The sequence below is a fragment of the Malania oleifera genome, chromosome 1 (genome assembly GCF_029873635.1).
Source record: "Malania oleifera isolate guangnan ecotype guangnan chromosome 1, ASM2987363v1, whole genome shotgun sequence".
In the NCBI taxonomy this organism is placed as follows: domain Eukaryota; kingdom Viridiplantae; phylum Streptophyta; class Magnoliopsida; order Santalales; family Ximeniaceae; genus Malania; species Malania oleifera.
In genome coordinates, this window is record NC_080417.1 from 90,154,604 (window position 1) to 90,226,692 (window position 72,089).

General features: G+C 35.7%; 1 protein-coding gene across 1 annotated transcript; it reads right to left on the minus strand.

Annotated features, from left to right (window-relative positions):
* Positions 1 to 8,014: 8,014 nt before the first annotated feature.
* Positions 8,015 to 38,996, minus strand: LOC131165630 (agamous-like MADS-box protein FUL-L). Its single transcript, XM_058123580.1, has 8 exons — positions 38,342 to 38,996; positions 14,026 to 14,104; positions 12,796 to 12,860; positions 11,952 to 12,051; positions 11,817 to 11,858; positions 9,549 to 9,590; positions 9,287 to 9,423; positions 8,015 to 8,287 (listed from the first exon to the last, which is right to left on the minus strand). Exons 1-8 carry the CDS (start codon positions 38,524 to 38,526, stop codon positions 8,185 to 8,187), a joined length of 753 nt encoding a protein of 250 aa, XP_057979563.1. The 5' UTR covers positions 38,527 to 38,996; the 3' UTR covers positions 8,015 to 8,184.
* Positions 38,997 to 72,089: the final 33,093 nt, after the last annotated feature.

The window sequence follows — 72,089 nt, forward strand, 5'->3', positions numbered from 1 at the left end:
TTTCAATTCGTAGTTTTCAACTTTTCCAATTAATGGTTCGATTTTAGTTTGGTTCATTCAATAATCACAGTTAACTGAAACAAATTGATATATTATAAATTTATAAAACTAAAAATATATATTATATAATATGTTAATATTTTAAATAAAATAAATTATTTATCAATAACAATCTTGAACTTGGCTTGGTTACTATTGGTGTTTAAAAAATTAAAACTTGGATTATGGATTTTTTTTCTTATTTTATGTGTTGACAATTTTAAGCTTATATAAGATGTTAATTTGAAGTTTATAAATCTATGAATTCATGCTTGAGTTTTAAAGTTTGAATTTAAAATTCATATAACTTATAGTGCTTTAAAATTTTAATGGGATCCATTGATTCAGTCTAGCAGCAGCAAAATAAATCAACTAAAAAATGACAAATATCCTTTCAACTACAAATATACATCAAATTAAAACTAAAAAAAAAAAAACCCAAATTCTTCAAATCTGAGTTTAAAGAAACATATATACCTACTTGAAGGCTAGAAGGCTTCCGGTGGTTGATCTCCGCGGTGAAGGCGATGGGAATAGACCTGACTCAGCAGTGGTGACAAAGAGAGGGCGAGACTGAGAGTGAGAGACCAGAGAGATTGAGAGATATATGTCCATTCAAAAGTGCGTATGTGTGTGTGTGTGTGAGAGAGAGAGAGAGAGAGAGAGACAGGGGAATACCAGCTTGAAGGGAGCGGTGGCGGTGGCTGAGAGAGAGACTCGAGGGCGAGTGGCGGGGTAGTGGCAGTTGTGGCTGCGAGGGCAACCAGAGGGAGAAGGAAGGAGGGGAAAGAAGGGAGGAGGGAAAGGAGGGGGCGGCTGCGAGGGTAGCCGGAGGAGGAAGGAAAGGAGGGGAAAGAAGGGAGGAGGGAAAGGAGGGGAAAGAAGGAAGAGGGAAAGGAGGGGGATCGGGAGAGCGCAAAGAGGCAGGGCAAGAAAAGAAAGGAAAATGAGGGAAGAGAAGGAAGATTAGGACAAACTTTACTAAAGGACTAGTAGTGACGAATCCATAACCGTCACTACTAGTAGGGCAATAGTGACAAATTTATTAAATCGTCACTAATGCTCTGTATTTTTTTTTTTTTTGAAAATACGTGAAGTATTAGTGACGGTCCTCAAATCCATCACTAATACAAGGGAAATATTGATGAATTTTGAAATTCGTTACTAACACTCTGAAATAAAAAAATTAAAATTATTTTAGAATACAGGAAGCATTAGTGATGGTTTTAAAATCCGTCACTAATACCAGGGCAATAGTGACGAATATATTAATTCGTGACTAATACTCTAAAACAAAAATATTGAGATCATTTTTAAATACCGGAAGTATTAGTGACGATTACCAAATCCGTCACTAATACTGGTGCAATAGTGACGAAACAAAAAATTCGTCACTAATACTTTGAAACAAAAAAATCTTATTTATTTTTTAATACATGAAGTATTAGTGACGGTTCCCATATCTGTCACTAATAATAGGCAAATAGTGGCAAATAAACAAATTTGTCACTAATACTTCGAAACAAAAAAAAATCATATTTATTTTTCAATGCGTGAAGTATTAGTGACAGGTCCCATATTTGTTACTAATAATAGGAAAATAGTGATGAATAAAGAAATTCGTCACTAATAATATGAAAAAAAATTCTAATTTATTTTTTAATACGACAATTATTAGTAACGGTCTCAAATGCGTCACTAATACTGGGGCAATGGTGATGAATATACCAATTCGTCACTATTACTTGAAACAAAAAAATGTAGTTATTTTAAAATTAATAGTAGTGACGGTTATTTATTCATCACTAATAATAATCTTTTAGTGATGGATATTAGTTGTCACTAATACTGTACAAATCATCGCAAATATTTTTTCGGGGAAATTTATGCGTGAAAAACTATTTCCCGTGATTTTTTCGATTTTTAGTGACGAACTTATTAGTGACGGATTAATATTCGTCACTAAAAGTTCGTATTAGTGACAGTTCTCAAATTTGTCACTAATGTCTCCCATTTAGTACGAAATTGAATCTGTCACTAATAAGTTTGTCACTAAAAGCCAGTTTTTTTGTTGTGTTCCTTAGTTTTTTCACGGTGTCTGATCATCTTCCCAAAGAGTTTCTCCATCTCACTCCAATGTTATCCTTCCATCTCACTCTTCCTTTGAGTTCCCCCATCTAATTCCTTTGCTTTACCTCCCATGGATTGGATCAAGGCTCATACTGAATAACTATTAGGGTCATTGTCGAAGAATTTATCATCAACCAATTTTGGAACTTGTAGCAATTCTTTATACTCTTCCATAAGTGGTGCCATGTCGGCTAGTCCAAAGGTGAACCATCGGTAGATTCGATCCCAATGTTGGACCATGAAATCTATGACCTTCTAATCAACCTCCACCCAAAACACATCCATGATACAACCGTAGGTTTCTGTGAACTTCCTTTGATCGTCCTATGATAGACAATTCCAACATCCTAAGATTTTGATTGTATCTAGCTTCATTATCCATAGACCCATCCTATTTGGCAATGTACTTTGACAATCTAATGGAATGAGATTCCTTTATATCATATATTGTTTCTTTGAAAGGTATGCCTCTTTTATTACATTTATTGGTCTCATTGGCATGATACATTCCTATGCAATTTAATTGTACTATAAGTAAGGCAAGATGCAATGATATGACCTGCTAGTATGCCCTTAAGGATCATGTCTATGGACTTTTATGTCTTAACAAGTTGTTTATCTCCAAACATTGTGTAAAATCTCTATTTTAGGGTATAAGATAAATACTTTTAGTGCATGAATTTGTTTTACATTTCATGAACCTTAAAGGCTCCTAAATTTGTCTTCAGAGAGAAAAAATAGAGTGAAGGAATTTTCTAAAGACCTATATGGAGGAAAAAGCCCCATGAAGGACCTTACTACTTTTTCTTTCCCCTACAAACTACTAGGAAAGGAGTCCGGGTATGTGACTAGCTAGTGAAGGTGTGTGAATAGTGCACTTATGAATATGCAAAGGATGCATGAATATGACAAGACATTTATAACATGGCATATCACTTCATGACATAAATAACATAACAGTAGGAAAACGCATGCAAGCACATGTACAACAAAAATAACACACACCAAACACTCATAAAAAGTGGCTTGACTCTCAAATGTCACCATTGGAGTTGCCAAATTTGTTGACATCAGATTTAGATGACCCATTTTGTTTGTCAACATGTGGTGACTTAAGAAAATCGAAGTAAAATGAACCAAACCATTGGTCCTTTGCTTACCTTTTTATTTATAAATGGAGTTGCCAATTTATTTTGGTTTTTAAAGAGGTAAAATAAAAGAAAACCTTTTCTACAAAAGATCTGGTTCTGGAGTACCGTTGTAGTACGGTGTAGTGAAGCTTTGTGAATAGGGAACTTATGAATATGCAGAGGATGCATTTATATGACAAGACATTCATAACATGGCATATCACTTCACAACATAAATAACATAACATACAGGAAAGCACAGGCAAGCGTGTGTAACAACAAAAATAACACGCACAAAACACACATATAAAGTGGCTTGACTCTAAAATGTTCCTATTGGAGTTGCAAAATTCATTGACACCAGATTTTGTTTGCCAACTATTGACTCTATGAGTCCAATCCTATTTTGATAATGAAAAATCACTTGATATTTGATATGTGCATTGAGTGTGTGAACATGAACATTATTTAGCATGCATAGAAGTTGAGGAAGTCATGGAAGCCATGAGGATTAAAGAATATACAACCATGCACAGTTAATGGAACTAAAAGAGTAGAAGAATGGAGATGCAAGCGTCAAGTTCAATATAGTCATAGGCATGGGTACTTAGATTTCAATGTAGTTACATAATTTATATAATATAGCTAGAAACTCAAAATTATACCCTAAACTGACTTTAGGAAACATGCATATCATGAAATATTTATTTACAATGTCCTAAGTTAAAAAGAATTTTAGAGGCAAGTTTTTAGAGGCCTCGTCAACAAACACTATGGCCTCGTCGACGAACTTATGAAGTCCACTCAGCGATGAACACTTCGTTCTCGTCGATGAGAAAATACTGAGAGCACAAAAATTTTAGATAGGTATCTCATTGACGAACTCACGTTCACGTCGACAAATGAGTGTTGAACACTCGTCGACGAAGGTGTCCTTCTCGTTGATGAATTTCGGGCGCTGAACTTGAGTGTTAGCAAGAATATGGACATATTAGATTTTTAATATTCATGATCTAACGGCCAGGATTGAATCTGAGACCGAGAACACTTATAAATTGGGTCTTAAACCCTAGTGCCTCCCCTTTGGCACAAGATTTAGTGTCTTGAATGTTTAGCACAACTTTGGAGAGCATTGAACACACTGTTGAACTCTTGCTTGGGATTTCAAAGCATATACTTCAAATCTGAGTTAAGGCTACATTGATTTTCAAAAGGCATTCTAGCGATTGTTGTGCATTCAACTTGGTATAGAGGTTTGGTAAATCGATCTATTTGTTACTACTTATTCTCAAAGAGTTTTTCATCTCCAAAATTTATCATTGAATATTATTTGAGAGATTGATCTTGATTGTTTTGAAAAGATCACTACTTGGGAAAAGTTTTGCCAATGGTTGAATATTTTTTATTCAAGTGTTTATTCATTTAAAGACTCGATATTTTCGATATTACAAAACCACTTGATTACATATTCTAAGAGCTCATAAATATATATATTATTGATGGATATTTTCTTCAAAATATTATATTAGGTTTTTGATCTTTGGAACACATATTATAGATATACATATTCATATACAAAGATCATATTGTGTTTTGGATATTTGGAACAAAACTGATTAATCTAGATTTCTAGAGCAAAATTAAATTGCATATTTGCATTGAGATCATTTGGTTGGATTCAATATTTGAAGCGGAATAGTCATATTCTTTTAAACCAAAGATTATTCAGAGATTTTATTGACCACATTACATACACTCATTGAGCTTCAAGTTTTTATCATATGAATATGTGTTAAAAGTTTCTATTGTACTCACTAGCTTATGTAGAAGCATTATGGAGTTTTTTGTAGAACATTTATATTGTAATCACGGTTCGAGTTATGAACCGGTTTTGAGGAGAGGGTTGTATCTCTTGTAAGCAGCAGATTAGGAGGAAGTTGTACCTCTCATAAGTAGCGGATGTAAGGGAAGCTCCATCTAGGTTAACGGAGCAGGGATTTAGTGGAATCCTTGAGTGGGTTGCTCAAGGCCCTATGTAGGCTAGGTTGGCTGAACTTCATAAAAATTGTGCTTGCCTTCTCTCTTCTTTTACTCCTTTTAATTTCCGCAACGCATTTCATTACCTATCTTGCATGTGCGTATGTTGAATAACCTTACAATCACTTGATAATTAATTGGGTATAATTGAATATAAAATTATTGGATTGAATTAATTTCAAGTCCTGGTGATTGTCTGTGTTAAATCTTAAAATAGGGACTAATTGTTGAAATCAAATTAAGTATTTTCAAAATACCCAATTTAGCCCCCGTCTTGGGATTACACCTGAATAAACATACATTTGGTGATGTAAGAAAATGAAAGTAAAATTAACCAAACCATTGGCCCTTTACTTACCTTTTTATTTAAGATGAAGTTGCCAATTTATTTTGGTTTTTGAAGTGGTAAAATAAAAGAAAACTTTTTCTACAAAAGTCTGGTTTTGGAGTACCATTATGAATAGGGAAGGTAGGCTTTTAAATCTTCTTAAGTGGAGATATAAAAGGTCTACCACTCTAAAGCACCTATTCCAAGAATAGTTACTGCAGTTGGCTTATGTGAGTGTGTGTGTCTAGCTCCCACTTACAAGTTCAAAATTTGGAAAAAGGGAAAAAATTAGAAATATATGAACTTGCAGGATTAGGTAGTCAACCACTTGTAGAGAGCGATTGATCGCTTTAACCCATTTTGAAAAGGCATTTATAGAGTTCATCCTGAGCCATATCCCCATGAGAGCTCCACTACATTTAATGCCTTTTCAAATTCCTCTAACAAAACACACATAATAATGAGAAAAGAACAAAGAAAACACTTAGTTTTCTTTTTTGAGTCATGGCTAGATCTAGAAAGGTAAATTGTCTTCAATCCTCCACTGGAGAAACGTAGTTAACTAAAATATTTTTAAAAACAAGTTTTTGAAAATAATTTGATGAATTTTAGAAAAAAAAAAACTTGAAAACACTTGAGTACTTTGAAATTATTTGAAGTCCATATTGAAAAACCATTTTTTTTATTTATTAGAAAACTAATTTTTCAACCAAAAAAACTTTGTAAAATAGATATTAAAGTCAAGTTAAACCTTAAGAAAAACTCCGTTTTTATAGTCTCAAGTCACTTCATGGGTAATTTGCTTTGAAAATGGTATTTTTCTTGTTTAAACTTAAAAAAAGAGTGTAGATTTTTGGTTTGAGAACAACTAACCTGCCTTGAAATATGTTTTTAAAAGGTTTTGGAGAACATGCAAGAGCCACATCATGAATGTATGACTCCAAAAATGTTTGAAAACTTTGTAAAGGGTTGTAAACTTTGTAAAAACTTTACATGAAGTCATTTTTAGATGAAAAATTGGTTCTTTTTTTTCATGGAAAAACCATGAAAAGTTCTAGCAAAACAATATTCAAACTTGACCTAATATACTCTACTAAGTGTAGACTCTCAAAAAAAAAAAAAAAAAAAGAAGACTTGAAATCTTGGGAAAAACCATGAAAATGTGCAAAAATATGCACTTTCAAGATTTCACGGTTGACCATTTGTAGAGGGTAGTCAACTCCTTGGTAGCCTAACAACTACTTTTCAAATCAAGTAGAGGACACTTGATCCCCTGAATGAATTGGTTAACTGTCTGCATATGAATTTTGATTAAACATGCATTTTTTGAGGCTTTTGAACATGCCTTTTCCCATACAGTTAACATCCACTATTGACGTGAATTAATAGAGAAATTATGATGCATTGAACATGTACATTTCAAAAAAAAAAAAAAACATCAACATGCTTCCTCATACAAAACTCATAAAAACATGTGAAAATTAATGAAATGAAAGGTTTAATAGTGACCTTATTAAAAGAAAATCCTTTGTACATTAAATAGAGGACTCTCTCACTATAATTCACTCCCCAAATACCCGGAAACAATGAATGAGAGGTGTGATTTTCTCTCTTTCTTCCTTTCAACAAGACTCCCTTTTTTAAAACTCATCAAAACTCTTAGAAAAATTCTCTCCTTGGCCCCACTTAGAGGTGTCCTCATCTCTCCTCAAGAGGTCCTTTTATAGACCTTTGATGAAATAGAGAGAAAAGTATTTTTGAATTTGAATCTCGAAAATTCAAATTCAAATTAACTACCATTAACTACCAAGCGCCAAATGCCAATATTGTTGCTTGACATGTGATAACATTAGGACGCATGGCAAATTCAAATCTCCCGACCAATCATAAGAGGACAATACAAAAATTCAAATTCTGCTATGACCAATAGACTGCCTAAATGAGTCGCTCAACTATCTATTAAGGTTGCCAAACTATAAAGGATGGGAAATGGGCCTATTGACTGCTTGAATTAATCGGTTAACTGTCTTATGCTGCTTTCATTTCCTTTTGTATTTTTTGACCCAACTTTCATATGTTCAACTTGACCTTTATTTTATCGGATAAAAAATGACTATTGACAAATATTTTTGTCTTTTTTTCCCAAATTTTTATGAGAAAGAGAGTTAATATGGTGTGCTTATATTGATAAGCATATGAGTTCTCTTTATTTTATTGGGTTAGTCTGTGAACTACTGATGTGGTAAACTTGGCCTATCGAATAAGTTCTCTACTATAAGAGTAACTTTTATAAAAGAAGAATATTGAAAAATAAGAGAGAGAGAGAGAGAGAGAGAGAGAGAGAGAGAGATTCAAACCAACTGATAACAATGGTATAGATATTTATTTTTTTTAAATTCTACACAATTGGACAAACTTAGGGACACGCTTGCAGAAGACCGTGAAATCTTTCACAGCTGCAGCCAGCCAGCCCATGAAATGATACATACATCTTATTGGGAAGAACCCATCTGCATTGCATTATTCATTGGCACGGGGACACATCCAAGATGGCATGATAGTATTGGTATTACGCCGAGTTTGGGCGCCAGCCTCCTCCTCAACTCTTGTTTGAAAAGCTCCGCTGCATGAATTGTTTTCATACAATATTGTTAATTAGCAGCTCAATTGGCCAACCGTTCAAGGTCGTCCTGTAAATGAAGAAATCAGCTCACGGAGATAGTCAATGTTGTTTTACTGTGACCACAAATGACACGCAATTACAACTCAGAAAATTAACAGCTTGTGGTTGTTTTCAATTTCAAAAGGGGGAAAAAAAGCCATTTCCAATTGAACCACTAGCTAATTACATTGCAAAAAAGTAAACTCTACACCATATGGAAATACAAGAAGCAAAACATCCTTGCACCGCACCTTGTTTTTTCAGTGGACTGAATTTACCTCCTTACAAGCAACTGCAGTTCGTCAATCCCCCTCCCACCTCCTTCCCACTGGACAAATATTCCTTAAGCAGCATGCATATTGAGATTCTTACGAATTGTTTCCACTTTGGATCTTTGTTGGGCGTAATAAGCATATTTGAACTATCTAATTTTATAATTTAGTGTAAATCTAGCTATTCATAATTTTAATACACATGCTTATAGTTTATTATAGATTGTATTATTTTCCTATCTTAATGTTTTTATTTCCTTTTATGAAAATATATAAATTAATGTTTGCTCCACCAAAGAATTCCAGAGTCTGCCACTAGGTGAAGAGTGTTCAGATGTGAGAACATAAAACCGGTGATAGAGGCACCTCGTAATTAGTGCCAAAGGATTTTAGATCGTGGATTGCAGATGTTTCATGCTTGATTGGCTTTAGGAAGCTCCCATACCAAACCAAACTAAGCAATGCTGTGAAATGAAATGGGATAGAAAAGGGATGGAATGGAAAATTAAATGAAAGGTACCGAAAAAACAAAGTAATAAATTTGTTTTCATTTCTTATGATACTATTTCATTTTTACCTACCAAATATTCTGCAGCATGGTTGCAGTAAGCAATCTGCTTTACCTACTATCACCTTTGCGCGCGCATTCGCTTCCCTGGGGAGGTAAGAAGAGGAAAAGGGTACTCACCCAATGGTTAAGGAAGGAAGTGGTAGTGATGGAGGGCGCTGCCGCGGGGATTGTTGAATGAAGGAGGATGAGTTGTGGCCTTGGTTTTGCTGCTCCCAGTGCATGCGCTCAGCCAATGTCTGCTCATTATCTTTGATCTATTTCAAATTAGAGGGCCAAAAAGAAGTAAGATATATATTATCACAATCTTTGTCAAAAGAGATGAAACTGACTACTAATTTGGTATTTCATTCATTAGCCGCAAAACAGAAATTGCAGTTACCTTATCCGCGAGCTTCTTGTTCTGCTCCTGCAATACTTTTTCCTATTACAAAAACATGGGAAACCGTATGTAATAGTCTTACATATATCTATATATATATAATTCTTTCTCCAGTACTAAAAACAAATTTTTTTTTTGGGTGGGGCTAAAGTTATACACACTCCTACAGCAAATCAAATAGGAAAATAAAAAAAAAGGACACAAAGATTTACGTGTTTCGACAGCGTAGCTATGTTTATGAAGCCCCTACACAATTTTTATTTTCTAGTCAATGAAAAAATTTTTTTGAAGCATGTGTTAAATAAGGGAGACCTTACTTCAGAGGTTTGGAGGAAGGTTTCGGTGGAAGTAGGTGTTCATTTCCTTAGGTAACAAAGTTGGAAAGAAAGAGTCCAAATGTGGTTTAATAGGGCTTCCAGGTTCTCTCAACTAGGTTTTTTAATGGGTTTGATTCCTTATTTAGTAGTTTGGAGGCTGTGGAGAAGGAGATGTGTGGTTAGAATGAGAGGAAAATTACAGAGTAGTAATGATGTGTGGCTCTCCATTAAGTATTGGGTGGAGGTTTTGAGTAGAAATATTACAGAAATGGTTCAATTAAAGGATGCGGATTTTCGGATATTGCAGAATCTGGAAGTGCAAATTGTGAATAAAAGAATTAAAACTATGCAAAGTATGAGATGGCTAAAACCGAGGCAAGGGAGGTTGAGACTAAATTTGCATGGGAACAGCCTGGGGAACCCAGGGCCGGTGGGTGGTGGTGGCATCCTTAGAGACCATTCAAGTTCTTTTGTGATTGATTTTTCAAAATATTTTGGTACTTATTCAAATAATGAAGTTGAATTGAGAGCTATGTTGGAGGGAATAAAGATTTGCAAAAAGTTGGGACATACCTGTATCGATATTGAATGTGATTCGAATATTGTAGTTAATTGGATAAGAGCCAGGAAGTGCTCCTTGTGGTATTTGTGAGATTTTTGGGAGTAGCTTATTGGTTTATTGGAGGGAATAGATTTTTCGATAAATCATTGGTATAGAGAAGGGAACAAAGTGGCAGGTGCCTTGACTCGACAAGGTGTTATGGGGAGGAATAGTTTGTTTACAAATAGTAGTCAACTCCCTAGAATTAACAATGGTTTGTATAAATTGGAGAAAATGGGTACGACTTATATGAAATATGTTTAGCTGCTTTCCTTTTGGTTTTAGCTTATGCTCTATGTTGTTTATCTTTTGTTTTGTTTTGTTGCGTGAGGTTTGTTTTGTAGGTCGTGTTTTGTTTTGTTTTGTTTTGTTTGGTCTTGTATCCCGATTTTTGGCTGGATGTTGATGTTGTTTTTTGGGAGATTTTTAACGTGTTGTCTTTTGTTATTTCCCATTGATTGTCTTATAACCACGGTATTCCTTCGCAAAAAAATGAGGGGTTATCAATAAATAAATGAAAGTGCCGCCCTTCTTTTAAAAAAAACAAAAAAAAAAACCCCTAAGCTACAATCACATAAATAGCTCCTATTAAAAAATACGAAAATACCCTCATATAAAAATACAGTTGCCATTAACCTTGGGGACCTTTCAGGCTTTTTTATTTCCACATGAAACCTCCAACTTGTTAGGTTTCAAGTGGACAAACCCTTTATGGAAGTAAAACATAAGTCAACATTTTAGTTATATGCACATATAGCCCACAAAATTTAACATGAAGATAGCAGAGCAGAACTGCATGCACATCAACCAAAAATCCAAAATACAACAGCTGCTGCAAAGTTTGAAGCCAAGAAAACTGGAAGCAACAAGAGGAAATCAGTCCACATATCCAAAATAACCTATTCTTTAGAGAGGCCTTAGATTCCAATTTTTATTGGATTTAGATCAAATATAATATAAAATTGTATTAAAATTTATCCAAGTCAACCTAAATTCAAATCTAAGATCCCAAATCTATACTCCTAAACACAATGTAATTCTTTCACCCCTATCAGAAACAAGGGGAATAGAGACTCACAAGTACTAACTATTGTAGGAACCACCTAACATCATTTTTGGTTTGTGCAAAGAAATGGAATAAAAAGGGGATAAAATATGGGGCACCATGAAATCAAGTGATAAGTTTGATTTCATCCAGCTTGATTCTATTCCATTCTTAGAAACATTTAGTTATATAATTGATGTAAATGCACAACTAGAATCCTAATCATCAGGAAATTTTGCACACCCAACAAAATTTATTTCTTAAAATCTCCATATACTGCATGGACCTTCTCACAGAAGTCTTACCTTCTTCTGAAGTTCGGAAATGGATTCATGCATGAGTTGATTCTGCATATGCAAAAGCACGTAATAGATGTAATGTACTGTTTATGATTAATGATAAGAAAAAAATATAAAACTTTATGTATAATATATTTATACCTTTCTTGTACGTATGCGCTTCAGAGCATTGTCAAGCTGTTGTTCTAAGTTTTGAAGCTCTCTCAAACTTAAGGGATCGAGATCATCTCCCGTCAAGTGCCTGAAAGAATAAATATGAAATCTGATGAAATCTGACACATTCCCAACCCATATTGTCGTGAAATGACATTCATCGAGACGTGTAGTGGTCCGGGCTGAACAAAATTTGCCACATTGTATAGGCTCAGTTTTGACAAATTAAGAATTTCATTAGGGAAAACAATCAAACACAAATAAAAGAAAAAATATTATTTAATGTTTTCTTCATTATATTTGTTTTATATGTATATATATATATATATATATATATATGTATTTTCTTAACTTTTCATAATAACTAAAAACAAAAAGTAGATTCTTTTCCATATTTCTATTTCTGTTTCTAACATTTTTCAAATTTGAAATAGGACCTTGGAGTCTAGACATGACCACGTTTGATGAACTCCACTTAACAGACCATGACAACAATCAGCATCATTCAACAAAGTTTAGGCTTCTAACAACCTGAAATGAATGCGTATTTCACTCCCCCTTCTGTTTCTTTATACCTTTGAAAATTTTTAATTTTTTTTTAATTGTATACAGATTAAAGGCCTTTATATATATATATATAATCCGTCTCTAAACTAAGCCATTCATGCTCAGTCTTTTTATATAATCGCTTATTTGAGACCTAACATATAAGGCATTGATTTCCCATACAAACATGTCGCATAGCATTAAAGTGAGCAACTAAACAAACCTTTCAAACCGAAGACTAACTGTTAATGACATTGTTATAACTGTGATGCAATGATGTCATTACCTTATGTTTCTTTGTAAGACATCAATCTTAGCCACGAGTTTCGGATGCTCTTGACACCAGCTCTCCTATCAAGCATTTAGAAAATGGTTACACAACTCAGTAAAGTAACATTTTCTCTATTTTTTCGCATAAAATCACTACTAATTTTAGTGGGACTCATGCAAATTTTATGTAGATGCTGCGCATTTAGGTCAGACTTAAGTAAATAAATAGATGATTTCAACAAAAGGATAACATAGACAAAAGGAGTAGCTCTTTGCTAGCTGCTCTTAATAAGTTTTTTGAGGAAAGATTGAACTTATATGTATTTTCAACACAGTTCATCCAGAAGATTCTGACAGCTTTTAGGAACATTTGAACCGTAGGAACTGTCAGTTTACATTTGTCTATTCCCAGGACTTGATTGAACAGTCAATACTATGGTTTTATAACTTACAAAAGAAGGTGCTTTCTCATCATTAAATAAATAAAAGTATAAATTTTTTTAGAATTTCCTAAAATGGAACATATAAGAAATGACTATTAACAAATTTTTGTTTAAATTATTATATTTGTATTATTACATTCCCATCTTATTACATTGTACAACAGACATTATGTGAACCAAATGTAACTTAACAGCTAGAACAATATCTTGTTAGGTTTGGGGGCAATGCAACTAGAAGAAAAATAAACAGAGAATGCTACACATTGTAAATCTCCATGGTGCCTACACCCATGGACAATTTCAGCTAAAGAACATCTTTAGTGTAAAAATGGATAGAGAGATAACTGTGCTCCAGGCTTCAACATTGGACTAGGGTCCTAAATCCAAAAGAAAAACTCAATATAAGACCCAACTTGGGCTTATTTAGACTAAAGAAGCAGCCATAGGATATTCTGAACTGGAAAGGAAACTGATAATATATGAACTAGTTGATCCCCTTAATTAGAGAATATAAAAAACACAAGAATCATGTGGTTGGATAGGCCAACAGTACATTTAAGCGTTGACTATCATTCACAATAATTAGAAAGTGCCTATTAGTCTAAAGTATTTTATATTTACATCCTTCTCATGTATTGGTTCGACGGCTGTGTGAATTACCTGTAGGCCATGAGTACATTTAGGCATTGCCAAGAGTACATTAAACATTGACAATCATTCACAACAGCTAGAAAGTACCTATTATTGTAAAGTATTTTATATATATTTCCTTATCATGTGTTGGTATGATGGCTGTGAATTACCTGTATTTCAGAATCAGTTGTGACAAGCTGTCTCTGTGCATATGAATATCTCTCGTATCGCTCTAGGATTCTTTCCATGCTGTTTAGTAAAGGCAAACTTTAGAATATAGACTCTGATAAGGAATTATATGCGTAAAGTATGCGTCTGGAAACTGATTAAATATAAAAAAGGAACCTCTTTTAACATAGAAAAACAGACCTTCAAGCATTATATTGTCTCAAAAGAGTAAAAATTCATGTAAAGTATAACTTGATGGCATAACAATCCTCAGGTGTTTGTCAAAATGAATCATGCTAGAAGTTTGATGAATGCTTATTTAAGATGGTTAGAATTAGAGATGTGATGTACCACTGGCATTGTGCTTCATGAGTCTATGCATGGACAATGATCCTAGCTTATTTAGTGGGAAATTTTTCAAGGTGCTGATAATTACTCACATTTTAGCCATTCCATTGTTAACGATTAATCTGACTCATCAAGAATTCCACTTTCAGGGCTATTAAGTCTTTCTTCCTATTTCAACCCACATTGTCTTCATTCTTGTAGGAACTTAAAGGTTGTATGTCTGTTACCTTATCACACATGTATCCAACAGTCTCACTGAAATGATATCACCGTTCTATTCTATTAAATTTATCTCATCACCAATTGAAGCTTGAAAAATAAAGGAGAAATCCAAAATTGTAATAACTATTGTGGAGTTAAACTAATGAGTCATACAATAGAGGGAAAATGTAAGTGAACAAAAATTAAGGTTAGAAGCAAGGGTCTCAAAAAATCAATATAGTTTTATGTCTAGGAGATCTACTTATGAAGATTTGTGTGACGAAACAGAATGTCGACAGCCACGAAAGATTTTATAGCTAACAGAATCAATCGCCCAATCCCAACCCAATAGAAACTGTTGAATAGTAGTTTAACACCCACCAGAAAGAATCGAAAAAAAACAAAAAATTAGAACCCTAATTGAGACAAAGCTCTGATACCATGTCAATTGGATTGAATACCACTCTGTGTGAGGGTTCTCATATCATATTACAAATAGAAATGTTAGTTACAAGGCTGAAAAATAGCAATTACAGTCATCTAAGAGACTAAATAAAGCAATTACAATCAACCTATTAATTACTTACAATCAGCCTATTAATTACATAATATCAACTACAATCAGCCTAATAATCATAGAATATTTATAGAAATAATATAAAATCATGCCATAATAATTAGATAGACTAATTATGGCATCGTATTTGACTGACACTATGTATATTGGTTTCATAAAGGATATGTATGTTGAAATAACGACTAGTTTTAGGAGTATAGGTGGAGAGACTAGGAATTTACAAACATAATAAGTGTACATCAAGAATTTGTTTTGAATCCTTATCTTCTTACTTTAGTGATAGACGAACTTATTAAGATTATCCAAAGAAAGGTTCCATGATGTATGTTGTTTGTAGATATATTGTTTTGGTTGATGAAACTAGGAGTGGAGTAGAATTTAAGTTAGAATTTGAAGAGAAGGTTTAGAATTTAGAGCTTTTAGGGTAAGTAGAAAAAAGGCGTCCCTGGCCATAAGGCTCCCCGTTTCATGAGGGTAAGGGGAGGGTTGTCACAGTGTATGCAACCTTAACCCTACTTTTATGTGGAGAGGTTGTTTCCTTGAACTCGAACCGATGACCAACCGGTCACAAAGGAGCAACCTTACCATTGATCCAAGGCCCAATAAGACAAAATATGTATAATGTAATTGTAGTCATAGTAGTATGGGATCTATTCTGCAAATTAAATGGAAAATTAAAAAGATATAATGTATAAAGTTAAAATAGATCAAATAAGATGGAAAAATGATTTTGTGTGATCATAAAATATTCTTAAAATTAAAAGATAAGTTTTATAAGAAGATTGTAAAGTCAGTTATGCTTTATGGATTATAATATTGGGCAACTAAAAAACAACACATCCAAAAAGTAAAAGTTATTGATATGAGAATGTTAAGGTAGATGAGTATTATAATGTTAAAAGATAAATTAATAAATGAACATATTTAAGCTAAGTTAGGGGCAATTCTTGTAGAAAAGAAGATAAGGGAAGGACAATTTAAATGGTTTGGACATACCTAACATAGGCCTATAGTGCACAAGTGAAGAGTGTGATAGTTACTATGAGTAGCACTAAAAGGGATAGGTTGACCTAAAATAACTTGGAAACGCATAGTGAGTAAAGATTTAATAGCCTTCAATTTGTTAGAGAAGATTGCCAATGATCATGCAAATGTATTGGTAGATCGAAAATGGTTTATCTATCCAACACTATCTAGTGCGATTTAAGACTTGATTTGTTGTTGTTGTTATACTAGCTTGTGTAATTCCTATAGATTTTCACATGGATAAATTCTATCATTCTTGCATGTTCTTTCATCTTAACATTGCCATTTCAAATACCACACTAAACATCTTATATGATGTATTTTTACCAAATTTCTCATATGTAGACCGTTAAAAAAAGAAAAAGAAAAACCACATTTTCCCTTCATGGAATGTGTACTATTTCCAAAAAAGAAAAAAGAAAAAAGCAAAAAAAATCCTATGCCAAAATATCCGAAGTCAGAAACTCCAATATCAAAAAACACTTGAGCGGCCTCAAGAAGACACTGAAAGCACTAAATCTTTGAGAAGAGCACTGGGAAGAAGCAGAAGCATCTGAAGCTTAAAAAGCCAAATGATAACATCGATTATAATTGTTGCTGTTTCTTCGTGTTTCTTGATGGGTTGCTGCTGTGCTGAAGAGTCATTCAAGGGTTTGGTTTTTTTGCTAGTGAATCTGGGCTGGGTTCTGATTGGGTTGAAGTTGTCTGCTTGCTGCTGTAATTGGAGGAGCTCTGTTTTCTTTTGCCTGATTTTTTTCATGTTGTATTGCCGCTGTGTAGAAGAGTTGGTTTTTTTATTGTCTCTCAAACCTCCCGCATGAGTCTGTCTTTTTTCAGGTTTTATTGAATATATATTTCAGAATTAACATTTAGATAAAAACACCGATTGTAATTTATAATAGCTAAAAGCCGCAGGGAAACACAATTACGAGAAGTGAAAAAATTATAGAAGTAGCGACACAGCCCCAGTAATCTTCATGATCTCCCGGATAGCAACTGACTGCCACCAAATTTTCATGAGCTCCAAAAAGAATCCAATGGGGTAGAGCAGTACGTAGCCTCTATGCATGCAGGAAATGATCAATAACAGAATCGCCACAAACTACAAAAAGAACCTCGTCCACTATCACAACCAGGTTACAAATAGTCATTTTCTGTTGTTCTGCTTCTCTCACGCAATTTGTGAGACCCTTGATAGGCCAAGTATGTTAGAATTTTTGTGCACTTACATAACCTATTTTATAAAACTCAAATTAAATGAGTATCTCATATTTTGGAAGCATGAAATTAATGAGTCTTATGATAAGTAATCATCATATTTTGGTATGGGTTTAAAGCACCAAGTCATGGAATTTTGGTATGTGTGGCTGTTGTTGGCACAAGTAGCGCATGATAAGTATGGTTTCCTTATGCTGATATTTAAGAAACAAGAAGAGTATCCTCACCCTAATGTAGTATGGTCTTCTGTCACGATACAGGTCCAGAGAAAGAAAAAAGGTAGTAAGCTCTTCTCCTACATCACAGAACTTTTCAAATCTCAATAATGGATTCTTTTGTATAAAGTACACATCTTTAAATTAATTTATGTTTCATGTTTATATTCATGTGATTGATTTGGGAAATTATTATTGTTGTTTCAGAAATTGGTGTACTATTCTGAGAAAATATATTTATAAAATTGGTATTAAAGTCATACCCAAATCATTAATGGCTATGAAGATTTCTTTTTTTATAAATTTTTTAAAATTTTTAAATTTTTTTTTTTTTTAAAGGAAGGGCGGCACCTGCATTTATTTATTGAAACCCCTCACTTTACGGAGGAATAACGTGGTTACAAGATAATCAATGGGAGATAATAAAAACAACACTTTAAAAACCTCATAAAGAACAACACCAACATCCAACCAAAAATCCAGTTACAAGTCCAAACAAAACAAAACAAAACATGACCTACAAAACAAACCTAACGCAACAAAACAAAACAAAAGATAAACAACATAAAACATAAAGTTTTTCAAAAGGAAATCAGTTAAACATACCTCATATAAGCCGTACCCATCTTCTCTAATTTATACAAATCATTGCCAACTCTAGAGAGTTGACTACTATTTGTAAACAAACTATTCCTCATCATAGCACCTTGTCGAGTCAGGGCATCTGTCACTTTGTTCCCTTCTCTATACCAATGATTTATCGAAAAATTTACTCCCTCCAATAAATTAATAAGCTGCTCCCAGAAATCCCACAAATATCACAAGGAGCACTTCCTAGCTCTTATCCAATTAACTATAATATTCGAATCACATTCAATATCGATATATGTATGACCCAAATGTTTGTAAATCTTTATTCCTTCTAACACAGCTCTCAATTCAATTTCATTATTTGAATAAGAACCAAAATATTTTGAAAAATCAATCACAAAAGAACCTGTATGGTCTCTAAGGATGCCACCACCACCAGCCGGCCCTGGGTTCCCCAGGCTGCTCCCATCCAAATTTAGTTTCAACCTCCCTTGCCTCGGTTTTAGCCATATCACACTTTGTATAATTTTAATTCTTTTATTCACAATTTGCACTTCCAGATTCTGCAATACCCGAAAATCAGCATCCTTTAACTGAACCATTTCTGTCATGTTCCTACTCAAAACCCCCACCCAATACTTAATGGAGAGCCACACATCAGTACTACTCTCTAATTTTCTTCCCATTTTAGCCACACATTTCCTTCTCCACAGCCTTCAAATTACTAAATAAGGAATCAAACCCATCAATAAACCTAGTTGAGAGAACTTGGAAGCCCTATTAAACCACCTTTGGATTCTTTCTTTCCAACTTTGTTGCCTAAAGAAAGGAACACCTACCTCCACCGAAACCTTCCTCCAAACCTCAGAAGCAAGGTCTCCCTTATTTAATACATGTTCTAAATCTTCTGATCGCCTCATCTCACAACAATTACATGCCGAAACAAGTGAAACGCCCCTTCTCACCTTTTCATCAACACTTAGGCACTCAAAAGCAGTCTTCCACATACAGATAGAAATTTTCTTCGATAACAATTTATTCCAAACCTACTTAGCCCAATCAAATTTTGGAGCTCTAACTCTGATAACATCTCATGCGGACTTTGTATTAAAGCAACCATCCTTTTTTGGGAGCCATAACAGAATGTCCGAAGAATTTCTAAGATTTTCCACCTTTTTCATCACTTCATCCGCTTTACTAAACTCCAAAATCCTTTGCAAATTTTCCACATCACACGCATTATTGATAACCAAATCTTTTAATTTGATTTGAGATTGTGCACCATTTGGACAATCTGCAAACAAAGGTCCCGAATCTAGAAACTTATCATACTACAATTTTACATCTCCTTCTCTAACCTTTCACTTAGATTTCAGACTTGTTCCAAATTTTTCGGACTTGTTCCAATTTCTCCTTGATTTGTTTTTTGATTCTTTATCCTCTTCTGTATGAACATATGCCTGTGGTTCTTGGAAATTTGGATGGTATAAAACACTTTTTTAATTTTTAAAATTGGTATAGGATTTTTAAATTTGAATGAGAAAGGAGCAAAAATCACTATATGTATTGAAGAATGGAGAAGAGAAGATACCACTAGTGAAATTATAGGGATTCGAGTCAGTATAACCCGAACATAGGAAAACGAGTGAAGAAGGCATGGGGCCCACTTATGGGCCCTACAACAATTTTTTTTATAATTATTTTTCATGATTTTACAGTTTTTATGATTTTTATTTGGATATATGTTTACCATAATTTTAAATTTTCTTTCAAATTATTTTCTCAAAATTTGAAGTTTCGGGCACCTGTTTGTATATTATACTCTATGAATCTGGGGGCAAAAGTTTTTTATGTTGGCATGTAAGTTATCCAGGAGATGTTCTTATTACATACTCTTGACATTTGAACATAGATTAATATGAACATCTCTTGTGAACATTTATATATATACACAAAATATGCATCTATGTTACTTTTGTTGGGCTTTTTCGTGGAGCCTAGTTGCGTTAAATTTGGATGATGATCCGAGCTTTTTTTAATAAGAGATTTCTATCATAAGGCTTAATCTATGGAGCGAAGGATTGGGCCGTAAGACTTAGTCCATTCGGAACCCTATGCGCAGCATATAAAATAATTGTTTTTGAGTGATTAGGATATGTGGTCATACTTTGCGAGAGAGCGAGAAGGAGAGCATTGTACCGCCGCACTCTCTGTATTTTCTTCCTGATAACAGTGAAATTCTTGCAACTCTGTGGACGTAGGCAAAAATTTCTGAATCACGTAAATACTGTCTTGTGCGTGTGATTGATTTTTCTTTGGCGTGTATTCTTTCTCTATTTTGTTTCTCACAGGTTTCGAGAATTTGTTCTTAATTCCCAACAACTTTGCATATCTATAAGATTGCCCTCACATGTGTGATTAATTTATGTCTTTGTTGTAGCCATGTTCATAAGATGATGATGATTATTACATTTATTTGAGTGTTTGATTATTGTAAACCTAGAATTTAGAAAGCAATCTTCCATGATTTTGATTATTTGAAGAATAATGGGCATAATTGATTGTGTCCTCACCCGATGATGAGGTTTAATCAATAATGTTCATTATGATGAAATGACTTAAACAATAATAAATAAATAAATTTTTTTTTATCACGTACAATTATTTTGAGTTGTAATTGGCGTTGAAAATTCCATGGTTGATGCACATATCCTCTTGAGGATGAAATTGATTTTCCCAAACCAAGTAACCTCTCTCTCTCGCTTGGTGTGGTTGTTGTTCATGGTGCTTGCAGTACAATACCACACTGCTCTTCGTGGCATTGATGGCGTGGTTGTTGTCCAAATTGCTTTACAACAAATTCTTTTGTCCTCCTTTTCTTCTTAACACTAATAAACCCATTTCAAAATCCATCCCAAGTCATGAGATATTGGAAGTTGTCTGTCTGAAGTGCTTCCTTATTTATTGATTGTCTACTTTGATTTCTTCAATTTTGGGGCTCAGAGGACCTATTCTTCAATGCTCAACTCAACTACATACGAGGTAAGGGTGTTATCAAATGTAGAGGTTTGTCACAAGTTGCTCTCTATTGCTTATTAGATAGTGGATAAACATCTACATAATGTCCTGAAGCTGCCTATCCATACCTCTTGTTTCAAAGTTTTAAATAACTTATGCCACATGCATTTTCTCTCAAACACCAAACTATAGGCTTAAACTCAAATTACTATATCCTATTCAAGCACTAGTGCATAAAACACCATCTCAATTTTTTTGATTCACTTAAATTGCAGTATCCTCCATCCAATATCCACATGCTAGCGTTCCTATTGCTTTTCCTGATTCAAATTCTAGAAATTTTCAATATTACAACTTAATTCAATTAGGATAAATAACATACAACACCTTTGAGGTTTTTGATATTTGCATATACCTTCTTTGAGAATTTTCAAGAAATGCACATTTTCTTATTTGCTGCTAGATTCTATAATTTCATTCATGATAATAATAAAAGTCTATAACAACAATACATGAAATGGTATTACTCCAATTGTAGAAAAAAATTATTTTCTAAATTCAAATGATTAGCTGAATTGAAATTGAGATATGATATGATCCCACATTAGAACCCAACTAATGACTAATGTTGGGTAAATAAGTATAAGAAATGCATGGTAAGGACGGAGCATACGTCTTACAGGAATAATAGCAAAGATTAAATCACGATATCATAGGTAGAGATTTTTAGTTAAATGAATGACCTAACACAACGATAGGTCTCTCCCTCTATTTAGAATACATATCAAATATATTTCAATGACCGCAATACCCTTATTAACCCTCACTTGTTAACATAACACTAACTTTAATAATAGTAACCCCCTAGCTATTTGGTTTGCAAAATAAGGCCTAAAATAGAATCAAGTTTTAGGAATGAAATCGCATTTTTGCATTTGGTTTGTAAAATCAAGGATAAAATCGTATTCTGATATGCAAATGGGGGAATTGTGATTCAAGTTCAAATGAAATGGAATCCATCTTCATTCCATTAAACTTAATTTATAATAAAAAATATTATATAAAAAATGATAGGGAGTAATAATACTAAATATTATTAGTATTACAATAAAAATAATAACTAAGAATAACTGCAATAACATTGTTTATTATTATAATAATAAATCAAGAACCATATTGATGATCAAAGTGACCAAACTAATAATAATAATTATTTTTATTATTTTAAGGATAGTAATTATTTTGAAAATAATAAAAATAATAATAAATAATGATAATGACAGTAATAATATTTGTTATTATAATACAACCATAACGAGAACAATAATAATAAAAAAAAGGCAATAATCATAATAAATATTTTAAACGTAATAATTATTCTAAAAATAATAAATAATAATAATAAAAAAGAAACAACAAATAATAATAATAATAATAATAATAATAATAATAATATTTTTTGTTTTTATTATTAAAATGATAACAACTAATAGTAATTATACAATAATAATATAAAAGACAACAACAACAACAACAACAACAACAACAACAACAATAATAATAATAATAATAATAATAATAATAATAATAATAATAATAATAATAATAATAATAATAATAATAATAATAATAAAAAATTAAAAGATAATAATTATTATAAAAATAATAATAGAAACTAATAATAATAACAATAACAATAGTATTTATTTATATAAACCTAATAACAAAAACAAGAACAACAATGATAAAAAAGGAAAAATAATATTATTATAAAAATTTAAAAAATAATAGTAAAAAGAATAAAAAATAATATTAACACTAAAAAAACGACTATTATAAACTAAAAATAATAATATAAAATTAAATAATTATGGATTTGGCCTTTTTAAAAAAAAAAAAAAATTAAATGACTCGTTCCATTATAGAAGCCATTGAGGAATGTCATATGTTGAAAAGACATCGAAACTAAATACTTACTATCATTCCATGTTACTAACTAAACATGGTAATTGCACTTCAAAAGTAATTTCATTTCTGCCTTGATTTCATTCGTCCATTGGTTCCTTTCCTACTTCAATTTCATTCCGCAAACCAAATAGGGGGTAAAATACTAAAATAACCATTAACACTCTCCTTCAAGTTGGAACATAGATATCATATGCTCCTAACTTGTTACAATTAAATTTAACACAAGCTCCCCCCAAAGGTTTGGTAAGCAAATCAACAATTTGTATATTGGACTTCTCATAAGTGGTGGTAATGAGCTTTTGCACAAGTATCTCTCGAAGAAAATGTTAGTCAACTTTAATGTGTTTAATTCACTCATGGAAGGCCAGGTTGGAGGCAATACGAGGAGTAACTTGATTATCACACATATCAACTTCATAAACTGAGAATATGGAAAACTCAGTTCTTCCAACATGTTTTTTTCTTTTAGTCACATGTAGTGTGAACCAAGACCTTACACTCTGACTCAACACTTGACCTATCCACTATAGTTTGTTTCTTACTCTTCCAGGGAACGAAATTACAACCAACAAAGATATGGTACAAAGTTGTGGTAAGGTAATCTGACATAATCTACATTATTATATCCCCGAATACAAGTGTGACAATGATCTTGATATAAGAGACTTATCCCAAGTGCACCTTAGAGATATCTCAAGATGTGAATTACTGTGTCTCAATGACTTGTCCTTTTAGAATCTAAAAATTGACTCACAACACTTGTTGCAAAAGATATATCTAATTGAATGATTGTGAGATAATTCAACTTTTCAACAAGTCTTCAGTATCATTTGGGATTAGGCAACAAATCACATATATCTGACACTAACTTGCTATTAGGATCCATGGGTGTATCAACTGGTTTGAATCCCAGTAGCATAGTCTTATCCAAATGATCAAGAGCTTCCTCTATGTCAAAACAGTCTCATATGAGATCTTAAATAGTTCTATACCCAAGAAATATTTCAGTAGTCCCAAATTTATGGTTTTAAACTTGTTTTGTAGAAATATTTTTAGGCTCTTAATATCTTGATCAGCATCACTTGTAATTACAATATCATCCACATACACAATAAGAAGGATACTACCTAATGAAGTATGATAATAAAACATAAATTGATCCAACATTACACACCATCAAAGGCCATACTTAAGTACTATAGCACTGAATCAACCAAACCATGCTCTGGGATACTATTTTAAACCTTATAATGCCTTCTTGAGCCGACACACTAAGCATGATTCTCCTTGAGGAAGAAAACCAAGTGGTTGCTCCATATGGACTTTATCCTCCTCAAAATAACAATGTAGGAAGGCATTCTTCACATTTAACTAATGCAAAGTCCAATGACAAGTGGTGGCCAAGGAGATGAACAAATGTATTGATGTACGTTTAGCAACTAGAAAAAAAGTGAATTTAGTGTAATCTAAACCATAGACCTGAGTATACTCTTTAGCAACAATGTGTGCATTCAGACAAGCTATAAAACCATCAGGGTTAACTTTCAAAGTATATACCTGGTAACATCCAACCAAAGATTTGTTAGGAGGAAGAGATGCATACCAACCACCAATTATCATTGTCCTATAAAGCATTCATCTCTTCAAATATTGCATTCCTCTACCAGAGTGGGCCAAGGCTTCAAAAACAGATTTAGGAAGGGCGACAAATGATAAAGTAGTAAACAAAATAATAATAGGGGGGGAGGGTGTGATATGGAGTCATAACAAACAAAGTTGGAGATAGGGATGTTGTGTACATGTGTGTTACCTTTCTAAACAAAAAAGGGTGGCGAGAGGATCAATATTGTGAGAAATATGATCATCAAATCAGGAAACCAAAGGCATGGTAGTAGAAGCTTGAGGGTACTCTCTTCCTTGGAGTCATCATCATGAATACACCCAAAAATTATGAAAATAAAGATGATGAGAAGGACTCAAACTACACGGAGACACAGTTTGATGATTGGGTACATAATGACAGCAAACTATAATCTAGAAGATTAGGTAGAGGAAGAGACTCATTGAGATCAAAAGCACTTAGGGACTAAGTTAGTATGGTTTATAATCAAAGAAGGTAATAATGACAAAAATGAAAAGGTGATGCAGCATAGGATTGTAACATTGATATCGCTTTTGAGTGCACAAGGAGCCCAAAAAGACACTTTTATAGCACGAGGATCCACTTTATTATCCACCTTAGGAGTTAGCTGATGAGCAAAGGGCATGCACGTAAATATATAAGGAGGTAAAAAGAATAAAAGGTGAATTAGGAAATAAACTGGAGTGGGGAATTTTACCACTAAGAACAAAGGATGACATCTTATTGATAAGATAGCAAATAGTAAGTACAACATCACTCCGAAACACTTTAAGTACATGCATTTGATAAAGTAAGGTGCAAGTGATTTCAAGGATACGTCTATGTTTTCTCTCTACAATCTCATTTTGTTAAGGATTTAGGGGAGGGAGAGTGTTCATCAGTCTTGTAAAACTCACTAACTATTATCAACGTGTTTAGTGTACTTGCCTCCCTCGCTAAACACACAATGACAATGGAAGTGTTGTTAATGAATTACGTTACTTCAATGTTTACCGCTTGCTTGCCACTGCTTTCATGATTGCTTACTGTTTCCGCTGTTGTTTGATTGAATGCTAATAAAAGTGTTTTGTGAATAAATGTTAGTAAATGATATGCTGGCTAGTTGAGGAAGAGTGCTTTAACTAGTGCCACGTGGTCCTTTTCACAAAGGTGTGAAAAAAGTCGGCCCGTGACGCCTGGTATCAGAGCTTCATATTGGGAATTCATTTACCTTCATTGTGGGATTGGGATAGCTTTGGTAAGTGACCATGACACCAACTAATGCTGGGAGAATCAGTGTGCTGGAAGCACAGGCTGAGACAATTGCCAATATTGTGGCCGCAAAGGTGGCCCAGATGAGGAAACTTGTTGATGAGTGATGGGATCATAAAAGCATCAAGCAAGTTTGTTAGGTGAGATGTTAGAGGATTTTCGCCATATAGTGGAAACTTTGCAAACGCGGATAGCTTATCTGGATACAAAGATAAATCTGATGGTTCTTACTATGGGGAACTCCAACACTTTGGGAGTTAGCAAGACCAAGGTACTAGAACCCAAAACGTATGGGGGTGCTCGTGATGCCAAGGAGTTGGAGAACTTCTTGTTTGATATGGAGCAGTATTTTCACATCGTGAGATGGCCTCAGAACATGTGAATGTGGATACTACGACCATATACTTGGTTGGTGACGCCAAATTATGGTAGTGTACCAAGTACAATGAAATTTGAAACGAATGTCGTGTAGTGGATAGTTGGGCAGACATGAAGAGAGAGCTCAAGGCCCAATTCTTTCTTGAGAACGTTGAGTTTAATGTTAGGAAAAAGTCGAGAGACCTCAAGCATACTGAAACAATTAAGAAATACGGGAAACAAATTTCTGATTTAATGTTGGATATCAAGGACATGTCAGAGAAGGACAAGTTGTTCTATTTTCTTAAGAGAATGAAATCGTGGGCAAGACATGAACTTCATAGACAAAGAGTTCAAGACTTGTCTGTTGCACAAGCTACTGCAGAACGTTTGACTGACTACGTTGGTGATAACCTTGCTTCGTCCAAAAAGTTTGTCAGAGAAGGAAATAGTGAAGTGTCTTTCAAGAAGGGCAAACCCAAGAGCGGGGGATCCGACTATAAAGCATCAACCTCAAAGGAAGTTTCATCGTCTCATGAGTTCAACACACCTAATGGAAAGGGTAAGAGTAAAATTTCGTGCTACTTATGAGAAAGTCCTCATAGAGTTATGGAGTGCCCACACAAGGGATCTCTCAATGCCTTACAAGCTTCCACTTCGGGACTAGTGGTGGAAATCGGAGGGGAAGAGGATGATACACTGAGGATGGGTGCAATGTAACAGATGATCGCATTAGAAAAGCAAGCGAAGGCATCGAAAGTTACATGAGCAAAAGGACTAATGTTTGTGGACTTGAGAATCAATGGGAAGACTACCTGTGCTATGGTAGATACTAGGGCTACTCATAATTTTTTTTAGCAACTGGAAGCAAGGAGACTCAACTTATCATTGGAGAAGGATACAAGATGCATAAAAGAGGCAAATTCCATAGCTCAGCCTACTCTGGGAGTAGTCAAGCAAGTGACTGTGAAGTTTGGACAGTAGGAAGGTTATGCGAATTTCACAGCAGTGCCATTGGATGACTTTCTAGTCATCTTGGGAATGAAATTCCTAAGGGGGACAAAGGCAGTGCTGATGCCTTCTGCTGGTTCCCCATGTCTGATGTGAGATCACTTGTGCATGTTGCACGCCATTGCAATGAAAGAAGATGATGGTAAGTCCCTTTCTGCCATGCAACTCAAGGAGGGATTGAGAAGGGGTGAGCAGAAACATATAGCCACGGTGGTGGTAGATGACAAAGTAGGCCAAGAGCGAGTGCGTACAACCATCCAAGCGGTGTTGGATGAGTACAAAGAGGTAATGGCGGATAAGATGCCTTATAACTTGCCTCCACGATGGACTATGGAGCATGGGATTGAGTTGTTTCTAATAGTGAAATCACCTGCTACAGGGCTATATCGGATGGCACCTCTAGAGTCAGCAGAGCGGAGGAAACGACTTGATGAGTTGGAAACAGGATGTTTTTGCCCTTCTAAAGCACCGTTGTGAGTATCAATATTGTTTCAAAGGAAACATAAGGGCATCTATGGAAGGTGTTCAACATGCTGAGGGGAAACAGTCTGTATGTGAAGAAAGTGAAGTACTCTTTCGCTCAGTAAAGCAACAAATTCCTTGGTCATAGGGTTGAGGAAGGTCATATCTTGAGGGATATAGAGAAGGTAAGGGCGATTCAAGAATGGAAGATCCCCACGACAGTGAAGGAGTTGCGTTCCTTTCTTGGCCTTGCTAGCTATTACAAGAAGTTCATTGAGGGTTATTCGTAGATAATAACTCCAATGATAGGACACTGGAGTAAAGGTGGCTGCACGTAGATGATGATGTGGTTGATTACGCAGACTTGTCTCACTTGCCAACAAGAAAAGTGGGAGCAGAGGAAGGTTGTAGGGCTTCTAGAGCCCTTACCAACACTATCCAAACTGTGGGAAAGTGCCTTACTGGACTTCATCACCAACCTACCCAGAGTGGGAGATGCAAAGTACTAGTTTATACTTGTGGGTGTAGATGGGTTTTTGAAGTATGGTACATTCATGGCCGCACCAAACTATTGTTCGGAAAAAGATACAACACAATTGTTCCTTGTGAATGTTGTGAAATATTGGGATGTTCCAAAAGGCATTGTTTGTGATTGAGATTTAATATTCACTAACAACTTCTTGACAAAATTTTTCATGTTCCTTGTTCACATCTTAACATCTCTTTGAGTTCTTACCGACAAACAGACGGACAAATGAAAAGATTCAATGGGCTACTAAAGGAGTACTTATGTCATTTCATTAAAGACAACTAGAAGAATTGGGTGCAACTACTTGATGTGGCTATATTCTATTTCAATGCCCAAAGGAGCTCAACAACCAACAAGAGCCCTTTTGAGCTTGTTATAGGCCAACAACCGTTGTTACCTCAAATAGTGGGCGAGTTGTGCAGAGGAAAGAGTCGCAGGACGTACATCTTCACCAGTGAATGGATAAGAAATGTAGAAATTGCCCGAGCCTATTTGGAGAAAGCTTCTAAGTAGATGAATAAGTGGTCATATCAGGGGAGAAAATTGCAACACTTCAACTGGATAAAAGTGCATCATTTGTTTCATGTCAACTGTTGTAAGCCATTCAACACTGACACCAATGATCTGAGCAAAAGTTAGTAAAATGGAGCAAGTTGAAGACAATGCAACCTGACAGGCATGCAGATGAAGATATCCTCATAGATAGAGAGTTCATATCCTTAAGGAAGAAGTGGTAGAAGTTCGTAGTAAAGTAGAAAGGCCTCGGTGATGAAGAAATCAGCTGAATTTCTATGGAAGATATGCAACTGTTCGTGGACAAAGTTGAAGTGTACCTAGCACCAACGTCTACAAGGATGTCGACCGCATAAGTGGGGGAGTGTCACAAGCTAAGCTTGTTCAGGGCATTATGTTTGCCTATGACCGCTTGTCTTGTGTGCTGGGGATTGGTTTCCATAATATAAATACTAGTGTAGGGTTATTTTCTACTAGTAGTTTCTTTATATGCCAAATAAGATAGTATGACTCTTCGGTGACTTTGATGTTTCCTTGTGTCAGGATGATATTTACATAAAAACCTATTTAGGGAAGAGTGAGTGTTCATCAGTCTTGTAAAACTCACTAGCTATTGTCAACATTTTTAGAGTACTTACCTTCCTCACTAAACCCACAATGTCAACAGAGATGTTATTAATGAATTGCATTGCTTCAATGTTTACTGCTTGTTTGTCACTACTTTCATGATTGCTTAGTGTTTTTGCTTCTATTTGATTGAATGCAAATAAAAGTATTTCGTGGATGAATGTTGCTAAACCATAGGCTGGCTAGTTAAGCAAGAGTGCATTAGCTAGTGCCACATGGTCCTTTTCACAAAAAAGTGAAAATAGTCAGCCCGTGACAGGGATGTAATAAGAAGAGAAACTTGATTGATGCTTGATACTGCTAGAACTTGGAAAATTCTTCTTCTTGCATAGATATAGTACATTGCTCAACATTTGACCTCAAAGATGTTGAGTCGCTGGTAGCTACTTTGGCAACATGTGAAGGTTTACCATGGAGATCCCAACATTGCTAAATGGTATGACCACCTTGTCCACAATGAGCACACTTGCAAGGAGTGCCTCTACCTTGTCCATCTTTTCCACTATGGCTGCTCAAGCCACCTAGATAAATTTTGTAGCTACATGGTTGAAAACTAGTATAACCATGCGTGGAAATGATTGTCCTCTTAGAGCCAAATGTAAGAGTAGGATTATGTGTGCCCAATGAAGCACAAAGCACTTGTGAATTAACATTGGCGAATGATAGCAATTTTGCCCTACTTAGTATTGGGGATTGAAGTGCCTTAAACTTGGGTTTCAAACCTGCTAGCTAGAACCCAAAGAGCTATCATATGCTCCCTCTACTTTTGCATTTCATGAAAATTGATGGGTATAGGTTGCATGATACTAAGCTCCTTCTGAATATGCTTTATATCTCCAAAATAATTTTTAATTCCCATATCTCCCTATTGAAATTGAAAGTACTTTAGGGATAAATCATATATACGTGTAATGTTACTAAAGTATAAAAGGTTGGCATAATCCCATATATCCTTGCATGCATCTAGATGCAAGAAACGCTAATAACTATAAAAATAAAAAAAAATAAAAAAAAGAAAGAAACTTGATATTATGGTCTATGGAAATATTCAAAACATACTGGAGTAAAAATCAGGATAGGTGCATGGTCGGAAACTCTCTCACATATCGAGGCATGGTGTTGGGAGTACAAATATATAGTTGGTCGGCATGTGGGGAGGTTTCTGATGATAGGATTTTGGAGGGTTATAATTCAAAGGGTTTTGTTTTTTCTATGTGTTTTTTTTTTTTTTGTGGAATTATTGAAGGGTACATTGTAGTGGTTTTGAGTAGAGCCACAGTGGGAGGATATTTTTTAATGATGACTGAGTTTGCTTTGGTGGTAGGGTTTAGGTTGGATCTTACTCTAAATACCATGTTAAGATTTTTGGTTAAATGAATAGCCTAACACAATGATAGGACTCTCCCAACATTTATACTACACATCAAATACATTCTAGTGACCATAATATCCTTAGTAACTCTCATTTATTAACACAATAATGACACACTAATAACTAAAAAAAATAAAATAACCATGAAAAATCACCAAGATTTCTTTTAAAAGTTGCACTTAGAGTGAAATATGATGAAAGATCAAGCAAGCAATTGTGCATCATGCAAGGGTCTAGGTGAGAATTACACTAGAAAAATTGCCAAGGGGGCAAGGGTATGAGTGGGGGGTGGGAGGGCCTTGGTCATGGTCAAGCAAAAACACAAGTAGAATTATTGAGTTTAGTTGAACCCTTAACTTGTACCAAAGAGAATGTATTAGCTTAAAATGTGGGCAAGAAGTACAATAGGTCCAAATAAAATGAGAAGAAGCTAATAAAAATAGCAAGCCTACTAAATCCAAATAGATAACACTTGATATAAAAAAAAATTCTCTAGAATATAGAATAAAGATGAAACAAATGTTCTAAAATATAATAGAGTTCATGGATTTTGAGATGTGGTATATGTAAGAAACCTAAGAGAGCTTACTAACCACAACATAGAAGCTACTTCCAAAGGCCAAAGAAAGCTTGCATTTCATCCTCCAAGTAAGCGATGGTTTTATGAGCTTTCAAGAGAGGAGTGATACTCTTATTTTATTTTCATTATGCCTTGACAACATTTAAACTCTTACTGGATTGCCAGTGGATGTAGGTCTAGTGTTGAACCACATAATTTTTTGTATTGTGGTTGTATACCTTTCTTTTATTTCTCATAATTTTGTTTTCTCTGTACCAATTTGTAGTGTGGATCATTGTGGTGCTAGAGCTACGATTTTCATTTGTGAAGGATTTGGCAAAATTGCTTGAAGGAAAAAGATAGCGAAGGTTGTAAGCAATCGATTTGGAAATGAAAAAAATTTATGGCAAAAGGAACTTTGAACTATGGAAGTTGAAGGTCCATTATGCATTGGTATAACTTAGGCAACACAACGCCTTGATCGGGAAGGAGAAAAAGTCAAAAAATATGCTTGATGATGAATGGAGAGAAATGGACATAACAAGGGTTTCTACCATCTTTTCATGTCCATCGAGTGATATTTTATTCAATCTCAAAAGTGAGAAAATGATTGTGAATTTGTGGGAAAAATAGATTAGCTTATATCTAGTTAAATCTCTCTTCAATCGAATTCTCTTGAAGAAGAGCCTTTATTCCTTGAAGAAGAATGCATTCTATGACTTACTAAGTCAAAAAGCATTCGTGTGATAATGCAAGATGAATACAAGGTGATGGCTTAGCTTTTTACGATGTTGGAAAGTTATGATGGTCTCGTACCAACTCAAATAGACAATCTGACGATTGTATTGTTGCTAGTGTGTTTTGGAGGAATGTGACCATAGAGAGCTCTACGTTTGGCGGAAATGAAGTTTTTTTGTTACTAAAAGGCGGTTGAGAGAGCATGGGATATCACTTAGGATGCATCCAGAATTCCAGAATGATAAACTTGTTTGTTGGCATTGCGGGAAGAAAAGACATGTCAAGAAGGAATATCATAACAGAAAGAATTAAGACAATAATATAGAGGTGAAGCAAATCAAGTAGAAGATTCCATTACCATTAGTGGTGGTGAAGCATACATTGTCAGTAAGGATTCAAATACTCTTAAAAATTAGCTTCTTGACAATGGTGCAACTCATCATATGTGATCACGTAGATTAAGGTTTTATTCTTGTGTTATATGAGAGGATAGTTATGTTACAATGGGAAACGACTCAATATTTAAGGTGGCTGGAATTGGTTGTATCTAGATAAAAATGTATGATAGCATTGTAAGAACTCTTGAAAATGTTATGCACTTGCCAATCTTGTAAAAAAACTTGGTTTCACTTTTGGAATTAAATTCTTGGGGGTGTAATTTAACCGGTCAATGTATATAATAATATCAAATGATGCATTTGTGGTGATGAAGGGATCCCAAGTATGAAATTTGTAGAAGTTATAATTGGTAAAATATGGATGATTCAAATACATAGAGAAAGAAATTTATTTCCAATGAAGTGAAAAAGCCATAGCGCCAACAAAACAAAAGTTCACTTTGGAGAAGGGTGATGGTATTTCTAATAGAGAGGATAGGTTACATGGGACTTCACTATATTTCACCAAGGTAAATTTAATGCTTTGGTGGCCAACAAATAAAGATTTTAACAAGGGGGAGGATATGAGCTCGGTGATAGCATCACATGTGAGTGTGGTGGAGATTTTTTGGTTTGTTCTCGACCATATATGTGGTAGGACCCAACTTATACAAAATACAAAAAAAAAAAAAATTAAAATAAAAGTGAATGAAGAAAGTTGTTTGGAAGTTTATCCTTGGATGGGGTATGAATGGTTGACACTAGCACATTTTCATGTCAAGTTTGTTTTCAAGGCTAATTAAATAGTATTAGATTTGTTTATGCATTAGTGGAGGCATGTCTTTTCAAGGTATTCATGGTTGGTTTTGTAACTTTGTGTTTTCTTTTTTGAGAAATCCTTGTGGATAATGTGTGGGTGATGCGGGGTAGTATCAAAGATCTATAGCCATGGAGAAGTTAGAAGCGATTGACTCAGTTCCAATTGAAATTTCCACAATAATTGCTTTCAACATGGCTTTCACACACTATATGAAATTACATATATAACTCTAATTATTACCAAATACATAATAAACTACTAAATGAACCCAACAATCGTCGCTCCAATTGTTCTTAGGTATGCTCCAATAAAAATCCTTTTTAGGACTTTTTCTTGTCCTACTTCAAGTTTTCCACACTTAGAAATATTCAGCCTCAAATTTTGAAATGTTGGAGAATCAAAAGTAAGAAGCAAACTTGGATTCTTTGAAAGGCATTGCTTGAGTGATACAAGAAACCACGTTCCATTGGCAATACCACAGACTTGACTTGAGAATTAGCATCAATGCACATAAAAAGGACAAAAAACTCCATGATAGGAATGCTTAAATGACTCTAGATGTCCTTAGACACTAGTGTTTCCTTTCTTGTAGTGTCTTTAAGTTAAGTATTTGTGACTGATTCTTTGGTTGTTTGATTGGCAGTGTGAGCTTCAATATGATTTTATTTTTTATTTTTTTTTCCATTATAATGGAAGACATATGTGTTCTCTCTAGTCTCTAAGTCACACCTAAATCATCCAACCAAGAAGGACCAAAGAGCACTGGCCAATCTTTATAGGTATGATATCACGCCAAACGTTAGCCAAAATATTAATCTATTGGGATAGGAATCAAACATCTTTCATAAACATGTATAGAAGAGTTATCAACTCAAGATACCGCATGCATAGGGCTCTGGGTGAGGTTTTGAAACAAGTTGTATTCAAATGACCCCATTTAAGAAAGCCACATTCATTGGAAGTATTCCATCAATGATTATTTTGCAAACTTGTTTCTCCACATTTGAGAAACATGTTGAAAAACTTGAATTGGTGCCCAAGGTTTGGCAGATGACATTCTTTTTTTTTTCTATAATTTGTCACCTTGTTGCTGAATTTATACACGCGTGCGCGCGCATGCACGCACAAAGATATGTGTGTGTGTGTGTTGCAACTTTATATCACCAACAACCCTTTAACACAATTTCCTCTATATTCTCAATTTGATATATATATTTTTTTTCATGTTGACACTATCGATTTCTTGCTTCTGGTAGCAAATTATCACATTTATTTTATTTATTTATTTTTGCGATGTATTATGTCCACAATCAAAATATCTTGCTGCAAATCAAGATATTGTGGAGAAAACCACCAAAATATCATAGCTGAAACTAGAACCGGAAGAAGACTTAGGTAGAGTCCCACTCTCATATCATCGGCGCATGGTGCGGGTGGGTCGCTGGCAGCAAGAATCTAGTGATGAAACTCTAGTTGAGGGAAGATCAAGGAATGAGAAGGTGAAGGGTGTTGGGGTGTGATGTAGGATGGTCACTGGAAAGTGGTGTTTGAAATTTAGGGACACAACTGATATTTAGAATTTTTTTAGAAGAAGGAAAAGGGAAAAATAGAGATGGGCAAATAGAACACAATAAAGAAAGAAATGGTGTAAAGAAAGAAGTTGAAGATATAGAGAAGAAGAAGAGAAGAGGAGAAGGGTGAGGGGAGAATACGTGGATTGAAGTGGAAGACTAGGGATTGTGGTTGCACTCTGATACCAGATGATGTAGGGTAGTTTCCAAGATCTACAACCATAGGAGAAGATAAAAAAGATTGAAGGGAGGACAGAAGCGAAAGAGAGGGGAGAGGAGATAAAAGGGGGAGGGGGGGAATCACATTTAATTCCAATTAAAACTCAACAATAATTGCCTATAACACGGCTCTCACAAATTATTTATAAGAAAACATCTTCACATGAAATTACACATATACCCCTAAATACAAACAAACCCCTACGACATTGCCCAAATATTACAAATAACCCCCAAGTTCTCACATAATCCTATACCAATTTACACTAAATACATAATGAAGTACTAACTAGACCCAACAATCCTTGATCCAATTCTTCTTAAGTATTCTCCAACAAGGATCTTCCCAAGATCTTAATTCTTATCCTACATCAGTATGGTTCCCTTCTGAAGCATGGAAAAGCATTGTTTTTTTTTTTTGTTTTTTTGTTTTTTTGTTTTTAAAGTAATGTCATGACTTTTGTGTAGCATAGTTATTTATTGGGTGATTGATCATTAAGTGCACGCTTTGCCTATATAATGAGTGGTTTAAATGCCATGTGGGTATGAGAGAGAGTGAGAGAGAGGCCAAGTAAGTTGTGCCTTGTGGAGTATTGTAAGTTCAAGACAGAAGAGAGTGAATTTGAAAAAAAGGATTTACCTTGGGTTCTTCCTCCTACACATAACTTTTCTTGGGTAAGAAAGGATTGTGATTTTTACAATTGTAGGGAAAGGAGTGATACTCTTATTATATTTTCTCTATCAACACTTTGATAGTACTTAAAATCTTATTGAATTACCCATGGATATAAGTCTAGTCAACTCATGTAAATTTTTCGTGTTGTGGTTATTCATTTTTCTTTTATTTCCTACAATCCTGTTGTCCTTTTAACCTATAATACATACAATAAGGAGCACTATATATATATACTTTCCCTTGTTTATAGAGTTCAATTTTTCAAATGAGTAATCCATCAGTATGTGACAAATTAATAACTCGTCTTTGTGGCTAGTATGTCACATATTGTTACTTCTACTATAAGCATTCACATCCTTTGGAGTTTCTTTTGTTCATGTATCCACACATGAATATGCATGTGCAAACCAGATAGGAAAATAATTATCAAAAGGTATTTATCACGCACTGTAGTTACTTTTTTGACTTCATGTTGACGTGATTAATTAAAGTTGTTTGCCTTACCCATTATTCAAACTTCATTTTCATTTGCAGCCCTTTGGCTTTGGTTCATTACTCGCAAAAAGTCAACAACAAACAATGATAGCAAATGATTTAGGCTAAAATTAAGATGTGTAAACTCTCAATGCAAGCATAATTGTTAATGAAACCAAATCTACAACTATTTATTTTTCCTATAAGTTTTGAAAATTCATCTCATAAATATATAGATAAATACAGAAGTACTTACATGAAAGCTCAAGTATATTGCAGAAAAGCACATAAGTTATAAGAGTACTTATTTCCTTCTACTCAAGTGTGAACCACTACAAGACACTTTTCACTATAGAGATCTCAAAATGCTAAAATCCTAGAAAATGTCTTAAGCACTACCACAATTGTTCCTAATTAACTTGTTCTCATGATTTGATCTTTTTTTCTTTTTATTTTTTTTTTAAGAAAAAGAAGGGATAGTACTACATTTAACTAGCTAGGGGTTTAAATCATTGACCAAGTATACAATTTTCTTTGTCCTTTTTTTAAAAAACTTTATGCTTCCCAATCTTATGCCTTTACAACATGGTTTAAGAATAAGGATGAGGTTAGACAAGTCATCAACTTGATCACTTGATTTTTCATAAAATGAAATATGAATTTAAGTGCATATCCATATATATATATATATATATATATATGCAATTATGTAATATAAAAAAAAAAAAGTCATCCATATACAATGTTAACAGTTAGCTCCCTAGCTTATCTTTAGGAAAAACGAAAAAAACAAAAAAATAAAAAAGAATTCCTTTCCTAGGCAACAAGAGTTCATATACAAGCTAAGTAGTGTATATATATATGATATCATATTGAGAGTGCTCCCCCCTAGTTGTGGGTCGTTGCACCAACGAGGAGGAAGCAGCTACAAATGATAGGTAGGTAGGGTAGTACCAGGTTTGAAGAGCGCATGCCCCCATACAAAGCTCAAGGACCTTTGGTCCCCCGACATTATTACATTTGGTCACCCAAGTTCATAACCTACACACACACACACACACACACACACATTCCCTTAAATAATTATGATTAATATATGTGGCAAAAGCAACACTCAAATTAAAGATAAATAACACTGATCATATTATATACAGTGCTGCAGCAAGTCTGTGAAAACTATCTTAACCGGAGAGACGAAGAGAGCAACCCGAAAATATATAGCACTCTAGCTGCTTATGTTACGAAATCAATAATAGAAGGAAAGAAAATAATGTAGGTTTATCTCTTTCTCTTTTCTTCCCAGCCACTCTCCCTCTATCCCTCTCTATTTGGCTAGGTGCAGCAAAAATTTTGTTGTGCAGTAATTCTCGAAACTGGGAAAATAGTTAAAACTGAAAAAGGAAAGAAAGCTGTTTTTTTTTCCTTTCCTTTGAGGGAAAGGTCGGTAACTTACTAGAAAACACCCAACTGCCTCTCCTCAAACAGAACCCAAAAATCATACGTATGCACAACAACACCCACAGACACATACACGCACATATACAAACGCACACAGACAGACACACATATATATGGAGTGCATTAATTATAGTCTGCAGGGAAAAAAGAAAAGAGAGAGAGAGAGAGAGAGATTAAGAATGAAAACAAGCTTGCTGAGAGAGAGAGCTTAGCAATTTTCAGCAGAGAAAAAATAGGAACTGATGATATATATTTGTGTAATGCAGGCGATGAATAGTGCAACGATGAAGAACACTTAACAAAAAATAACCACACCCCAGATGGTAGAAATTATAAAAAATAAAATAAAATAAAAAACAACACTAGTAAGTAACTGTGCGAAGAGGGGGAAAAAAAAAGAAAAGAATAGAAATTAGCAGCTAGCTCGCAGAGGATATATTAGAGTAGAGAGTAGAGAGAGTACAGGCCAGAAGGAGAGATAGTAAAGCAAGGGAGCGCACCTGGAATTGGTTGAATACTCGAAAAGCTTGCCTTTGGTGGAAAACACGATCAAGGCAACCTCGGCATCGCACAGCACCGAGATCTCGTGAGCTTTCTTCAGCAATCCCGACCGGCGCTTAGAGAACGTGACTTGCCGGCTGATCTTGTTCTCGATCCGTTTCAGCTGAACCCTACCTCTCCCCATTTTATTTATATATATTTAATATATTTATCTGCTATATATCTCCCTCCTCAACAACCCCCTCTCCTTCTTTTCCGGCCAATAAGCGAATCTCAAAAAACCCTAGACTAGTTTTGACTAAACCAGATGGCAGGATGCAGGTACGGAAAAAAACAGACAAGCAGCGAAGAAGAAGAAAGAAAGAAGGAAAAAAAAAAATATATGAGCATGGAGATGGGTCAGTATTATGGGTTGGTTTCCATATATGCTTTCACATAGAAATTAATGTGACCCTGTGTATGCTATTTATGTAGGTGGAGTCCCCAATGCCCCAGGGCTGCTGAATTTGCGTGAGTGTGTGAGTGTATATATATATTTGGAAGGATTGGAGATGGGGTCAGAGGAGAGATGAGATGGGAAAGCAAAGTAAAGGAAGCAGAAAGGGAAGCAGCGCATGAGCGGTTTGTGCAAAACCAGGTGGGTTTGGAGGAGACGTTGTCGATGTGTGATTGGTGAAGAGGCTAAATAGTCGTTACTGTCTCGTTTTGAGCCACAGATTTTGAGACACTCCGTACGCAAATCATGTCACTGCCCCATCCTCGACCCCATACCATTTCCCCTTCCGCTTCCTTTGTATTCGTCTGCTGACGGCGCTTCTCCACTTCTTTCTCTTTCATTTTCATTTTTCATTTTTATTTTTTCACTTTGCTCTTTATTACTTATTTCCCCTCTACCTCTTCTTTTTTGTTTCTTTTCCATCCTATAATCATGACCATTATTATTATTAAAAAATATGGTTGCTGAAATAAATAAAGTTGATTAAATTTACAGATAAATTAATAACAATATAATTGAAGTATACAAGCTATACAGTGTATTTTTAATTAGTGGCTAGTATAATATAGCTATTGACGTGTAGTCGTATGGAAGCAAGCCTTTTGAAATTGGATGGGGCTGATTTTGAATTTCTAGCTATTCCAAGTTGCTTTTGTTGTAGATTCCTTTTTTTAATAATTAAGCAGCTAGGTATTGTCATAAAAAAAAAAAAAAAAAAATAGTGATGGTATATAGGTCAACAGAAACTACTGTCATAGGTCCATTCATCTTGCCTGCATAGTACTACACACAACTGTGTGCATTGGTTGTATTGAATGGAGCCTCGTGTAAACATTAATTAGTTAGACACAAGACACAAGTTGTGGGATTTGAAGAGGTTCAGCTTAATCCACATACTAGTGCATTATAGGCTTTGATTTGGTAAACGAATTTGGTTCATTCAGTATATTACGTGCTCTTGTTTTATTTAAGTAAAGAAAAAAAAAATTGTCCAAAATTTGCTCATGGTCGTATGAGTTTATTAAGGGAAGGGGTTTTAAGCTAAGATTTGAAGTCCGCACAAGTTATAACATTAACACTTTTGTTAGATAATATCATATCTATTGTAACATTTTAGTTAAGGGATATTTTAATCTTTGTATCATTATTAGGGTTAGGTTAAAACTGTATTCAATATATATATATATATATAAAATGCATAAAGGCAAAGGTACTATTTTGGTCTCTTGTGCAGCAATTCTCTCTCTCTTTGCATTGGATTATGAATGCTTTCATGGTATCAGAGCATTCTAAACACTGAATTTTGCAATCATATTCTCCAACTCTGCCGCACTCTCTACAACTTCGGGCACATCCGCCGTTGCACTCTATGCAATACCTGCACCGTCCCTTCCTTCAATCTCCCCATAAGTTTTTTCCAATCAAAAAATTCTCCATAACATATGACTAATATGAATAATTATTTTCATTCAAAAAGTCCGTCTTACTGACTCGAATTGTAGAAACTCCTTTTGACCTTAATGTTCATTATACCTCTTCAGATGGGGTTCCACTGGTGGATTTAACTCTATATCGTACTAATGTTGGTAGTTTGGTTTATCTTTCCATCACTCGACTTGATATTAGTACGTATGCGGTTCATATAAATTGTCAGTCAATTTATCTCCTCTCCCACTACGATCCACTAGGCTGCTGCTCTCCGTATCTTACGTTATATCAGAGGGACATTAGATCAGAATATATTACTCTCTTCTACATCTCCTTTAGAACTTCGTGCTTATTTTGATATTGATTGAGCTGGAGATCTTACTGACTGCAAGTTCACGACTAGTTTCTGTATTTTTCTTAGTGACTCTCTCATTTCCTGGAAAAGCAAGAAGCAATCTGTAGTTTCTCGTTATTCTACCAAGGTTGAGTATCATGCCATGATTTCAACTACTGTTGAAATAGTTTGGTTGCGTTGGTTACTTGTTGACATGGGTGTCTTTCTTACTGAAACCACTTGTAAGCTTTGGTGTATTCCCAGGAGGGGGGGGGGGGTGAATTGAAATTTAAGACATTTTCTCCTAGGTTAAACTAGTTCAGCAATAGTACATTCACAATGTAAGAACCCGAATCGTGATATATGGGTTAATTGTGTAAAAGAAGGGTAAAAAGGTAATTGTACAGACTTCGTTGACGAGGCCATCATTCGTAGACGAAGGTTGAAGGCTTTTCGTTGACAAAATTCAGAAGCTCATCGATGAGTGAATGCCGAGAGGTTCAGGAAAAACTAAAATATCTGGCTCGTCGATGAGGCCATCGACTCGTCGACAAAGCTAATGGAGAATTCGTCGACAAATCCACTTGGGTCAAAGGTGCTATAAATGATATTTTTGGTTGCTTTGGGGCTAAGTTTCCTTAAACTCTCTCCCTTTCTCTCTAGAACTCGAAGCTTTCTCTCTCTCTCTCTCTCTTCGATTTCTTCGCCATTTGTCGCCTGCTTTGTAAATCCAAAGTTACTGCGAGGATCAGGGAAGGATTCTCTACATTTCTAGCAGATCGGAATTTCGTTTTGAGCATTTTTTTTGTTTCGGGCTAAAGTCGAGCTGAGGTAAGGCTCAATTTTCATTTCGGATTTAGAATATGTGTAGTAGTACGGATTATAAGTATGTATTGTATTGTGGTTAGTAGGTTCTGGAGTCTCGGTTCGTAGTTTTGAGGACCGTAGAGTTCGTAGTTGGAATTCGGGTTAAGGTAAGGGGATTTCGTTTATATCAGTTTATTTTTGAAATCAGGATCGGTAAGCTTGTAGGCTACGATCGTATGTATGTTTTGACTACTTATTTGGGAAAATCTATTAGGTAAAAATACGAGATTTTTGGGTTACAGTTTTCGAGAAAATTAAGGATTTCGGGCGTCATCTCTATTTTGTTTGGAAAACTGTTGCTTTTTTTAAAACTGTATTATTGAGGTGATTGTAATCCATATTTGCATAAACTGTATACTTGAATTTGTAAACGATATGATTTGTCGTAAACCAAATAAGTGTGGTATGTATGATTGTATGAGTTTGTTCCAAGTATTTGTAAAATAGCTATGTGGCGTATAATTACCATACGCTGAAATGTATAGGAACGTGAGTTCCAAAATGATTCCAGGGATTTGTAAAACAGCTATGTGGCGACTAATTACCGTACGCTCTGCCATATGTTGGGTAACTACCGTGGGCGAGAGTGGCCGGCTCTATATCTAGGGTGTGAAATATCACCAGTATGTTCCGGCTGGTCACCGAATGGTGTGTTCTACACCATATGTAGCAACGTAATCACTATTGGGTCTGGGTCGTCGCAGCGTAGTTGCATGTGTAACAATGTAATTGCTGTGAGACTAGGTGACCTTGTGTAGTTGCATATGTAGCAATGTAATCACTATTGGGCCTAGGTCGTCGCAGCGTAGTTGCGTGTGTAGCAATGTAATCGCTGTGAGACTAGGTGACCTTTTGTAGTTGCGTATGGAGCAATGTAATCACTATTGGGCCTGGGTCGTCGCAGCGTAGTTGTGTATGTAGCAATGTAATCGTTGTAAGACGAGGTGGCCTTGTGCAGTTGCGAACTAGTGTGACGACACTGACCGTATGTTTTGGGTATTGTATGTGGTGGAATGGTTTTTGTGAAAATACTGGAACTGTATGTATCTTTATGAAACTATATATAAATGTTTCGAACTGTATCGTATTTTATAGTGTTATGAAGTATGTAAAATAACACTGGTATGCCACACACTGATATAACTTGCTTTCTTCCTTACTGAGAGGTGTCTCTCCCCGAATGTACGTACAATGTTTTTTTCTAGGTCCTTCAGGTAGCCGTAATTAGCATTATAGCATTTGGAAGTGGGGGTGTCGTTAGCTACAGTTAGTACCTGTTAGATACGAGTTTTGGTAACTGGGTGGTGAGGACGGTTTTGTAGACACCTGGGGTATGTTTTGTATTATGGGAATGTATATCCTAAATTATATAGACTCTGGTATAATACTATTTATGTATAAAAGACTATATTCTGCTGTGTACTTTGGATGAGTATGGATGGTTATGTGTATGTATGTGGGCATCTATTCACCCCACGGGGTCGGACCCTCTTTTGTATCATATCATGTATGTTTTAAATTGATATAGAGATAGGTTAGGTTACTCAAATTCACACCGGGGACCCACCTGCGGGTTCGGGGCATGACAACTTGGTATCAGAGCTAACCAGGTTGTTAGGTCGTGTAGACTTGGTTAGGAGTATTGATGTGTACATACCAGAGTATAGGATGTAGGAAATGGGTAGTGTTGGTCAAGGGTTTTTTGTTACTTGATCGGGATGTATCGAAGGTATTCCGTGTTTTTCTTGGAATGACAATTCCAGTAAAGGTAGGGTAGACCATTGATGGATTCGTGTCGGTGTGACGGGACAGGCTTAGACCTGTGAGAGTAATAGTTGACATGATTAGGTCTATGATTGTGTTAACTGTGTACGATATAGGAATTTTAACCGATTCCTATTCTGTTTCGAAATGGTGCCCAAGGATCATAACTTGGAGAGTGGCTCTGAGGAAACCACAAGTGATGATTCTCCTTTTGTGTCGCGTGGTTTGGCAAGATAGGTGATCCGAGAGATTGGGTGGAGTGTTAGGAGACGCGAGAGTCCTCCTACTGATGCAGGGTGCATCATTGAGAGGTTCACACGCATGCACCCTCTGATATTTATGAGAGGACCTAATCCAATAGTGGCCGAGGACTGGGTCGAGAAGACCAAGCAGAATTTGGAAGTTGTCCACTGCACGAAGAAGCAGAAGGTCTTGTATGCTACCTTTCAGCTGAGTGGGGAGGCAGGGCGATGATGGACGGCAGTGAGTTTGCTTGAGAGGCAGAGAGCTGGTCCATTTGGTATGACATGGGGTTGCTTCAAGGAGGTATTTTTCGAGAGATACTTTTTGGTCTCCACTTGGGATGCAAAGGCGGATGAATTTTTGGGCCTGACGCAGGGAACTTTGACAGTGTAGAGGTATACTGCCAAGTTTATCGAGTTGTCTCAATTTGCGTCGTACCTAGTTCTGAATGAGCACGAGAAGGCTCGGAGGTTCGAGAGGGTTCTGATACTAAATGTAGCGACCCTAAATTTCTTAACATGGAATGTAACATAATAAATGGATAAGTTGACCCGAACTCGTGGGTAACAGGGATACCTGTCAATCACAGCGGAAACTTAAGCAGCAGTAAAATAAAATCTCAATCATTCAACCATGAAACATAATACCAGAGTTATTTACATTCCCAAAATACTATATTTATTTACAATTTTTCAAAAAGTCAAAATAACACTAGGATCATACAACAAAAATCTCATGATCCTAGTTCAACGCTTACCCTTCTAGTAGGGAAGCTAAACCCACTTAACGGCGGCCCTGACCCGCCGGTCCCTCTGAGTTTCCTAAAAATCATTTAATATTCGGGGGTGAGACACTTCTCAGTAAGGGAAAATAAACTAAATACAGTTGTGTGGCAACATGAATATTTAAGGCACTTATACGTATACAGTACATTTCATAGTTCTGTAAACATTCATCATATCATACTGGATAATCATATAATTTCATATTTATTAATAAATCATAAAATACATAAAACATTTGCTATAACTGTAATACTGAAAATATACCTAGGATGAATAGCTAGCTGGTGTCATATATTACTCCCCATGACAGGTTGTGTAGCCCGAAGGCGGGACCCGACAATGGCTGGCCGACCATTGTCAAGTCAAATATGTCTGTAAGTACGATGGGCCCGCACACCCTGGTCCGGACTGCCAAGTGGACATCCACACTCTACTGAAAGCCACATCGACTATCCATCTCCCACCCCCTCGTGGGGTGGTTAGCATTAATCTGATCATAAACATATGATCTATAAGTTACGGTATCGAGCCCCTGAACTAAACTATACTAACATCCGGGTTCTGATAACATATAATACATGATATAATAGCGGTCTCGTGCCGATCATTTTCATAAATACGGCCTCGCGTCGGAATCATAAATACGACCTCGCGCTGAAATCATACATAAATACGGCCTCGTACCGATATCATAAATATGGCCTCGTGCCGATAACATAAATACGATCTCGTGTCGATAACATAAACACATGGCCTCGCGCCAGAATCGTTTTAAGTATATACATTCTAAAAATAAATCATTTATCATATATTCATCAAAATCATCACAACATAACTCATCTTTTCATAATACCTGAAAACATGATTTGCTCATAAAATCTTTCATATCATAATACATCTCACGTAAAATAATATTCATGCCACACATGTGCTGTTAAAAGTTGTACTTCATATTCTAAAATCGTGATTTTCTAGCATCTTATACATACATATACATTTTAATCATCATAATAGTATTTTCCCAATCGTACATTTCATTCGTAATAAACAGATATAACATATGCTTTTCTAAAAATAGATTTACTCATAATTAATAATAATTTGCATGGAAAATGATTGCTTTAGTTTATTCCCTTACTTGGCTATTGAGAAAGCCCATAAAATATCCTAACCTGACCCCCATAGGATTTCCTAAACAATACCCTAAAACTTGAAACTCCCAGTATTAAACTTCAGTATTTCTACGTGTACATTATTTCCTATAACTATCGCAAGACCAAATTCGGTTTAAAAATCCTTACCTCAACTCAGGGATGATTTCCAACTCGCTTTCACCAACGATTCGCTTAAGTGGATTTGGAGAGAACTTCCCCATGAGTGTCGTGGTGACTTCGGATTGTTGATCTGACATAAATCTGACCCAAAAATGATGAGAGAGAGAGAGAGAGAGAGCTGAAGAGGAGAGAGAGAGGGCAATGATTGCTTGAAAATGAAGTTAAAAATCAAAATTTTGGCTATTTATAGGGCCATATTCGTCAACAAGACATTTCACCTCGTTAACAAGTCCTTCATTAAATTCGTTGACGAGACCCTGTATTCATCGATGAAATTCAGAGCAGCCAAAAACCTCGCTTGATATTTTCTCATCGATGAATCCCTGTATTCGTTGACGAATTTTTTTCTACACTCGTCGACAAACCCCTGTATTCGTCGATGAATCCAGGCAATTTCTTAAAATTATTTTTATCCCCCAAATGCAATGTCATCGACGAAGTCTACGGCCTCTTTCTATTTCTGTTTCTATTTCTCTCCCTCTTAATTATTTAGATTCCATTTTTATTTGAGTTGTTACAGAAAGACATTCACCGTTGTGGGGATGCTGTAGATCTGTGAGTTCTCTGTCCTAGGGGATAAAGCCACCATATTTGAGACCGACCTTTGGGGAGACGAGGTAGTTCAGGGGAAGAGGCCAGTATCTTCTGGTCCTTAGAGTGGTCATCGGCAGAGTCCGTGGAAGAAGAAGAAGAATTACAGCTCTGGTTATCGGCAGAACACCGAGCGGCCGAGTTCTCAGGGAGATCCATCCTTCACACCGTGCGTCAAGTGCCGTAAATGGCACGATGGCGAATGTCAGCCATTCTGGGGTGTCTGCTATAACTATGGCAAGTCAGGCCACATGGTGAAGAGCTATCAAGAATATAGGATGATTATGCCTGTACAGAGTCAGAATTGTGGGAGTAATCATATGCCTCGGGGGAACCACCAGGCAACCACGGCTCCGGCGAGAGTATATTTACTTACTCTAGCAGATACGGAACACGCTGGGAATGTGGTGACAGGTACCATGTTATTGCTTTGGAATAGAGCTGTTGTTTTATTTGATTCGTGGGCAATTCATTCGTTCAGATCTGTTAGTTTTGTGAAGTTGTGTGAAGCGGAAGCCTATGTGATGATTGAGATGTTGTTTGTGACTACACCAACTCGGAGTTTAACAATTTGTAGTAAGATGTTAGGAAACTGCCCAGTTGTGATTCATGAGAGACTGCTACTGAAAAATCTTGTAGTATACGACATGTCAGGTTTCGACGTTATACTGGGAATGGATTGGTTGTTCTCCAGCTATGTGGTGATTGATTGTCGTAAAAGGGTAGTAGTGTTCAGACCTCCTGGGAAGCAGGATTATGAGTTTGTGGGATCATGTGTGCGTTCGACGCCATAGATTCTATCGACACTACAGGCGAGGAGGCTACTCTTGGATAGATGTCAAGGGTACCTAGCTTGCATTAAGGAACCACCGCGAGATGAGTTGAGGCTTGTGGATATTCGGGTAGTCAGCGAGTTCGCGGATGTGTTTCCAGATGAATCACTCGATTTACCTTCGGATCATGAGGTGGAATTTGATATAGAATTGCTGCATGGTAAGGCACCGATCTCTAAAGCTTCGTACCGGATGGCTCCAGCAAAACTTCGAGAGTTGAAGGAGCATTTGTAGGAATTATTGAACAGGGGATTCATTCGACCGAGTGTTTTGCCCTGGGGAGCTCCAGTAATATTTGTGAAAAAGAAGGACGGGTTGATGCAGATGTGCATTGACTATCGTGAGATCAACAAAATGATGGTGAAGAACCGTTACCCTTTGCCTCGTATAGACGATCTCTTTGACCAGTTGGAGGGAACGCATGTCTTTTTAAAGATCGACCTACGATCAGGGTATCATCAGGTGAGGGTTAGGTCTGAGGATGTAGTAAAGACTACTTTTCGAACCAGATATGGTCACCACGAGTTTTTGGTCATGCCTTTTGGGTTGACAAATGCTCCGGTGGTGTTCATAGATCTAATGAACAGGGTTTTTCCATAAGTACCTAGATCGATTCGTAGTGGTATTCATTGACGAAATTTTGGTATACTCGAGGAGTACAGAAGAGCATGTGGAACATTTGAGGTTAGTGTTTCAATTCTTGTGGGAGAAGAAGTTGTATGTTAAGCTGAAGAAGTGTGAGTTCTTGTTGAATTAGGTCGCGTTCTTAGGCCATGTGGTGTCTGGGGGCGGTATCTCCGTTGATCCCAGTAAGATTGAAGCTGTGGTCTATTGGGCTAGACCGAAGAGTGTGCAGGAGGTTTAGAGTTTTCTAAGACTGGCGGGTTACCATCGTCAGTTCGTAAAGGGTTTCTCTAAATTATCCGAACATCTAACACGATTGACGAAGAAAGGGGTGAAGTTTAGCTGGATTAGTTATTGCGAGTAGTGTTTTCTTAAGTTGAAGCACAGGCTAGTTATTGCTCCAGTATTGACCATTCCTTCGGGGAATATGGGTTTTGTGATTTATAGCAACGCGTCCCTGAAGGGTTTGGGATGTGTGCTTATGCAACAGGGTATGGTGGTAGCTTATACTTCTCGACAACTTAAGGAGAATGAGAAGAATTAACCTACACATGATCTAGAATTGGCTTCTATAGTATATGCTCTAAAGATCTGGCGACACTATTTGTACGGTATTCAGTGTGAGATTTTCACTAACCACAAAAGCCTTAGGTACTTTTTCACGCAAAAGGAGCTGAATATGAGGCAAAGGCAGTGGCTAGAGTTGATTAAGGACTACGATTGCACGATCAGTTATCACCCAGGAAAGGCTAATGTGGTAGCAGATGCGTTGAGTCAGAAGTCAGAACATGCAGCAGTATCTGCAGTTGTAGCTCAGCATCATGTCAGGTGGGATCTAAAAAGCCTGGGCGTGGAAATGGTGTTCAAGGATCATCAGGCTTTCATTGCTAGCTTGGTGATTCAGCCGACCTTGTTTGAGTGTGTTAAAGTCGCACAGGCAAATAATGCAGAGTTAGCTGAGATTGTGGAGAAAGTGCAACAGGGTTTGGCTGCGGATTTTAACACCTTTGAAAGAGGTGTGTTGAGATTTGGGACCAGGCTGTGTATCCAAGCAATGAGGAAATCAGAAGGACGATTTTGGAGGAAGCGCACCGTTCTCTGTATACGGTACATCCGGGTAGTATGAAGATGTATCGGGATTTGCGCAAGTCCTTTTGGTGGAGTGGTATGAAGAGGGATATTGCCCGGTTTGTGGAGCAGTGTCTGACGCGTTATCAGGTGAAAGTTGAACATCAGAGGCTAGCAGGTCCTTTTTATTAGGATGAGGTTGGTGAACGTCAGGTTTTAAGACTTGAACTCGTGCAGCAGACGTCTGAGAAGGTAGGTTTGATCCGGGAGAGGATTAGATCGGCTCAGATTCGGCAAAAGAGTTACGCGGATGTTCGCCACCGAGAGGTAGAGTTCGAGGTGGGGGGTAAAGTATTCCTTAGAATCGCTCCAATGAAGGGAGTGATGAAATGCGAAAGGAAGGGCAAGTTGACCCCAAGGTATATCAGACCATTCGAGGTCATTGAGTGAGTGGGTCCGGTAGCCTATAGAGTTGCACTACCCTTAGCACTCTCGAGGGTCCAAGATGTGTTTCACGTATCCATGCTGAGAAGGAACGTGTTGGATCCATCTTATGTTATCAGTTATGATGAGTTGGAAATTGAGCATACTTTAGCGTATGAGGAAATACCTGTTCAGGTTCTGGACCGTAAAGTTCAGAAGCTTTGTACCAAAGAAATACCATTAGTGAAGATATTGTGGCGAAACTATGAGGTTGAGGAAGCTTCTTGGGAACTGGAAACGAAAATACGCCAGCAATATCCGCAGTTGTTCGGAGTAGTACTTGGATAGCAGGGTGGTATGAGTATGTATGTATCTATGTAAACCTCTATTATCATATTGTATTTAGTGGTTAGTCTCTAGGAGAGTCTTGTTGTATTGTAAGCTCTCGAGACCGTGTATGTATGTAACCACGGTATTCCTCTGCCATAAGTGAGGGAATGTATGTATGTATTGTAACAGGGCTGCGTATAAATGGCCGCCATATTCTCTAGAGTGTGTATGTATATATCATGACGGGGTTGCGTATAAATAGCTGCCGTATTCTCTAGAGTATGTATGTATCGTAGAGGGGCCACGTATTAACGGCCGCCATTTCATCTCAGAGTATGTGTGTATGTCGTAGTATGAATGTGTTTGTAATGAGAGATTGCAAATTTCGAGGACGAAATTTTTGTAAGGAGGGGAGGTTGTAAGAATCCAAATCGTGATATATAGGTTAATTGTGTAAAAGAAGGGTAAAAAGGTAATTGTACAGACTTCATTGAAGAGGCCATCATTCGTAGACGAAGGTTGAAGGCTTTTCGTCGACGAAATTCAGAAGCTCGTCGACGAGTGAACGCTGAGAGGTTCAGGAAAAATTGAAATATCTAGCTCATCGATGAGGCCACCGACTCATCGACGAAGCTAGTGGAGAATTCGTCGATGAGGACACCAATTCGTCGACGAATCCATCCAGGTCAAAGGTGCTATAAATGATATTTTTGGTTGCTTTGGGGCTAAGTTTCCCTAAATTCTCTCTCCCTCTCTCTCAAGAACCTGAAGCTCTCTCTCTCTCTCTCTCTCTTCGATTTCTTCGCCGTTTGTCGCCTGATTCGCAAATCCAAAGTTATTGCGAGGATCAGGGAAGGATTCTCTATGTTTCTAGCGGATCGGAATCTTGTTTCGAGCATTTTTGGGTTTCGGGCCAAAGTCGAGGTAAGGCTCGATTTTCATTTCTGATTCAGAGTATGTGTAGTAGTACGGATTGTAAGTATGTATTGTACTGTGGCTTGTAGGTTTTCGAGTCTCGGTTCGTAGTTTTGAGGACCATAGAGTTGGAATTCGGGATAAGGTAAGGAGATTCTGTTTATATCAATTTATTTTCGAAATTAGGATTGGTAAGCTTTTAGGCTACGATCGTATGTATGTTTGGCTACTTATCTAGGGAAATCTATCAGCTAAAAATATGGGATTTTTGGGTTATAGTTTTCAGGAAAATTGGGGATTTCGGGTGTCATCTCTACTTTGTTTGGAAAGCTGTTGATTTTGTTAAAACTATATTATTGAGGTGACCGTAATCCATATTTGCATAAACTGTTTACTTGAAGTTGTAAATGATATGATTTATTGTAAACCAAATAAGTGCGGTATGTATGGTTGTATGTGTTTGTTATAGGGATTTGTAAAACAGCTATGTAGCGGCTAATTACCGTACGCTACGCCATGTATCGGGTAATTACTGTGGGCAAGAGTGGCCGACTCTATATCCGAGGTGTGAAATATCACCAGTATGTTTCGATTGGTCACCGAAGGGTGTGTTCTACACCGTATGTAGCAATGTAATCACTATTGGGCCTGGGTCGTGACAACGTAGTTGCGTGTGTAGCAATGTAATTACTGTGAGACTAGGTGACCTTGTGTAGTTGCTTTTGTAGCAATGTAATCACTATTGGGCCTGGGTCGTCGCAGCGTAGTTGCCTGTGTAGCAATGTAATCACTGTGAGACTAGGTGACCTTGCGTAGTTGCATATGGAGCAATGTAATCACTATTGGGCGTGGGTCGTCGCAGCGTAGTTGTGTATGTTGCAATGTAATTGCAGTGAGACAAGGTGACCTTGTGTAGTTGCGAACTAGTGTGACGACACTGACCGTATGTTTTGGGTATTGTATGTACTGGAATGGTTTTTGTGAAAATATTGGAACTATATGTATCTGTAAGAAATTGTATGTAAATGTTTCGAACTGTATCGTATTTTATAGTGTTATGAAGTATGTAAAATAACACTGGTATGCCACACACTGATATAACTTGCTTTCTTCCTTACTGAGAGGTGTCTCACCCCGAATGTACGTACAATGTTTTTTTCCAGGTCCTTCAGGTAGCCGTAATTAGCATTATAACATTTGGAAGCAGGGGTGTCATTAGCTACAGCTAGTACCTGTTAGGTACGAGTTTTGGTAATCGGGTGGCCAGGACGGTTTTGTAGACACCTGGGGTATTTTTTGTATTATGGGAATGTATATCCTAGCTTATATAGACTCTGGTATGATACTGTTTATGTATAAAAGACCGTATTCTGTTGCATACTTTGGATGAGTATGGATGGTTATGTGTATGTATGTGGGCATCCGTTCACCCCACGGGGTCGGACCCTCTTTTGTATCGTATCATGTATGTTTTAAATTGACATAGAGACATGTTACGTTAGTCAAATTCACATCAGGAACCCACTTACGGGTTCGGGGTGTGACACACAACCTAGGTTTATCTACCCAAATGTGCAGATAAGTATAATATGCAGAATTTAAATCATGTACATCATTAACACAATAACATGCACGTGCAGTATATATAAAGTGCAGAAACATAAACTGACACATGATATGTTATCGGGGTTCAGCCAACTGTGCCAACGTCCGTTCCTCTAGTTCGCAAGCCCAAGAATTTATTAAGAGCTTACTTAACGGGTGGAGCGGCACCTAATACAATCAGGTCAATTAGCACAGGGCTAACCTCAACCTTTACAAACTCTCCTTGCGAAGAGAAGAAGGCCCTAGGTCAAATTCATAGGGCTGACCCCAACCTGATCCTTTCGGGCTAGATCAAACCCCCTTAGGCCACGCCTAGAAATACAACAATATTTTTCACAAAGTAACCGATACAGTGATTATGCTTTCATGTAAAGCAGATATGTACCCAATACACACAATATACTCAATCAACCACACATCAACAATATATGTAAATGTAAGCTCAGTGATGTGTATATACGTGCAAATAACACTCAACAAGATATGATCAAAATAATGTTTAAGAGTGTTCTAAACAAGCAATACTTTGAAATTTAAGCAAAACACAAATCAATAGCAAATTAGTGTTCCAGAGATATCAATCAAATAATCAAACTAGTTCAAGAAGATTTTCTTCAATGAAGTAGGCACACTACTAGTTTGAAAATATTTTTCTTGTTTGAAAATATCTTTGCACAACCAAAAACAAAGTTTGTTGGACACTTGCAATAACAATGCAAATATCCTAAGTTTACTTAGTTTATTCCAGCACAAGATTTATAATATCAAAATCTGTGGGACAAACTTAAGCTAAAACTCCCCAAGAAAAGTATAACAATCAATCAATCAAATGGGAGCATTAGCACTATCTAATAAACACAAGACCACTCAATAAACTCTTACAATATCAAGATGTATCAAAGGAATAAATATTTGAGAGTATTTTGAGCAAAATGGGATTTTGCGATAGAGAGGATTTTTGCTAACTATTTTTGGCTAATCTCACGCTAATCCTCACAAATGAACCCCTATTTATAGATAAGGTAAAAAATATAACTGTTTGGGACGTATTGGGTATTATTAGAAAAGTTCTAAAATGCTTAGGGAGTATTAACCTAAATTAACTCAATTTACCGCAGTTAAATTATTTTTAACCTGCCGAGGTTCAAGTGGCCAAACCTAGTTTCGGTCATCTGAACATACACAATAAAAGCCATTTAAATCAATTCGGTAGCCCGAGTCTTAGCTTGGTGGCCCAAACAAAAGTCAGAAACATTTCTTCGTAACTTTGGGTGCCCGGTCATAGGTTCGGTAGCCCGAACTCGTGTGTTCAGTTGCCCGGGGTCTGATTTGAACACAAAGGTTCGACAGCCCGAGTTGGTGAAAAGTAATCTTCTAAGGGTTCGGGCGCCCGATGGCAATATGGTCATTTTGGGTTCGGTCGCCCAAAACATGGTCAAACTGCTGACTTTCCAAAAGTTCAGGCACCCGAGGAGTTTTGAACTCCTGGGGTTCAGTCGCCTAACCTCTTATATATTTTTGCAATTTTGCCCAATTTTACTTCAATTAATTCTCCAGATAAAATATGTGATTGTGGGGACAATGTGCACTAAGTGTAGGGACGTAAGGTCTTTTTAAGTATGCCCAAAAACCTGGCATCGGTCTACCGAAGGGTGCCCTACGGTCATTCGGTCTCTATGGTCAATCTATGGCATTTTTGAGCTTACAAATCCTACATGCATGACATGCAGAGATTATTACATACCTTTGAAATGAAATTATTACCGACCCAAAATATAACAGGAATTACAATATAAAATAGATCTTCTGGGTCTTAAGTCTTCAAGCTTTTACGTGCCATCAAATGATCAAACTAATATGAACCTGCACACAAACTTAATAGACATCAAATACCTGAGTATTTGTCATTATCAAAATCGGGTGTGACTTATAAGGTCAACACCACTCCTATGTATTTTGACAACACCAGTGCTATTCAAATTGCTCAAAATTTTGTTTTTCATGAACACACTGAGCATATTGAAATTGATTGTCATCTCACACGTTATCATCTCCGCCTTGGTACCATCTCTCTCCCATTCATATCCTCTACCATGTAGTTGATTGACTTTTTTCACAAAGTCTCACACTATTTGTCCTTTCCAGTTTCTACTCATCAAACTCTTGATGCTTCTCGGTGTGACATCTTGAATTTGAGGGGGGATGTTAGAAAATATCCTATATATTGTAATATTTTAGTCTTTGTATTATTATTAAGGTTAGGGTCCAATTGTATCCAATATATAAAAGCATAAAGGCAAAAGTACTGTTTTGGCCTCTTATACAATCACTCTCTCTCTCTTTGCATTGGATCATGAATGTGATATCCCGTGGAAGAAAGGTTTAAAAGGATTAGATGTTATTACTCATATCAACAAGGTGTACCTTTCTTTTTGGGAGCTTTCCCATAAGAATTCCACGATTAAGCGTGCTTCACTTGGAGTAATCTTGGGATGAGTGACCTTTTGGGAAGTTTTCTTAGGAAGTGTGTGAGTGAAGACAAAACACACTGAAAAGAACATGCGTTAGTCTATGAGGCCAGTCATTAGTCTGATAAGACCCTCCCCCCCTTATTGTTTGGCCTAGGTGGAGGAGGAGGAGAGACGCAATCCTCCCTAGAAGACCTAGGTTTAGGCGTTACAAAATCATATCAAAGCAATTACCCAGTCAGAAGTGTGATGAGATTCACATCGCCTGGGTTTCGAAATATGGATTTGCAACGAGGACGTTGTGTTATATAAGTGGGGGAGAATGTGATACCCCATGGAAGAAAGACTTAAAAGGATTAGATGTTACTACCCATATCAATAATGTGCACCTTTCTTTTTGGGAGCTTTCCCATAGTTATTAGTCCAATAAGACCAGCCCCCCTATTGCTTGGTCCAAATGTAGGAGGAGAGATGCAGTGCTCCCTGACAGACTCAGGTTGGGGAGTTACAATGAATGCTTTCAACTTATCCTGTACAAATAAAATATATAATGCAGTGTGGGTTCATATGATGTATGTCCACCATCACTTTATTATCTCTTACAAGTATTTCTATCCACTTTGAGTTTTGAATTTTTTGGGTCTCATGGTACTATTACAAAAGTTTCATGGATAAATATTTAAAAGAATGGTTCCCACTCATAGGATTATGAACTTATCAACTAGTACTAACAAATTTCGAGATATATATTAATGTTTAAACCTATTGAAGTAGAGATATATTATTATTGGTGTATACATTTGTTAAAGTAATATAATTCTCATTTGTGTGGGTTCAATTGCTAATTAATTAATGTGATATTCTATAATTTGGTGGCTCGTTTTTTTTTTTTTTGAAATCTTAAATGGAGAAACTGATATTATAAAGTAGTTTTATTTTTGTCAGTTGAGTGAATTTATTCAATTTAAATAATGGTGTCGATTGTGTGACAAATGTGTGTAACAAAAAATTACAATAATGGATGTTACATTCTAAGAAGCATGTAACAATTAAAAATATTTCGACATTACATCACCATCACTATATATCTAAATCATTCTCTAGTTGTCTAAATTAGAGTTTATCTCAACTCCCAATTCACACAGTATCTCAAATCTTCTTTCTTTACTTTATCGGGAAATAAGATGGTATAGATAATATGTTCACATGATAGTTAGAATATATTAAAGTAGGGAGGCGTGGCAAGACCATTATTTTCAAAATGTATATTTCATTATCGACACTTTAAAAAAAGTGTTTATTAGAAGAAATTTATGTATAACTGATGCAAAACCGTCACTAATGATGTAATAGTAGTGATGAATTTTGAACCCATATAATACCAACTTAAAAATGGTCACTAATGGTACATTATTAGTGACGACAATGACCCATCTATCACTTGTACTTTCATCACTAAATGTCCTCTATGTGAGAACTATAACCCTAAAATTTTGGTGAGTCTTTTTTTCTATTATTAGTAGTGACCTATTTACATAGATCACTCATAATTTTTTATTACTTAGTAATGGTGGTTCTTACCTATTACTAATAGTTAATTATAATGACCTTTTTAATTCATTACTAATAAGTTTATATTAGTGACAACTTGTCTTGGTCACTAAAAGCCATGATGTAGAACTAGTAGTGAAAATTTGCTACCATCACTAATAATTGTTTCTAGTAATGAATTTTCTCTTGGTCACTAATATTAAAGTCTAAGTGACAATTTGCAATCCATCATTAATACTCTTTCCTTAAAAACATCAGGTTGTACTTGTAATGACTGATGAGATGTGTCATGACTAGTCAATTATTAGTGACCTATTTAAATTCGTAATTAAAAGTTTCTCTACTACTGATGGATTTTTCTTGATCACTATAAATCTTAATGTAGAAGTAGTAGTAAAGTTTACCAAAATTGTCACTGATAATGGTTTGTAGTAACAAATTTTATCTTCGTCACTAACTACTCAACAATTGTACAAACCATCGCTAATACTCTTTCCAAGAAAACCTCATGTTGTATTAATAGTAACTGTTGCATGCATCACTAATAGCCAACTATTAGTGATCAATTTAGATTAGTCACAAAAATTTCTACTAATGATGGATTTTGCTCAGTCACTAAAATGTGTAAAGTTAATAGGGATGGTTTGCAAAATAGTTACTAATAATGGTTTGACAATTTTGGTGCAAATGCAGTAGTTGATGAGAGCACAATTAACCTAGGGTTAAGGAATTCTATAGGTAAATTGAAAACCATCTTCCTTATTTACTAACTTTCTTCATCGATTTAAGAAGCGGGAATGTGGACAATTTAACACGACATATGTATTATTCCAAAGTTAGTTCTACTACAAAAACGTGGGAATGTGGACAATTTAACAAGGAATAGGTATTCTATTCTTTTGAGAATATCACAAGGTTATAGTCTATGTCTTTTACATGACGGTCTTGTTCTTTTTATTTTTATTTTTTATTTCCATTTATTTTGCATTTTCCACCGTTGAAAGTGCCATTTTGGTACCTCACACCAAACATCCCTAGAACATAAAATCCTCCCTATCTAATAGCAATTTTTATATTATGAATAATTCTTTCTTATATTGTTTTTAATTTTTTTAAGCATTATCTATTAAATTATATACAAATTTTTACCATCTAATTATTCTTTCATAGAGTCTTGGACATAGGCGTGATGATGCCGCAAGATGATGGTGATGGAGAACAATCTTTTTATTTTTTGTTATGTTGTTGTATATACGTTTATTACTCTTGAGTATATAGATATATTTGGCTGTAAAATTGCAGTAAACAACTTGTCTATGTATTTTTTTTTTTTAGGTGATAAACTTAAGAATTATGGTTCAATTTTATTTGTCTATGTAGAGACTAGGAAAATATAATAATTAAAAGAAATTGAAAAAAATAGGAAATTCAGTTTGGGAAGCCCAAACCATCAACGGTTTGAAGGGGGGCGCAGAAAACCATCAACGATTTTCTTTTTACTGCGGCAAGGTAGCAAGGTAAATGGTTAAAAAGGTTTGGTTAAAGACCAAACCGTTGATGATATTTGTGACACCTAAGAAAGTCGTCGACGGTTTTGTCTAGCAGTGCTAAAATTATTAAGTCCTGTGAGCTCATTTGTTTGTAACAATTTATTTCCTCTCCCTCTCTCTCTCTCACTCTTTCTCTCTCTCTCTCTAAACCCACAAACATTCTCCCCCTTCTCTCAACAATTCTACTGTAAACTAAGCCCAAATCGATGATCAGAAACCGCCACGAAGATCAGAGGTCTATTCACTACAAGTTTACTGGAGCAGAATTTTAATTTGTGGAGTTCAAGCACCATTCCAAAACTAAGGTAAGAATGTAGTTTGGGTGTTTATGGGTGGTTTATATGGTTTATTGAATGTATAGGCTTAGAAATGTGAATATGAACGTAGTTCTAGGGTTGAACTAAGGAATTGAAATTTTGTGAAATACAGGGTTATGGTGCAAATGATGCAGGCATAAGTTAGTGTTTCGGTGGGCATTTCCTCAAAAAGTAAGGTAGGGATGATAATATTTATTTGAATGATATTTTGTAGATAAAATGGAATATGCAGGTTCAGGAAAAAAAATGTGAATATGATAATTACTCTGGAAATTCAGTTGATTAGGGAATATATATATATATATATATATATATATATATATATATATATATATGTAATTTCAGGGTTTTGAAATCATGAATGCCACAGTTGTAAGATAAAAAAATAGTGAACAGATCTCAGTTACTCAGGTAAGGGAAATTGTTATGCTAGCTAATATAGAGATTTTTATCGGAAAAATAATTTATATATAATTATATGTTATTGGGTTATGATTTTTGATATGAGAATGTGGGTTTGAAATTAAGCGATTTCAGAACAAATACTACAATTTATAAATCATTTTTATAAAGTAGAAAAATACAGATTATAGTACATGAGATTTATTTATTTATTTGTGTGGCATGAGAAATATTAGTTTAGCATAGAGTTTCATACCACTTTTACAGAATTTTGAATATACAGAGATCATAGAGATCACAGAATCATGAATATACAGTATTTTATAGAATCATGAATATACAGCATTTTACAGAACCATGAATATACAGTGTTTTATAGAACCATGATATATAGATTATAAAACACGAAACACAAAAATATAGTTTATACAGATATACAATTATTATAGTGGTCATGGTTAGTACAGAGAATTATAGAATCATGGTTATTACAATTGATACAGAATCATGGTAAAATAGATAGATATTATATAAAAATAGTATTACACAGTACCAGACCCCAATGGACCAGAGTAGCATACAGAGCACGGTACCGTAGCTATCACATTATAGTAGTGCAACCATACGTCTTAGATAGAGTATGGTGTTGGATGCCAATTGTTCCAAATTGAGAGTAGAGGGCTCCCTGGTGTCTGGACCAAGTGGAGTAGGCCTTTCGTGCTACAAGTATACATAGTTTGACTAGCACTGGTAGGCCAACCGGTGTTTAGTCCAACCTATGGGCTGCACAACCTTGTCATGAGGAGTTAAATCATGATTTACAGCTATCGAGGGAAGTTTTCATAGTTATATACATATATAGTATACATAGAAAATAGATATTACATATTATAGATTGAAGTATGATTGAATAGATAATTCAGAAATTCTGTATTTTAAATGACATAGTTGTGGGTTATTGTATAGATACTTTTAAATGATATGTCATTTATAGTTTAATTAAAGGTTATGTTATGCATATAAGCTCATTTTCCACACACTGGTAATAACATGTTTTTCCTTACTGAGAGGTGTCTCACCCCAGTGTTATAAACATTTCAGGTAAGCCAGAGAGACGTGCAGCCGACTCAGTGATAGAGGAGGAGGCTGAGTTGTCATAGATTTGGGGTGAGTTTTTTGGTTGAGTAGCAGAGCCCTCAGCATTTTGGGATTTTTGGGAAAGGTTGTGTGTATAAGTGGATCTGTTAGTACTATGGTATTGTGTATTTTGGTTTATGGTTTAGATATTTATGTTTTCTGCTGCATAGGTAGTATTATGGAATGCACAGGTTACCACGACACCCACTTTGGGCCCGTGATGATGATATGATTATATTTATATAATATTAGAGTTATGTTATATAACTTGACAGTATTTATAAGTATTAAAAAAATGATATGAATTTTGAGGTCGTTACAAGTTTGGTATCAGAGCCTAGGTTGTTAGGTTCTGTACACTTTAGTGTACAATGGTAAATAATACCAGAGTATAGGAATGGAATGTGGATGAGGGTAGAAATGAGTAGATTAGAATTTTGGCAAAGTTAATGTGGGATTAAGATGAGAATTTTGGGTTTTGTCTCACAGTTCGTAGGCAGGAATTTCAGGATGGTTTCTGTTATTTTCCTAGGGTGAGGATTTCAGGAAAACCACAGTAAACTATCATCAATTTCTATTTTCAAATGGTAAGATTGAACCTTAAATTAGTTTATGGGTGGTATGATAATATTTTAATTAGATTAAGGTAAGAGTTTTATTAAGAAGTCCTAATTCTCATATTATTCTTGTGTTATTATAGGATGGACCCATGAAATAATAGTGCACATGACAGTAGTGGTGGTGGCATAGGGTTGTCTAGTATGGGAGGCAATGACTCTGAACAGGTGTTGTGCAGTGTGGCACAGAAGTAATGGCAGAAATCGCTTAGAATAGCAAATAACAGTGCTACCCACTAACTTATCAAGGTTGCATGATCCATCAATTCAATGATATTAATACTCCGGCATTTATAGGAGGAGCTAATCCTATAGTTGTTGAAAACTGGATGCAGGAGATTAAGAATACACTGTTGGTGCTGCATTGTACCAATGAATAGAGGGTCCTATATACTACATATAAGTTAATAGGTGCGACTGAGAGATTGTAGATAGCCGTGAAGTTGCTTGAGGAATAGGGACCCGTACTAGTGGCCATAACTTGGAGCCGATTCAAGGAGATGTTCTTTGATCGTTATTATCCTGTCACTGTTAGAGAAACTAAGGTAGCAAAATTTTTGAATCTGACACAGGGGCAACTAACGGTTCAGAAATTTGCAGCAAAGTTTATCAAACTGTCACGCTTTACTTCTTACATCGTGCCATATGAGGCTAAGAAGGCGAGAATGTTTGAGAGGGGCTTAAGGTAGGAAATCTATAAATAGGTGGCAGTCCTTAAGGTGCAGTGTTGGCCTTACAAGGCTTAAATTCTTATTTTGATGCTAACATAAAAGTGGAACTTAACATTTTTGGTTGAGTAGTGATATTTTAGAACTCACAAGGATCACATATGTGAAAGCAAGGTCAAAGTGCTCACAAGAATCACATGAAACTTAAAAGAGTCAAAGCATGGATTTAAAGATGATTTAAATAAAGTTTGAAGATTATAAGAGCATGCATATTAAAATGAACTTGCTAAAAGCCTAAAGTACGTTGAAAGCTTGAAGGAAAGATGGATTCAAAGTAAGGGCATACATGAAGACTTTAAGAGTTGAAGGAATCTTAAGGAAGTTTTATGTAAGTACTTCATTCGATTTCAATATGGATACAAGAAGCTCTCAGGTTAATTTCTTGGACCTAGATACTTTTTAAAATACTTGGAAAATATTTTTATAAGGTCAAAAGATATTTTAAAAAGGTGAAAATTATTTTTGGAATGAAAAGCACCAAAAAGAGGTTTTTCCAAATGTTGTCATTTTTTCTACATCCACATTGAGGTGCATTTTTCTCTATCAAAAACTCCTTATTTTAAAACGTTTTAAACATAAAGTTATAAGAGTTTCCCTTAAATTTCGTTTGAAACCAAGAAAACATATTTTGGAATTATATAGAAAACTTTATGATGAGAATACTAAAGTAAGGTCAAAGGTGTCAGCAAACTGGACACTATTCACGGGATAACTTCAAAAGACTGAACAGCCAACAGAACAATCTCAGGAGACTGACCATGTGAGATCAGGTGCCTAAACCTGTGCTAACTTTGAAAATTACATAGTTTTTTGTAACTTCAGGCGACCGACCCCGAGACTTCAGGCGCCTGAACACTGTTAACGGCCATCTTTTTTAAAAGTTTTTAAATTCAAACTTATATTTCTTGTGCTCCAAACTATCTATAAACTTGGGAAACACTCCTAGTCACTTGGGGAACACAAAATAGACTTGATTTCTCATCTATAAATGACCCCCCAAGGCTAAGGATTAATTACACCAAGAAAATAAAGAAAACAAGCTTTCTTGCTCTAAAATCTCCCAATTCTCTCAAAGCTCTCTTGTGCAATCAATTTTTGAGTTTCACTACTGAGATTTGTAGTGAATTTATCAAGAAAATTCAGAGTCTAATCTTATTTCTTTCAACCTATAAAGAAGTCTTACAGTGATATCTTCTTGTGCTCCATATTTCCATATTGTGAATTTGATTGAAGTATATAGATTTAACTTGTACTAATCAGCTCTTTGTGTGAAATTTATTTGTACACATCTATTTGATTTATATCTTATAGATATTGAAGGTTCAAGGTTATTTGGATCATTGGCCAAGTGAGGGGATATCACTTAGAGAGGCGGGCTCTAGCGTTATTGAAGGAGTGAACGAACGAGGGTACATCGTTTGGAGAGGCGGGCTCTAACCTACTTAAGAAGTGTGTAAACGGTGTTGTTCCGCCTGGCAAAGGAACTGGTTTTAGTAAATCCTTTGGTGGTTTGCCAAAGGCGAGGACCTAGGCTAGGTATAAGCCGAGCCTCGTAAAAATCTCGATCTCACTCTCTCTTTCCCTTACTCTTTATTTTCAGCACATATAAATTGCGTGGATGATTTAAATTCGTAAATCATATATACTATGTATATTTGGAAATCAAGTAAACTTAAAGTCTAATTTTGATTTGGGATTGCAAAAACCAAAAAGGAGTACGTTGGTTAAATCATACTTTGCGGAAACCATAAGGGAGTACATTACTTGGTTAACACCCAAAGATAAATTTACTAAGAGTTTAATTGAATTCTGAATTTTGGAAAGAGTGTGAATATTTTGTTGAATGTTAAATTGAGAAATAAATTACATTCTCTACAAGGCTTACAAATTCGTATACGCAGGGTTGCAAACAAAACAACCATCTTGATTTGATATTGTGGTTTATTGAAAAATTGATGGGTTTTGTTGATTGATTGATTACTTAATTGTTTAAATACTTTATTGGTATATGGTTATGGATTGGATATTATTTTAAGTATTGATTGTCTATTTGGTAAACCAATAAGAAGTCAAGAATACATTAAAAAGAAGTAAAAAAAATTTTTAAATCCAATTCACCCCCCTCTTGGGAGTACACCTTAGTTTTTAATTGGTATCAGAGAGGGGCTATAGCAAATCTTAATTAGTAGCTATAAAAATATCTTAATGGCTTACTTAGGCGTAGCACCCTTTGAAGAGGGACAATCTTCAACTAGACCTCCTATATTTTGTGGACATAACTACACATTTTGGAAAAAAACAAATGCAAATCTATCTTCAAACTATGAATTGGAAAACTTTGGAGGTTGTCACAGATGGTGACCTAATTCCTCTTAAACTAGTAGATGGAAAACAAGTTCCAAAGGAGAAAAATGATATGACAAACTTAGATCATAAGATGCTGTAAGTTAATTCTAGTGCCATCAATGCTTTATATTGTGCTTTAGATGCTAATGAATTTAATAGAGTAATGGCTTGCAAAACGGCTAAGGAAATATGGGATAAGCTAGAAGTCACTTACGAAAGCACTATAGATGTTAGGGATAATAGGATTGATATGCTTACTAGTGAATATGAAGCTTTTAAGATGAACTCAGATAAATCTATAACTAGCATGTACACTAGGTTCACTTACATAATAAATTTCCTAAATGCCTTAGGAAAAACCTACATTACCTATGAGATGATAAGAAAAATTCTTAGAGGGCTGCCACCTATATGAGAACCAAAAGCCACTGCAATAACGGAAGGTATGAGCCTTAAAACCACTTCTTTAGATGAACTTATAGGTTCTCTCCTCATATACGAAATGACAATGAATGAAATGAGTGGAAAAACCAAAGCCCAAGAATCAATAGCCTTTAAAGCCTCAAAAGAAAACTCTAGTAGTGAAGAAGAAATGGATGAAGATGAACTAACCTTCATATTTAAGAAACTTACGAAAATCCTTAGAAGGAAAAAAAAAAATTCAAAAGAAGAAATCAAGACGCCGAATCAGAAGAAGAATAAATTAGCAAAAAGAAATCTAAAAATAAAACCTCCACATATTATAATTGCAAAAAGCTGGACATATAAAATCAAAATGTCCACTACTAAAGAAAGAGTCTAAGAAGAAAAAAAAAAAAGGTAATGAAAGCCACTACTTGGGACAACATGAGTACAAGTAGTTCGGAATATGAATCAAGTGACCAAGAGGTTGCTTATACTTGTTTTATGGCTTGGGACAGTGAGGAAAGTCCCTCATCCAAATCTTTAAATAATTCTTGTAGTGATTCATCAAATGAATCCAATGATGAGTGTATGCCATCTTATGTTGAATTACAAAATGATTTATTCAAAGTACATAAGATGTTGATCAAAGTAACTAAACAAAACAGATCATTGAAAAATAAGATCGATGAAATAATGAAAGAGCTAGAATCAAGTAAGATTGCCGAAAATGATAAAGATTTAAAACTCAAGAAAATAGAAAATAAGTATGATGCTGCAATAAAAGAATTAGAAGCTAAAAATCTTTTTGAAAAAGAAAACGACTTGAAAATCAAGAAATTAGAAAGCTAGAATGAAAATATGATAGAAGACCTTCGATCCCTATCCTCTATGGAATATAAGAAAGACATATATACTTCTAAATTAGGGGATAAAATCACAAAATTATCTCAAGAATTAGAGAAATCACTAAAGAAGGTTGATGATAAGAAAGATATTGAGATAAATGATCTCAAAAATCAAATTGAAGATAAAGAAAAGATCATTTACAACTTCACAAAAGGAAGGGAAAACTTTGACAAGATGATTGGATCACAAAGGATGTCTTTAAACAAAGAAGGCATTGGATTTAATAGGGTTGAAAATAAAAATAAAAAGAATCTTTACATAGGATATTTTTCAAAAACATCGAAAGATTATGCTAGCACATCTTTTAATGCCTACACTAACACTGCATGCTACCTATGCAAGGAAAAGGGTCATATATAGTTTGAATGTCCATTAAAGAGAAAGGATGCAAGAATTAAACAAGTATGGAGAATAAAAGAAACATCACTTATGAAACCTACAGGACCCAAAAAGAAATGGGTACCTAGATAAAAAGCCTTGTATGAGACAAATAAATAACATTGTTGGCCAAAATCATAAGATGATTCATACAAACTTAAAATAGAGAGTTTTAAAATTTGGAAAGAAAATTCATATAAAAGCAAAAATCAAGCATATTACATGAATATTTTGATAAGAAACATGTTTTAAGACTGAGAGATACTTGAAGACAACTTGAGCAATATGACAAAGCAAATGAAAATGAAATACATGTTGTGCTAATTTGCTATATATACTACATGTATGATCATGACTTGACTCATATTAATAATGTATGGCTCATTATATTGCAAACTTGAGCATGATTATGAAGCTAAATGTTGATATAAGAAGTACGGAGTTTGAGTATGAGATTATTGAACATGAGCATGAATCTTGATATAAAATTAATTTTTGACTATGCATGCTAATAATGAACCAAGTGGATAAATTTGTTTTGTGCTGCCCTTTATACTGGTATCCATGAGCTATGAATGATATTTTTGATATCTATGAACTATGCATGATGTGATATTAGCTTTGGTATCTATAAAGTATTTTTCGTATCATATTTTAAAAATTTTAATTGGCATCACAATTTAAAAGACTCAATTGGTATCACAATTGGATATTTAAGAATGATAAGCATAATTGAACTCATGAGCATGTTATGATATTGATGATGTTAACATGATATTGGTATTTGATGATTGTGTTCATGAGAACATATTGGATATGAATCAATATATGAAGTATGGATAATTAACTTTAAAGCATAATTGGTATCAAATCTGATTATATTAAATTTAAGTGGAGTATTATGACTTATTGCTTGTATTATGTTTCTTCCCTAATTTTTAAATTGGAATCATGGAATAAATAATTGGTATCATGAATTATTATGTATGCTGAAGTTTAAAGTACTATACTTTTTATGGTTGCTTATAGTCTTAGCACTTAAAGTCTTATTCTTTTTTATTGATGTAAAAAAGGAGGAGAAGTTTTGGGCAAAAGTTGAGCATGATATTAAAAATTGGAAGCTTATTGAAATGATTTATCAAAAGGAGGAGAAGTACTTGATATTGATATTGAATAATGCGATGAGCATGATAGTAAAAGAGTTTTTGAAATTGATCATGATATTGTTAAGTTTGCCAATATGATACCTATTGAAAGGGGGAGCCGTCTTAAGACTCACTCAAATTTTTGCTCCTTGTTTGTTATTATCAAAAAAGGGGAGATTGTTGGTCTTAAAAGGCTTAAAATCTTATTTTGATGCTAACAAACAAGTTGAACTTAACATTTTTGATTGAGTGGTGATATTTTAGAACTCACAAGGTTCACATATGTGAAAGCAAAGTCAAAGTGCTCACAAGGATCAAATGAAGCATAAAAAAGTCAAAACATGGATTTAAAGATGATTTAAATAAAGTTTGAAGATTATGAGAGCATGCATATTAAAGTGAATTTGCTAAAATCTTAAAGTACATTGAAAGCTTGAAGGAAAGATGGACTCAAAGCAAGGACATACATGAAGACTTCAAGAGTTGAAGGAATCTTAAGGAAGTTTTATGTAAGTACTTCATTCAATTTCAATATGGATACAAGAAACTCTTAGGTTAATTTTTTGGACCTAGATACCTTTTAAAATACTTGGAAAATATTTTTACAAGGTCAAAAGATATTTCAAAAAAGTTAAAATTATTTTTGGAATGAAAAGCACCAAAAAGAGGTTTTTCCAAATGCTATCATTTTTTCTACATCCGCATTGAGGTGCATTTTTCTCTATCAACAATGCCTTATTTTAGCAAGTGTTCAATACAAAACTTGTAGGATTTTCTCTTACCTTTCTTTTGACACCAAGAAAACCCAATTTGGTGTTGTATAGAAAAATTTAGAACTAGAATACTGAACCAAGGTTGAAGTTGTCAGCAAACTGAACACTGTTCATGGGATAACTTCAGAAGACTGAATAGCAAATAGAATAACCTCAGGGGATTGACCCTGTGAGTTCAGATGCTTGAACCTGTACTAATTTCAAAAATTACACAGGTTTTTGAAACCAGGCGACTGACCCCGAGACTTCAGACGCCTGAACACTACTAACGGTCATATTTTTTAAAAGTTTTTAAATTCAAACTTATATTTCTTATGCTCCAAACTTTCTATAAACTTGGGAAACACTCCAAGTCCCTTGGAGAACTGGAAATAGACTTGATTTATCATCTATAAAACACCCCCCCCAAAGGCTAAGGATTAATTACACCAAGAAAATACAGAAAACAAGCTTTCTCGCTCTCAAATCTCCCAATTCTCTCGAAGCTCTCTTGTGCAATCAATTTTTGAGTTTCACTACTAAGATTTGCAGTGAATTTATCAAGAAAATTATGAGTCTACTCTTAATTCTTTTAACCTAGAAAGTAGGCTTACGGTGATATCTTCTTGAGCTTCATATTTCCATATTGTGAATTTGATTGAAGTATATAGATTTAACTTGTACTAATTAGCTCTTTGTGTGAGCATTTTTTGTACACATCTATTTGATTTATATCTTGTAGATATTGATGGTTCAAGGTTATTTGGATCATTGGCTAAGCGAGGGGATATCGCTTAGAGAGGCGGGCTCTAACCTAATTGAAAGAGTGACAAACGAGGGTACATCGTTTGGAGAGGCGGGCTTTAGCCTGTTGAAGGAGTGTGTAAACGGTGTTGTTCCGTGTGGAAAAGGAACTGGTTTTAGTAATTCTTTGGTGGTTTGGAAAAGGTGAGGACGTAGGCAGGGTATAAACCAAACCTCATAAAAATCCCGATCTCACTCTCTCTTTCCCTTACTCTTTATTTTTAGCACATATAAATTGCATAGATGATTTAAATTCCTAAATCATATATACTACATATATTTGGAAATCAAGTAAACTTAAAGTTTATTTTTTATTTGGGATTGCGAAAACTGAAAGGGAGTACGTTGGTTAAATCATACTTTGCAGAAACCAAAAGGGAGTACGTTACTTGGTTAACATCCAAAGATAAATTTACTAAGAGTTTAATTGAATTCTGAATTTTGGGAAGAGTGTGAATGTTTTTTTGAATGTTAAATTCAGAAACAAGTTGCATTCTCTACAATAGGGGTGAGCATAATTCGGTGAAAACCGAATTAACCAGATTAACCAGCCGAAATTGGCCAGTTCGGTTCGGTTGGTTCGGTTAAAAATCTACAAATTTTTGGTTAATTGGTTTCAGTTTGGTTAATGGTTAAAAAAATATTGGTTAACCGATAAACCAAATTACTAATGCTTTATATTTTTAATATAATTTATAATAGGGCAATCGGGGCCGTCGGGCTCGGGTGACTCGGTTTCTCTGCACTCTGCCGAGTGCCGATCTGCCCTGCACGGCGCACGCCCGTAGGCCGCAACTCTCCTGCCTCTCCATCGGAGTCATCGAATCATCGGACCACCTCTTGGAGAGTCGGAGTTGGCAAATCCCCTATGGCCTCTTCATCGTCTTGGATTCTTCGGCAACTCGGCTCTCCAGAGTCCAACCTCTTGTCTTGGTCCTCAGTGTCTCAGACTCTCAGCCACCAGCTCGCCGTGCAAACCCGGACGGCCGGACCCCTGTAACTCAGTAAGTCTTCCTTTTCTCCTCCTCCTCGAATTCTCGGTTCCTCCTCCTCCTCCTCCTCGTCTTCTTCTTCTTCTTCTTCTTCTTCTTCTTCTTCCACTTTTGTATAATAATCAATTTTAAATAAAATCGGTTAAAATCGGTTAAAATGGTTAACCGAATTACCCGTTCGAGTAATTCAATCGAGTTCGGTTCGGTTTCTGAGACCAATTTGATCGATTCGGTTAATGCTTTTATTTAACCAAATTTTTTGGTTAATTCGGTTAATTACCCGAATTTGGCCGAACCGACCGTTTGCTCACCCCTACTCTACAAGGCTTACAAATTTGTATATGCAAGGCTGCAAACAAAATAACCATTTTGATTGGATATTGTGGATGATTGAAAAGTTGATTAGTTTGGTTGATTGATTGATTACTTAATTGTTTATATACTTTATTGGTATATGGTTGTGGATTGGATATTATTTTAAGTATTGGTTGTGTATTTGGGAAACCAACAAGAAGTCAAGAATACATTAAAAAGAAGTAAAAGAAATTTTTAAATCTACTTCACCCCCCTCTTGGGACTACATCTTAGTTTTTATGCAGGATTTCTCCAAATTGATGGACATGGCCACAGTGGTAGAAGAGAGATGCTAGAGGAATGTGGGGACATCGAGATAGAAAAAGAGGCCCATGCCTCCAGGATTCCAGGCAAGGTCCAGCCGGGGACCTTGGAGGGGAGACAGATACAACAGAGCTCAGAGGTAGGAGAGGGGAGATCAACAGTACTAGGTTGAGTAGACATACCCTATTTTCCCCATATGTGGTAGAAGACATATGGGATAATGCTGATTGGGGAAAAAATGTTTGCTATAGATGTGGAAGACCTAGACACATAGCACGGGTATGTCGATTGCCTCCAAATAGTGCGCCAGCCCTTGGACAGATTTAGGGACATCCAGGCACCCAGGGGTGGTGGCCAGCAAAGGAATGCAGCCCCGGCAAAGGTCTATGCGTTGATGCCGAGAGATGATGAGGCTGTAGGTGACGTCGTGACATGTATTATTATTGTTTTATCATATAAAGATGCTGTTTTATTTCACTCAGGTGCCACCCATTTGTTTGTGTTGTTAGGGTATGTCATGTTGACTGGAGTTGAGACACAGTTGATAGATATTGATTTATTGGTAGCTATGCTGATTGGAATAGTAGTAAGATGTAGAAGGATGCTTAAAAACTATCCAATGGTCATTTAGGAGAAAATATTACCAGCCGATCTTGTGGTATTAGACATGCAGGGATTCAATATGATATTGGGTATGGACTGGCTGGTAGCTAACTACGCTAGCATTGGTTGCCATAAAAAAAAGGTGATCTTCAGACCCCCAGGAGAGCAAGGCTTCAAGTTTGTGGGATCACGTGTGCGTGTTTCGCCATAGTTAGTGTCAGCTATTCAAGTCAGGAGGCTACTCCAGGATGGTTGTCAGTGGTATGTAGCTTATATAAAGGAGATGCCAGAGGAAGAATTGAAACTTCCTGATATTCCAGTAGTCAAGGAAGTTTTAGATGTATTTCTAGAAGAGTTACCTGGTTTACCACCTAATTGGGAGATTGAGTTTGCCGTGGATTTACTTCAAGGAACAACACCGATATCTAAAGCACCTTACATAATGGCCCCAGCCGAGTTAAAAGAGCTGAAAGACCAGTTGTAGAAGTTGTTAGATAAGGGTATATCAAACCTAGAGTGTCGCCCTGGAAAGTGGCAGTGCTGTTTGTAAAGAAGAAATATGAAACGCTAAGGATGTGCATCAATTATAGGGAGATAAATAAAGTGACGATCAGTTACAGTGAACCCAGGTCTACTCTAATATTGAACTTTGGTCGGGATACCATCATGTGAAAATTAACATAGAGGATATTCCGAAGACAGCATTTAGGACTAGATATGGCCACTACGAGTTTCTAGTTATGCCATTTGGTCTCATTAATGCACCCGCAACGTTTATGGACTTGATGAATCAGGTATTCCCTTGGAACTTAGATTAGTTTGTTGTTATCTTTATTGATGATATACTAACCTATTCGAAGAGTTTTGAAGAGCACAAAGATCATCTGAGACTAATATTGCTGGTACTGAGAGAAAAGAAGCTATATGCCGAGTTTAAGAAATGTGAGTTTTGGTTGAGGCAGGTCACTTTCCTCAGACATGTGATCATTGGGGATGGTATATTAGTAGATCCAAGCAAGATCGAAGTGGTGGTGAATTGGGTGAGATCGGGAAATGTTCTGAAGATCAGAAGTTTCCTAGGTCTGGAGGGGTACCACCGGCATTTTGTGGATGGTTTTTCTAGATTATCAGGTCCACTAACATAACTCACAAGGAAAAATGTGAAGTTTGAATGGAACAAAAAGTGTGAGCAGAGCTTATAGGAGTTGAAACAATGGCTTGTCACTGCACCGGTGTTATCAATTCCATTAGGAGAGAATGGATTTATTATATATAGTGACGCATCCCATAAGGGACTCGAGTGTGTGTTGATGCAGCACGGGAGGGTTATTGCACATGCTTCTTGGAAACTTAAGGAGTATGAAAAGAACTACCTGGTACATGATTTGGAGTTGGCTGCAGTGGTGTACACTTTAAAGATTTGGAGGCATTATCTGTACGGAGGAAAATGTGAGATCTTTACTAATCATAAAAGTCTAAAATACTTTTTCACTAGAAGGAGTTGAATATGAGGCAGAGAAGATGGCTAAAGCTTATTAAGGATTATGACTGCACCACTAGTTACCACCCAGGGAAAGCAAACATGGTGGCTGATGCTTTGAACTACAAATTAGTGGAAACAACACTAGCTGTAGTGGTGATTCTGCATCCGATTCAGATGGATTTGGAGAGGCTCGGTATGGAGTTGGTAGAGGGTGAGCACCAAACATTTATTGCCAACTTAGTATTATAACCTACCCTATAGGAGAGGATTAAAGCTGCTCGGAAGAATGATACATAATTGGAAGAGATGATAAATAAAGTGTTGAATGGATAGGGGGCGAAGTTTAATATTTTAGATGATGGAGCTCTAAGGTTCCGTTTTAGGCTGTGTGTACTTGCAGATGCTGAAATTAAGAGGACTATCCTAGAGGAGGTGCACGAATCCCTTTACAGAGTACATCTTGGAAGCACTAAGATGAATCAAGACCTACGGGAGTCATTCTGGTGGAGTGGCATGAAGAGGGAGATAGCTGAGTTTGTGGAACAGTGTTTGACGTGCCAATAGGTAAAGGCTAAGCACCAAAGATCAGTAGGATAGTTGCAGCCACTCCACATTGTTAAGTGGAAGTGGGATCATATCTCTATGGATTTCGTTACAGGGTTGCCGCCAACATTGCATGGGAAGAACACCATTTGGGTGATTGCAGTATGACTGATGAAGACTGCTTATTTTCTCCCTACTAAAGTCAACTACTCCATGAGCAGATTGGTGGAATTATATATCTAGGAGATAGTTCGATTACATGGTGTTCTGATTTCTATAGTCTTAGATCGAGACCCACGATTTACGTCATGATTTTAGAGAAGTTTGTAGGAGGCTTTGAAATCTCAGCTGTCATTCAGTAC

What these genes read in the sequence shown, in the direction of transcription:
- LOC131165630 (XM_058123580.1), bottom strand. Translation starts at nt 38,526, where the DNA reads ATGGGGAGAGGTAGGGTTCAGCTGAAACGGATCGAGAACAAGATCAGC. An exon ending in CAACTGATTCTGAAATACAG is followed by an intron (nt 12,861 to 14,025) that starts GTAATTCACAGC and finishes AATGCTTGATAG; the next exon opens with GAGAGCTGGTGTCAAGAGCA. An exon ending in GTCTTACAAAGAAACATAAG is followed by an intron (nt 12,052 to 12,795) that starts GTAATGACATCA and finishes TTATTCTTTCAG; the next exon opens with GCACTTGACGGGAGATGATC.